This window comes from Mangifera indica, chromosome 1 (genome assembly GCF_011075055.1).
Source record: "Mangifera indica cultivar Alphonso chromosome 1, CATAS_Mindica_2.1, whole genome shotgun sequence".
In the NCBI taxonomy this organism is placed as follows: Eukaryota; Viridiplantae; Streptophyta; class Magnoliopsida; order Sapindales; family Anacardiaceae; genus Mangifera; species Mangifera indica.
The window spans coordinates 21,070,768-21,131,311 of record NC_058137.1 but is presented as its reverse complement, the minus strand read 5'-3'; the positions used below and the strand labels follow the sequence as shown (position 1 = coordinate 21,131,311).

Below are 60,544 nucleotides of genomic sequence, written 5' to 3'. Positions count from 1 at the left end.
AGAAAATTACATGTATTTGGAATTAGAAGATACTACTAAATTGGGACGAAATTGAGTTTCATTGTTAAAGAGCCATGATCATCAATGCAATGCAATATACTTCTCAATTTCCTCAAACATTTGAGAATTAATTTTGTCAATCGTGGCCAAACGTGAAGATCAAAAAAATTACATTAAATATTATCAATTGAAAACTTCAGTGAACTATTGTTAAATTCATTATATTTGCTTAAAATAAAACAGAGGGCGTAAATGTTAAAATGAACTTTATTTTAAATCACAAAAATGTCTAATTTACCCCTAATTTAAAAGTTACATTGACTAAAATGTTTCACTACAGCAAGACAAAATCAGAAAAAGAAAATGAGGAGACGAGTCCATGCACATTCTACCAGAAGTATTTGGATGCAGCTACTACAATTCTGAACAAGCTAATAAACTGATATGATATCCCCAGACCAGTGAAACAAGAAACCATATTCTTAAAGTTATGGTAATTCTCTAAACACAGTCCCTTGGAGCCCAACTTTCCAAGGGGATAGGAAGATTACCAAATAAACTCATCAATCGCAAAGCTTAGAAGTTAGAACAGAAATGGTAGGGCTGTCAGTTATTACCGATGTCAACGACGGAGCTGAAAGAGCTGTACACAATTGATCTTACAAGCATTTTAGTATTTGGTAACATCGCCACAGCCTAATAGTGCTTTACACTGCTTATGAGTGGTGTACTTTCAGCAATGCTTGATAAAACTGGTCTATAAATTGATCATCCTAACAGAAGGACAAATAGATCAGTCAAGGCCACAGCCAACAACTTCAACATAAAGGACAAAAGAGTACATTAGTCTGAACATCCAAAAGCAAAGGAGCATCTGTGTATTAAACATACTGATATTGTTTTGCCATTAACTCAAGCATGATAAACTGTATAAATTCACACTAGATTTATTTCCATTCAGTAGGCACAAAAATTATTTTATATATGAGAATGGATTAGGAAATCAAGAAAAACAAGAAGGATGGAATACCTGAACAAGCATTAGAAGTGCATCATGAACTTTCTCTCTGGTAATAAGATGTCTATCACTAGAAGTAGGGGCTCCTGCAGGAGTAAGAGATGGAGGTGGAGTAGGTGGTGGAAAGGGTTGAAGCATTGGAGTTCCATATGGGCGTTGCAGATTCAAGGGCAGTTGAAGAGCAGCAGCAGTTGGTATAGATGAAGTAGGTGGTATAATTAACGCTGATGAGGAAGGAGGTGCAAAAAATGAGGGTTTCACAAGATTAGTGACACGGTTACTACTACTGATTGGGTCAGGTGTGTCATGGAGAACAACTGTGGGCGATGAGGCTGAAGGAGCAAGGGACTGTACTTGTGGAGTTGGTGCAGAAGAGGGAACAGCAGTAGGTGCATTCGAGAACAAAGGAATGGTTGCAGAAGAATGATAGGGCTGCCTTAAATTAGGAGCATTATTTCCAACAGTACCAGCCGCCTGCAATACAAAAATTAAACATTTACTCAGGCCAGGAACACAATGGATACTTTAGTAGGCCAAAAGAATAATTTGGAACCATTAGCACCTACACTGAAGAAGTTTTCAAAAGATGGATCATCAGGAGGATCAGTGACAGTAGAGGCAGTTGATGTAGGCTCCAGAGGGCCTTCCATTATAGAGGGGCTTGGGACTGCTTCAAGTTCCTCAAACTCACTACAAGGTAATACGACTCACGATTGAGAAAGTAACAATAGAGTCATGCACCATGTTCTCAAGGACACATTTCTTGATCAACAAAATCATCAAGAATGTGAATATCTGATAGTATTACAATCTAGATTCATTTAATGTTGTCAAGTTTCTGAAAATTTAAAACAAAACAAGTTGGAATGTTACCAAGATCTTACAATTCTTTTTACACAATATTGAAACAGAGGAGAATAAATATTGAAAGAACTGATAGTTGAACAATTCATACTCCCCAATTCCACAACTTATTTCATGCCCAGCACACTTAATAAATTTTTTACATTATTAAAGTATTAATTTGGTACGTGACAATCTCATAAGAACTGGGGCAAAAGGAAATGCACCTCACCTATGATAAGATTTTACACATTGACAGAGAAATGATCCAAAAGAGATTAAGTTATAGAGATTCAAGAGCTAATTAAATGCTAATATTGGGTTCAGATTTACAAAAATTCATTACCTTTTGCTCACAGATACTTTTGGCTTTTGAGGAACTTTTGAGTATGCATTAAGAACTCTGTTGACAAAAAGAAAGGCATTAAAAAATTATCTTGACATCTTAAACACACTCGAAGGCTATATTGCAATTAATTTTTGAGCTACATATGCAAGCATACATTTAAGATTTCTTAATACAATCTACCCACACTACTTGCTACAAACTGCTAATAATTTTCATATCCTGAAAAGGTTAAGAAATTGAAGGCAAAAAAAGTTTACTTTGATATGCCACAATAGGTACCAAATGATGTATCACATCCATAGACATTGTTAATATTTTATTTCCTGTAATATTCAAATAAGAGCTTTCTGCCATATATTTTAAAAGTTCACTCAATTTTACAATCTCAAACATTCTGAATTCTTATTAACTTAGTAACACATAAAAACAATTGAGCAATACATTACCTACTAAAGAGATTTGCAACCTTGTCACATTCATGAGGATTATAAAACCAGATTCCATTAACTTCTTGGGATGCATTTCGGTATAACAAATATGGAACTTTAACTTCATACTCAAAATCTCCCAATATATTCTCCACTAGATTTTCTGTTTATAAGCAAGAAAAGGACAGAGAAACCAGATAGCATAAATGAGAAGAATGTAAATAATGCTAGCATCTACAAGAAGCACTTTGTCCAAATACTCAAACAACATGCAATTTTTCAGTTAAAAAAAAGGATTCACACTTATAATCCTTGATATAAGCCAGTGGTGGCACTGGTTTACTGTAATTTTGAAATAAGCTACTTTAAGTATTTACTGAAATTTAAATCAATAAAGGGATCAACCCTGAGTAACCCTAAGAAAGATGGAACTAAAATTTTGTAGTAATCACCACTTTTTCCAATTCCTAAATTAAAGGGTAAAAGACACTATGTTTTATCATGGTGCTACTGTTTTCAGATTGAGGCAATAATTAAGGCAAAAAGGGGGTTTTATTTTCCATACAACCTTCTTGAACCTAAACATAACTAATGCAACTTTTTAAACAAACATATTCTATTAATGGTCTAGAGCAAATAAAACTTTGTCAAAGAAAATACCTCTTGAGACTTGTAATTTGCTTATCAACCAGCCTAAATCATATCACTTACCAATGATAACCCGGCAATTAAAAACCAAAATGAGCAATAAAATCAGCGAGCAACCTCGAAAATGAAAAAAATTTCTAATCCATACAGAGAAGCAAATTTAACCAATAATATGGCATATATCCAATCACTAAATGCATTCAATGCTAAATCGTCTCTTTGTACGCTAAGACTCATATCCACCATCAGAACTTGAACTTCAACACAAATATTAATTACTCCATATAGTTCAAAATTCAAGAGGTAAACATAGCAACAAAAATGAACCTTATTCCTGATAAAAATCCAGACCTGTATTTCGTCGATTCATCACAATAAATTGAAACCGCGGCTGAGTATTCCTGAATAAAAAATATTAAAAAATTAAAAAAATTAAAACTTCAATTTAAATGCTTAAAATGGAAACAACATTACCGTTTAACCACAAAAAGAGATCCTTCAACATCCTTGCGACTCTGCAATCATCAGATACACAAAAGAAAAAATGAATAATTGATAATAGAAAATGAAAAAAAAAAAGGTTAAAACTTAAAAAAAAAAAGAACCCATTGATTGCTCTCGATGTTGAACTCATAGAAGGTGACGTGAGTGGCCGTGATCAAAATCTCTTCAATAAAAGGATCGATTCGCTGGAGTACAGTTAGATTTAGCATTTTCGTGCTTTGCTGGTCCAGATTCGGCATCAATTTTCCCGTCTGAGACATTTTCGCAAACCCAAAAAACCCAGGAGCTGAATTTTCTATCTTATTTTCCCGGGAAGTTTAATGAGGAGAGAGTGAAACAATTGTGTTAGAGTAAATGACAAAAATAACCTTGATTATCTCTTAAATTTATCTTGGGCCTGGGATCATTGATTAGCAATTGCTATAAACGAGACTTTAAAAATCGATTTGGTTTTAAATAATACCCTTTATACACTTTTTTTTTTTCAAAAATATTATATATTGAAAGATTTTAAAAATAATATTTATGATAATACATTATTATTATTATTATTAGAAATATTAAAATTTACTCTTAAATATAATTGTTTATATAAATCTATCATTTATTTTAGATATTAAATATTTATATTACAAAAATAATATTATATCTAAATTATTTTTATTTCAATTTGGGTAAAAGTAGAATTAACAAATCCCCAACCCATTAACCCTTCGGTAAGATTGCTAATTACTTTTCCGCCAACCTATTCTTTTGTAGATATATAATTCAAAATTTGGATTTTCAACTAAAAATCTTTTATTATCACTTACCAAATCCCAAATCTAACAAAAAAAATCCGACCATCAATAATCAAAGATTTGAGTTCTTTTTTAATATCTTTTTATAGATAAAAGAAAGATGAAATATGAAAAATGCATAAGTTTTTGTTTAATTGAATAGTAGCCAGGTTAAAGTTTATATGTAAATAGTAACTACCAATAATAGTTGGTTAAACGAGGGGTGTTTTTGAATTTTTTTAATTTGTGGTAAAAATATTTAAGTATTTATATGTGTGGTAATTTTGTATATGAGGTTGATTTTTTGAGCAAAAATTTCAATGTCCCTTATTATAATATGTTTTAATTTTATAAAAATAATATATAATTACATTTTGCATTATTATGTATGGAAAAATAAACATAAAAGAATGTAATGTTATGTATATATATATTTTATATACAATTTAAATATATAGATAATGTATATTTATGTTATTAAGTATTATTTTAGCTTTAATTTAGAATCATCCAATCATATAATGACTTATTATCTATATATCTAAATTATATAAATATAATGTAAACCACCATTTTATTACATAGAAAATTGATGAAGTTTTAGTGAACATTGGACTTTCAATGATAGAAGAATTTTTTAGTGACTTTCTTAAAATAATATATAAAATAATTGTTTTTCAAAATAGGTAAAATTTATATTAAAATCATGTTATTTTTAATTATAAATATTTTGCTTTTATAATTTTTTCACTTTAAGGAGGGAGCCGTTGACTCGGAGGCAGCATTACTTGTGTTGCAAGCAAACTCTTCTTTCTCCTTCATTGCACAAGGAGTTTGTTTCAGAAATAAATTTCTCTTTTTACGAATTTAACCCGCAATTTACGATTCCTTCATCTCTGTTTTCATGGCGTTTGGTGTCAAAACATTGGTAAGAAATAGTGGGTAAACAAGGATTCCTTGTTTCTTCTTTTGGGGCAGAAGCGGTTGTCCAGTGGTATCTCCCCTGCGGCTCCGGCGGGAGGAAGAACAAGCACAGAAAAAGCAGTGATGAAGCCTAGAACTATCTCTTGGTCATGAGATGGAGTCTGTGGTATGCAGATAAGACACTTCGTCACTGGGAATAGTTTATCACTCGCTTAAAACAGCCTGCAAAGCTTGCATGGATGAAGGAGTTCTTAAAAACGTCGTTTTTAGTGACCAAAATACAAAGCCTAAAGAGTCTTGTAATGAATCTTCACACGCGTTATGGTCAAGAAAGAAAAGGAAGAGGGAAAATTCAGAAAATTTAGAGGAACCCCAAAGAGGGAAATCATTGAAAGCATTGAATAAATTGACAAAGGTTGGAAAGTGTCAGAAGCCAGCCCGCATGCAAGTGATTTCTTGAACTTCAAGTTCAAGGTTTAATCTTTAGATTTGTAATGTCTAAGTCTAAATTGGCTGAAAATAAAGTGGTGACGCCTGGGGCATTCGTGTGTTATAGTGGGAATTTGGGTGAAGGAAGGATAAGTAGTACAGGGATTAAGCGTAAATGTTGCAATAAGGCGTTTACCATCAGTGATTTTGAAGCTCATGCGGGTAGCAAGAAGCATAGATGGGTTACTAATATTTTGCTTGAAGATGGGATTTCTCTATTTGACTGTCAATAGAAAATGTTGATCAATAAAGTGGTACAGAGAATTTATGTGATCAGATGGGAGATAATCATCATCAAGATGAGAGTCATGATGTGTGTTGTGTTTGCCACATTGTATGTGAATTAATAATATGTTATTCATGTCTCTCAAAATACCACGAGTTGTCTTGGCTTAAAGGATGATCCAACTGGAGATTGGGAGGGAAAATATGGGAAAACAATGCAGACATCTGTTAATAATGAAATTCTTCACACTTGGTTCAGTGGGAGAATATATTTCAAGTGGGTTGCCTGATGAGTAGAGGGAATGATAAGTTGAAAAATTATGCTCATGGTAAATGACTTTGCACTAACATATGTGAACATATTGTTGCTTACCTCCGTAAGATTTCAAGTATGCGCGTGTCACTAGGTGTGAATAAGTTAACCTGGAGATTATTGAAATCTAATGAGGTCTTAGAAGAGAACCAGCAGATGTTGAATGAGTTAATTGATGTTATGCAATTAGTGTTTGGAGCCAGCTGTGGATCCTCTGACCGGAAAAGATCTTGCTGAAGATGTTATCTTAATAAGCGAATCTGAAATGAAGCCTAAGAACTTTCAAGGATTTTACTGTTAGGAGTAAAGTGTACGTGATGAGGAAGGAGAAAAATGGAACAGATAGAAAGACAAGTGGCAACAAGCAGGAAGGACAGATGGTAGCTAACAAGGGTCTGGAAGTAATCTGGAAGGGACAGAGAACATACAGCAATCTTCAGAACAAACAGCGGTAGAATTAACAAAAGAAAAGGTGAGAAGAAGGCAACTCCCAGGAGGGACCATCAGAAGGGTTAGTCCGAAAATGGCATGCCTGGAGGGAAAGTCAACTGGGGAAAACAGAAAGGATATAGGCCTGGGAGAAAGGGAAGAAAAAGGGGAGGAGAAAAGAATGGAGAATTAGAGAAGGAGAGACCAGCCTCTCGAATGCTGGAGTGTGTTCATGTTCTGTGTTTATTCTTTTGTTAGCTAATGTAAAGATCCAACATTGGAATGGTACTGAATGTAATTGCAATCTGTTGATCAATATAATATTATTACTTTTGTTATATTCTCTGTTCATTACAACCGAAATTATATTACAAAATAGCAGCCTTGTGTTCATTGCGTTGGTAGAGGAAGCCACTGGAGTTGAGCCGAATCATTCTGGATTGTCCATCACCGGAACTGCAGGCACTGAATAACCCAGGTCTATATCATTTACACAGTGGCTTCGGAGAGGAAACGGGAAATTATTGTTGTGGTGGCAACTGTTAGACTATTTGGAGAGGTTGCTGAGATACCATTGGCTGCTACCAGGTTCAAGTATTGCGGTCAAGAAATATGTCGGAGTTTGATGGATGAACTTGAGAGGCAATGTTGAAATTGATATTGCCTGCAGCCCCTGTTGTGATAAAGACATGGATTACAAAGTTTGGGTTTTCAAAGTTGACAGAACGCAAGTGACTCAAGTACTCAAACTGTAACTTCCTGGATTCCCAGGACACAATCATGTGCCACAAGCTATTAATGAAAAAGCCCTCTGCAAACTTGTGCCAAGCAGGAGCAACTGGGTCAAAAACTGCAGATGCTGTTATAAAATTTGTCAGCTCCAGCCCTACCTCTATATTGCCTGGTTGCAAATTGAGGAGACAAGAGTTGTAAACCAAAAGTAATGAAATGTTTCAGAGTGTACATGTGAAGGAGGCTCTTTGTGGTCAATTAGCACAGCCTTCTTGTTTCAAACCTGATGAAATGTAATTTTTTTCAGACTTAGATATCTGCTTGCATGCTTTTTATTTGCTAATGCAATACAGATATATATTTTTTCAAAAAAATTGTAGCATCATCTAAACTTTCATCTGTCCCTTGGTTTTTACTTGTCAACTTACAAGAAGTGAAAGATAGGAATATTGAAATTTTCCATGTTGATACATTACAAAGTTTTAAGTTGGTACCACTGCATATGTGGTGCTTTTCTTCTTCAGATTGGTACTTTGATGAACGGAAAAGCACGGATGCTAGAGAAATTTTTTTATTGAGGTATAATGTTTGTTCTGAAAACCCTTCAAGTTTTTTAAAGCAGCATTCCTCATAAAATTTCCCTGAATGTGATAGCAGCATTGCTGCCTTGTATGAATTTGTTTGCATGTGTGGATTCTTCAGTAGAGAATGAATAGTCTGAAGAATTCTTTAGTTTGAATCAGAATACATTAAAGTGCAGATGATCAAAAGCAGTATTCAATGGGCTGATTCAACACACACACATTATATTCAACAGCAATTCCTCCAGTACGATGATATCACATTTACCAGTACCCTTATAAAATGAAACTCAAATTTCTGGACACAACAAAGGAATCATTTAAACATAAAAATCAATGTGCACTCTCAATGCCTTCGGAGAGCCAAAGCTGACAGCACCACCATTACCACAAAGAGCGCAACAGCAATGAAAGATGCCACCACAGCCCCGCTGACTTTCTGGCAGAAGTCTCCATATTGCTGACAAATAGCTAGCCAGTTGGTGTTTGTGTTTCCATTGTGTGCCAAATAAACTATGGCAGCAGCGGCTGCACCCGCAGCTGTGGTTAGAGTTAGTGCCACCTGCAATTTAAATTGAAACACCTTGTTATATATAGAAAATTTTCTTGTCACTCAATAAATATAATATTGAGAGCTTACAGTATCCAAAATGATCAGAAGGAGTCTTGGTCCAGTGGCATGTGGACGAACAATGGTTATGATGGAGAAGGGAAGTGAAAGTACGAGGTAGCCACCTACTATTGCCATTGCAATCACAAAAAACCTGCAAACATGAATTCCCTAAATGTTACAGCAGCATCTGTGACGGTTTTATGCATAATATGTTGAATTCTATGGTAAATTTGATGTTGCAATGTTGCATATGAGCAAAATATCATACGTAAAGGTGGGAAGATCATCATAACTAGCTTGAAACTGAAAGAACTGAGTGAAGAAAGGAAGAGTTTCATCACTAGTTCCCATAGCAGCAGCTGCAGCTAGAGTTGTCACTATGGCACCTATCCTCAAAAGGAAGTCCAAAATAGCCAAGCCCTTTTTGTATGGACTTTTTTCTGGCCTTGGAGCCGGCATAAGAGGCGCTTTTCCTTTAGCAGCAGCGCTTGATTCAGGGACATCAATGGTAGTTGAATCACTCCTCATTTTTTATTCGGGTGAGAGAACTTGAAGCTTGTGATGAGAAGTGGAGAAGGTTGGTGAATTAGACAAGTGAAATGTGTTGTGATGAAGATGGTTGAATGAAAGAGGGTTATATAGGCAAGCAAAGAAGAGTTTTGGTCAAGTTGTTTGGTTAATGGGAAGAAAGGGGAGTCGTTGATATGATACAAGAATGAAGAGAGGAGTAGGAATTCGAAGCCAAGTCAAGACAAAATCAGTCAACCAAACCATATTTTCTCCGTAATCCAATTCACTTTATTGATTTCTGTCACTCCGCTTGACCCTTCTTTATATGTCTCAAAACTTAGTAGTCCTTTTGTGTCAAATCTCAGAATAAATTGCCTCTATTTGAAAATACATTTAAAAAAAAAAAGGGTCTACCTAATTCATTCATCTGTTGTAGTAATTTTAGGTAAGTTTCCATTGGCAAGAGATAAATTCGAATGGTAGTTAATAAGCAATCTTATATTTAGCACTCATTTCCTGATATCAGATCTTCTAAGTAAACGTTTAACATCTCCAATTCGTCGAGCCCAATTTGTTAAAAATTCAGATAAAAAATTACACCACACTGCCTATCAGAAAATTACTGGAGTGGAGAAGCATGAGGAAGCAGTTTTTTGTCAACTAAAAGGTAGTAATTAAAGATCATGGAATGTAGTACAAAATTATTTGTCTTCCCATCATACTTGACTGGTTACTCCAGTCACTTTTCATTCATATCTCTCAAAACAATACAAAATCTCACCTGTGTTGAACAACAAATGAGTCATAATCGAAGGTGCAAGTAACTAGGAAAGCCTATTTGAAAGTTAACTGAATTCATCTTTCGGTAAAAGCTGGATGGAACACTGCCCAAATGTGAAATAAGCCCAAAGCACTATTATAAGTCGAAAGCCACCCAAAGGCTTTGTGCACGAACAAAGACAACGGTTTATGGGCAACTGTTTCAAGCAAATACCCATTCACCCCTTCTTTTGAATGAATAAAAGAAACACTTCTATTTTTCTTTCGCGATTTCCAGACCAATATAAGTAATTTTTAGACTCTACTAAGCTCACTAACCAATAAAAAGAATGCCAATCACGGATGTATTCTCCATCCCCGCTCAGCAAGTGCTGTATTAACCTGATTAGCAGCCTCTGCGAGGTCATTCAGTGGAGAATAGCTCCAGTTCTTAGATATCTGTAAAATCAAAACACATATCAGTTACAGTAAATTGTAGTGAATTCAGGTGAAAGCAACCAAAAGTCACCAGAAAAGTTGTACTGTTAAATCCAGTTGTAGTGATTTTAAAAGACACTAAATAAATTATAGAATTCACTAAGCATTCATTGTTTACTTGACACTTAATTTGTATTATGATTGAGCAAAACAGAAAAAGTAAAAATCATTACACGGGGTAATATATCATTGCTAACGAGCAATGACAGCTACAAAAGTGCAACTCCAAAAGGACAAGAAAGATGCATAATCTATCTGGCCAAGCTGTAGGTTTAAATTATACTTGATGTAAGCCAAACATAGAGTAGGAAAGCTGGCAACTTACATCCTCTTTACCAGTGAATGGTCGAACATATCCTCTCTCCAGAAGAGACTTCTGGAAGTCAGCAAACTTCCATGTACACTGCTCAGCTCCAACAACATAAACAGGCTTCCTATAGGATAAAGAGTACAAGTACATCATACATATTTCTAATCAGATATATAAAACTAACCTTAAATTATTAGAGGTTTCCCCTCAATATCATACATCAAACATACCCGGTACTACAAGCCTCACTCAACATACTTACAGAATCAGCTGTGATGACAAAAGCATCTGCCAAAGCTAGATGGCCCATATGAGGATTTGGATCTATACAGTTTACATAAAAAAATAAAAAAAATAAGTAATCTCCCTCATCATGTAAAGTTGAAAATATTTTCTCAAAACAATGTATAAGCTGATTACCTTCACTGTTCCAAACATTAACCTTTGGGTTATTATGAAATTCTTTGATTATAATCTTAGCAACCTGTCAATAAGAATGCTCAGATGTGGTGAGTCCTAATGAAGAAAATCAGCATAAGAAACTGCTAAAGAAATCGATACCTTCTCTGGTGTTCTTCTGGAGAAGGATATTCTGACACTTCCACAACTCCAGAGGACATCCTGCAGCATCGAAGTCAACTGCTTTGCAAGATCAGCACCATACAGACAGTTGCCTATGAAAAAGTAATATTACAAAGCTTTTTTGCATGAGGTAGTCATTGTTCAAAGTGAAACAACATATGTAAAATATGCATATGTTCCCTACACAATGTATGAATGGAGAAACAATTTTTTATCAAGGCAACTGCTTTACACAAAACATATGATTGGGAAGAAAAAAAAGCATAAATGACTTTCTTATATGGTCCAATTCAAATGATTTACCATATTCAGTATTAGGAACACTCCTGATCTCCCAAAATTCTTAAAGCCATAAAAAAAAAAATTACAAAAGATCAAAGAGAAAATGATTTTTTTGAAGACTAATGCAAAGAAATTTCATCCATTTTTCCTCAAACATTTTCAGATCAACTTACTGTACTTAACCTGATATTACTTTAGGACCAAAGTGAAATTTCCTGAATTCAAGTGTGGAACAATGACTTCTGGTGATAATATCTATTTAAAGGGTGCTAATTCATATATTCCTGAAAATAATCTGGTCAAGGCCAAGCAACAATGTAGACAGTGGAATTTCAATGAGATCATCCCCTCAAAAAAAGAGAAAACAAAACACATGATAAATTGTTATAACTACAGCACATTACTTGTAGGACCTCCAACATTGACCACCAGCAAGGGCTTTGGAAGCAATGCCAACTCATCATGCCAGACAGAAGCAGCACGCCTCAGAGCTGCAGAGTCAGCCTGATGAAGAGCCCCAACTGTGAGAACCTGAGATTGAAAACCAAAAAAAAAAAACTGAGGTACATAATCATAATTGTAATAGACTATAACCAGCACCTATTATTAAATGTAAATACAGGTTCCCTATTGTGGTGAATCCAAGTAAACAGGAATACTAAAACCAAGGTACATACCACATGTCTACCAGGGGGTTCACATGGAGTTATCCACCTCCTTAAAAACCAAGGAATTTGTTCCTGGGCATGAGGAGTCAATGGATAATAATCATGACGAGGAGTAATCACCAAATCAAACCTGCTCAGCTGTGACCTTGGATGTTGTATCTGTAAAATGATTTCCAAGAAACCAAATAGAACCATTTGTATGTGGTATTATCTTGCATGCCAAAGAGAGTAGCCAAGACATAATATCACATACTATCTATAGTAATATATAGCAAAACAGTCACATTAAATCAGTAAAAAAAGCAATAAAAGAACAAGATCGCACAGAATCTTGTTACTAGATGCAAGAAATAAAACAAAAATACAAATAACATATTGAGTCCTATTTTCTTAGCATTTGTGCTGCCAGGATAACTGCATCCAGCAAAATGAGTTAATACACAATTCTGAGGAGGAATGCTGCAGACAGGGAACAAAAAATTCTAGCACCTAGATTCATGAGAAGCATAAGAAAGCGTGAGCAAGCACTTCAAAAAACAAGAGTTTGCATCTTTGCCTCCATTTTCAGTATTGGTATTATGTAAATGCTAGTTCACAAAGCATTAAGTGAAAATAAAATAAAAACAAATTAACCTGAATAACAAAAACATTTTCTGGAGCCAACTGTTTTATAGAGCTTGCAACAGAAATGGTATCCCGGCCTGATGCAACCACCAACAATGGGCCATCTCTGAAACACGTAGTGACAGACAATCCATCAATAACTACAAGAACTGGAAATATTTCACTGCCTGTAGAAAGCATTAATTAATTGTTCCAGATTTTGCTTTAATCATAGAAGGCATTAACCATAGAGGCAGCAAAAGGCAAAAAGGGCACGAACTTTTCAAATGTTTGATGGGCCATTCCAGCAATCTGCTTTGCATCAGCTTCCAAAACTACTGACAAGTCTGCATTAATCCACCCAAAGTGTTTTTTTCCCAGTTAACCCGATACAAAATCTCCAGGCTCAATTAATCAATGGAGTAACATTTCCTCCCCATTCAACCACTCATTTATGGCATAACAAAATGATTGAGTAGTCCAGATGGAGAGGAAACGTTACCCCTCTAAGACCATGATTTAATGGTCCTAATAAGAGTAGAATTACCTCACAAAGACCATGATTTAATGGTCCCAATTAGAGGTAACATTACCGTATTGACCACAATCTCCGAATGGATTTTGTACTATACAGGAGAATAACATTGTTGGTAAATATCACACTTGCAACATAAAACTTTAATAGTTAACGTTGACATAGGATTTGTACAGCAACAAATCATATTTCGTTGCATGTCACAAGCGAGGCTTTTGTGATTAAAAAAACCAGTATTCGAAATATATTAACTGAGAGAAAATTTTTTACCACTTTTGGGAGCTATAAATCGAAATCTTGAATCACCACAAATTCGTTTTATAAAATAGCCAACTTTCTTGTGGAGAGAAACCGGAAGCCAATGAAGCCACTCATTGATTCCACCTCTTGGCCTCGTAACACGCTTAAGAATAAACAAAATCAAAACAATTCATTAACATTAACAATACCAATTATAAATAGCACTATTTTGAATAATCAATATCTAAATAACAGTTCAGTACTGACCAACTGTTACATTACAGAAAAATGAAATGACTCACAAATAAGATATGCCGACGTGAGAGTCCAAGCGCGCGAACCAAGCCGATACACTGATTCTCGGCGCCTGAGAATCCGTTACCGATTACAACCGCTCGTCTGATTCTGCCATAACTGCCGCCGTCGAAGGTCTCCTCCATTGCTGTAAATGAAAATCCGCCAGGCGGCTTGGCGAGCCCACCTGCTTTGTTCACTCTAGACGACAAGGCGGGTTTGTCTCGGACTCGGAGGATCCAAATTCTTCACTTGGATTACTCGTTATGCCCAAATAATGTAAAAGCATCACTTTTCAGCAAAAACAGAAGACTCGACAGTAGTAACTAAGTCTATTTACTGTTTAGAAATATGATTAACCCGAAACACTCAAAATTTATCGTATCCATAATTTGGTATATGTAGAATATTAAATTTAAATTTTATCTATAAATTATTAAAATTAATTAATTATTAAAAATAAAATTATTATTTAATTAATAATATATTACAAATAATAAAATGTTATTTATTTTTTTAATTTAAAAAATTAATAATTTTTTTATAATTAAATTTTGATAGTTTACTTTTTTTTTCTAAAATTTCCTTCATTTTTTTCTCCTTTCTAACATTTTCTCCGGTCAAAGTAATTGCCTTTGTGTTTGGACAAAGATGAATCATTGCATAAAATCTCAAAAAACCTCCAAAACTTGTGCTAACAAATTAGCTTAGCCCTTCCAGCATGTAATTGGGGGGGTTTTCGTAATCTTCTTATCTGATGAAGTTTTTTTTTTTTTAAATATTCTTACACAACACGTGTATTTTTTTACGTAGGCCTGCGTATAATCACGACAATAAACTGAGGTTACATAATGTTCTCACTAGGTTTGCCTAAAGTCTCAACAAATACAATTTTTTTTCGATATTTTACATTTACTTCAAAAATCATTAATACTATGCAATTAAGGCTAGATTTGAAATGAATTTATTCGGACCGAAAATAAACTTTGCTTGAATGAGCTGGAGCCCGAGTCGAGCTTACCTTAAGTGTGTCTGAGTATGAACGCGAACCTAAATTTTAAGCAAAAAATGAATACGAATCTGAACCTAAACATTAGTTGAGTGAGTCAAGCTTGGCTCGTGAGCCGTTCACTCAAATGAAAAAATTTTAACTTATAATAAATGACATCGTTTGTTCCCTAAAATATGAGTCTAAATCCGAGCTATCAAGCTTGAAATGCCAGCCTAAAGCCAATCAAAGCGAACCTGAGCCAGAATACACGAACCTGAGCTAAATGCAAACAAATCCCAAACACTAAAATTATGAAATGAACCAAACACAAACATGTGTTTAGCGAGCTCAGTGAACCCGAATCTTAGCCTAAGCTTGGGCCACTGAAAATGAGTGAAAAACAAGTTGGGCCCTATTTAGGCTCGGCTCGACTTGGATCCAACCCTATTTGCAATATAAGTTTCAATTTCGTTAACATTTGAGGATCATTAATGATTTGTTTGGATCTTTGTTTTAGAGCACAACATTAAGGATACATTAAAAGTTAAGGGTTCGACAAGACAATCCAATGAATTTGTTGATACATTCTCAACCTCTCACCATTTTATAACCCAAGTGTGTACAAGAGGTCACAAAGATAGGATGGACAAGATACACAAAAAGTTGATCGACCATTAGATGAGGCTATTTGTAGAGACTTGTTTTGGGAGCTTCTTAGTGTTAGATGCATTCAAATTTAGTGGTGTTTTGGTTCATTCAATAATATTGTGCCAAAAAGAAGTAAGAGACTGATGAGTTTTCGTTTCATTTTAGTGGGGTTCAACATATATGAGTTCGGTTTAATTAAAGATGTCAATTGTGGGCTATAGCAAATTAATGGGCATAGGCAAACAGTAACGAGCCGGGCTGGGCCTGAGGCCCAAACAGTAACGAGTCGGGCCGGCCTATTAAAATATGAAGGCCCAAGGCCCGGCCCATATAATAACAGGCTTTAATTGGGCTGGGTCGGACCTTAATTGGGCCTCTATTTAATCATAAATAATAAAATTATGATATATAATAAGATTCTCAGGAAGGGAAGCAACTGTCGTCATTGAATTTATTTGATATTAAATCTATTTGTAATATTTTGTAATGATAAAATTAAAATAAAATAAGATTTAAAATATAATAAAATAATTAAGATTGAGAGTTTGAGATATTGAGAGATTGAGAGTTTGAGAGATTGAAAGTTTGAGAAATTTATAATTGTAATTGAAAGTAAAAATTAAAAATTTAATAGGTTTTTATAGGGGAAAAATTAAATTAATCAAATTTTTTTTTTTTAAAAATTAAGCAGACGCTGGTCTGCTTCTCTTCTGCCTTCTGCCTCAAGGAAAAAAATTAAGCAAAAGCAGCTCCTGCTGCCTTGCGGCAGAAGCAAGGAAATTTTTTTTTTAAATTTTTATGAACAGTATCATGCTGGGCTGGGCCAGCCCATGGGTTTAATATTAAAGTCCAAAGCCCGGCCCGATAAGTCCATGGGCCTGGCCCGACGTGCTACAGTATGGGTCGGGCTTTGTCGTATCCGGGCTTTTTTTCATGCTTCGGGCTGGGCCTCCATTCGACCTGACCTAATTAACGTGTCTAGGTTTAATGATCAATTTGATATATAATTATTATATCAACCTTTTCGAATACATTTTAACATCAACGGCCAATAAAATACGAGATACATAATTTTTAAATAAGAGGTTGGTACTCTATGATGATTTGATAAATATTTTTTAGAATGCCATAAGAGGGACAGTATTAAAGATATTGCAATGTTAGCACTATTATGTTGTCTCTACGTGATATTATTGGGTGTAGATTTGTACAAGGTGATAGAAACCTTCAACTAGTGGATTACCTGCCTCACTTTTACAAATTCCCATGGGGTATAAGGATGTGGAACCTGATAGCCCCATCACTAACAAAAACGAATCTTCAATGCAACAACAAAGCTATTATTAACAAAAATAAGATTTTTATTTTACTATGTTTTTTTTAAACAAAGTTAATGTAATTTCTATAAATAATGAAAATCTAAAGGGAAGTGTTACAGTTATTAATTTGGAAAATGGCCATTTGGAAACTGAAAAAGTAATGGAAATGTGATCATTTGGAAAATGGTAGATATACTTCGTATTACAATTATTAATTTAAGTCATAAGTATAGGTTATTGGACTTTTGATAGAAGGACTCCATTAACTTATTTGATGTTAAATAAAAGAAAGGCAAACTCATTAACCTAATTGATTTTAAATAGAAGAAAGGCGAAGGTCCCCCTTTTTTAGTGAATTTAAAAAAAAGCGTAAAATAGTTGACACCTCTTCTGCTATACATTCTGTAAATTGGAAAAGGAAGACATTGCTAAGAATTGATAATAAATGACCTCATCTTCAATTCTTTGTGACAAAACAACAAAAATGGGTTTGTATTTTTTTTTGGTTAACTGAGAATCGTGTCCGTATTTGTTTGTAACAAAACAACAAAAATGTATTTTTTTTTTAATCTGGGATTTTTTTCATATTTATTGAATCAATAAATTTAGAATATAGTGGTCAAACTCATAATCACTATCTCAGATAAGTCAAAGTTTTATAAACATAACAAATGTTTAAATTCAGACTTTTATTTTGAAAATTTTAATACTTATTAGTTTTATTGATTTTTAAGGTCAAAATAAATTTGTTTTAATCTTTTGTTTATAAATTATATAATTTTATAGCTTATTGTGATTGAATTAAGCAAAATTGAGCACTATAATGAAAATTTGTAATTATGTAATTTTTGTGATATTACGGTGATTTTGGTAACATTTGAATTGCGCGGCATGGCACATACCTTAACGTGGTCATTATTGGATGCAGCAAGTGATGTGATTCATTCTAAAATCTCTGCTTCACACCGGCGGTGTAGCTCCTCTTTGAGCTAACCAACCATCTGCACGCTTAAGAGAAATCTGTTACCGTGTATATGAGCTTTATCACTTGCCGATATACACTCAATCATCATCCCACAAAAATGACAAATCAAATCTGTGGTTCCACGTATCATTGTAAAACTTCATCATCTGAAATGAACCATGCTGTTAGAATGGAAACTAAAGCATAATAATATAGCAAACCTCTTTATAACGACCTCCCTGTTTGTCACCATTCACCAGAGAGCTAATTCACTCGTTCCATTTTTCTAATCACTGTTCTTCTTCGGTTTTCACTGTCACACACATTATCTCTGGTGAAATGAAAAGTCAAGCTACTGGATCACGTGGCGGCTCGCAGCAGCCAGCTCAGCGAAGTAAAGCCCGCCGAGGACGAAGCAGCGACGGAGCTCGTCCGGTGATGCCTGCTTCACCGCATGTGGCGGGCTCTAGCTCCTCTTCCTCGTCTACGACGAGCCAACTCGGTTCCGAGATTGATCAACGGCTCACTCTCCAAGCTCAAAAGCCGAAAGTAACTCCAGCTCCGGCTCCTAAACCCCAGACACCGGCCTCTTCCAAAGCATTGGAGGTGAAATTTGCTCCGAGGCCTGGTTACGGTAAATCTGGCGCTCGCTGTGTCATTAGAGCTAACCATTTCCTGGTTGAGCTCAAAGATAGAGATCTGCATCATTATGATGTAAGTATTTCAATACGTTTTATGTATTTGGCTAGCGCTGGCTCTTTTTTTTTTTTGGTTATTAACAAATTTTGCGTTTCCTGATAGCGTTATAGTACTTTTCTGATTTAATTTCCTTGCTGGTTAGTCGCGTACCATTGTGATCCAAATAATCTTGTAAGCCTTATTATTTGCATTTCTGTGGCTCTTTGTGTTTGGTGATTAATATTTGCTCTCAGTTTGATGTAATGGCTCCATTAAGTTGCAAAATTCTTAGAAAATGGTAGAAAAAGCATGGAAAATATGGGAAGATATTTCATCATTATTTGTTATCAACTTCAAATGCTAAAATGTTTTTCATTAATTTTGGTACATGTAGGTGGGATATTCTTACGTCTGTCGGGGAATTTTTCGTACGAATAGGCCGATTTCCTTTTGGTGTTAATATGACTTAGATCTCTTGTTTCTTTCTTTCAAGACTATATTATGCTTTTCTATTTGATTGTCTCATTTTTATAGCGTTGTCAGTAGCCGAGATGCATATATACTTGATTCTATTGAGGAGGTTATGTTGGCATCTCTCATTCACTGTTCTGAACATCTTAAGTTGTTTCCTTATTCTTTCAATTGTTACGAAGAATGTTTACCTTTCTTTGCTCAGCTTCATTCGCAGCCATTCTTTTGTAGTATGGCTTGTATTATAAACTTTTGTTAATTCTTCATATGTACTGATTAAATTTTTTTTTGGTAAGTATGTACTGATTAAATTATTGTTAATATATTAGTTCAAAAGCAATACAAGTGTATAAGCGTCAGTTATGGAACTTGTACCGTACAGGTTTCAATAACACCTGAGGTCACATCTAGAGGAGTTAACCGGGCTGTGATGAAAGAACTGCTTAATGTGAATGGGAGGATGCACTTCAACGATCGCAAGCCTGCATATGATGGCAGGAAGGGTTTTTACACTGCTGGAGCTTTACCCTTTACCTCAAAAGATTTCGTGGTTAAGTTGATTGACAAAGATGAAACAGGAGCTATAAGGTACTTTTTTCTACTTAATTGGCATACGTTTTACTTGGATTACGTTAGACTATGATCTAAAAAGTAAAACATATATCTCAGTGTCTTTAGATCTGATCTGATGTACTAAAACGTATTAAGAACTGGATTATTTTTCCTTTTTATGTTGTCCTGTTACTACACTATCATTATTTCTGTGGCTTGGAACTGATATTTTTCCTTTGCACAACAGAAAGGAGAGGGAATTTAAAGTAAGCGTGAAGCTGGCTTCTAGACCTGATATTACTCACTTGAGGCAGTTTCTACAGTGTAAGCTGAAAGAGGCACCGCATGAAACTATACAAGTTCTCGATGTGGTTCTTCGGGAAACTCCTTCGGAAACGTAATTTTCTTTGATCTGTTGTTTTCTTATTGAAATTCTAAATTTTGTATTAATCTAATTTTTAATGTTTTTCCTGATACAGTTGTACAGTTGTTGGGAGGTCATTTTTTTCTTCTAAGTTGGGCCAGAAAAATGAGATTGGTTTTGGTGTTGAATGCTGGAAGGGATTTTATCAGAGCCTTCGCCCCACACAGATGGGAATGTCGCTGAATATGGGTATTTTTTTTCTCTTAAAATCTATAATACGGGCTTCAATATACTTGAATTATTTTAATTAGAAATTTAAAACTTAATCGGGAAATTCCTTTTCCGCAATTGAAGTTTCTTGTTAAAATTAAATTTCTCTAAACTTTTGAGTTTCTTCTTGTAGATGTGTCAGCCACATCTTTTTATGAATCTACTCCAGTCATCAACTTTGTGGTTAAATATCTCAATCTTGGAGACCCAATCAGAGCAGCCACAAGGACTTTCTCGGACAGCGATCGCATCAAGGTACTGTTTTAATTTATGTTTTTCCCAGGCCAAAAGACTTTTTCCCACCCAAGGTAAATAAAAACCCTGAATGAGTCGCTCAAATTTTGAACACTTAAATAATTGTCTATCTATTAATTTTAATTGTTATAATCAAATTAAATAATTATTTAAAAATTTTTCTTTAAATAAAAAAATTTATTTTTTTCTTTAATTTTAAAAATTAATCATTTTTTTCTAGTTTATTTAAACAAACAAAAATTAATTTTTTATCCCTTTATCTTAATTTTAAAAAATTAATCTTTCACATTTTTTAGGGTTATTTATTTTTGAGTGAACGTCACACCCCTCAAACTTTGAAATATTACTCTTACACTCCAAAAACTTCATTCCATCTTTTCAACAACCATTCTTCTTGACATTCTTCTCTGATGACATCTTCCTTCCCTTTTTGGTTGTTTTCTAATACGAAAAATATTGAAAATCTGATCAAAATGGTTGAATTTTTGCACATTAATCTGTGAGAAAATCACACAGATCTGTATAATGATATGTGCCTCGATGGATGCACAAATTGGTCAGACGGTGTTGCATAGACGTGGGCGTGGTCCATGCAACGCCCTTTGGCTGATCTATGTGTTCACCAATGCATAGATCATCTCACAAATTTGTGCGATTTTCACACACTATGCGTACAAAATCCGATCATTTCAATCAGATTTTTAGTGATTTTCGCATAAAAAAACCACCAGTGAGGGAGGGGAGATGCCATCGGAGAGAAACGTGAGGAAGAACAATTGCTAGAAATATTGAATAAAGTTTTTAGGATGTAAGTGTAATATTTCAAAATTTGAAGGAGGCGATTGTTCATTTTAAAATATAAAATTCTAAAAACATATATAATGAATAATTTTTTAAAATTAAGTTTGAAGAAAAATGATTAATTTTTAAATTTAAGAGAAAAAATTAATTTTTATTTATTTAAATAAAAATCTTTAAATAATGATTTTACCCTTAATTATAATAAATAAAATTAACAAATAAATTGATATTTAAATTTTAAAAAATTAAAAAAATGACTTTGGATTTTCACTAAACCCTGTGGGAATAAGTCTATTAGCCTTTTTGCCCTTTATAATGGTTAGTATTATTCAAATCCTTCAGAGTCGTGTTAACAGAATCTCTATTTTGACCTCCTTCAGTTGAAAAAGGTTTTGAGAGGAGTTAAAGTAGAAGTTCTTCACGGAAAAGCAAAGCGTTATAAAATTTCAGGCATTACATCCTTACCAACGAACAAGTTGACGTAGGCTTCACCATTTCTATGACTTCCATGTTGATCCCTTCTCATTTTTCTTAGGTTTAATGTCAGGTTTTATAACTCAGTTTGGGTATCCCTCTGTCTTTCTAGATTTGCTTCTGCGGATAAGAAACAGGAGTTCGTTGTACACTATTTCCAAGAGAAATACAATATCTCACTTCGCTATGTTTCCTGGCCATCACTTCAGTCTGGCAATGATTCTAAGCCGATTTTTCTGCCTATGGAGGTTAATTATAATACCTTTATTTCGTAATCATTCTGAAATTAAATTTCTGTTCATATTTTTTCATAACTTAGTTACCATTTCATTTACATGCAGCTGTGCAAGATTGTTGAAGGGCAGAGATATTCGAAAAAGTTGAATGAGAGACAGATAACAGCCCTCTTAAGAGAGGCCTGTAAGCGGCCTAGGGAGAGGGAGGAGTGTATTCGGAAGGTTGTTGCCTTGAGAACTTGTTTAATTTACTTTTTCTCACGAATGCTCTGAATTTCAGTTTAAAGGTTGCTGATTTATTTATTTATATATGTTTTGCAACTCTTCCATCTTTTGTAATGATATCTTATGCTTGATGCAGATTGCTAGTTTTAATGACGGTGAAAGCCATAAGTTAGCTAATCAATTTGAAGTTGATTTGAAGAAAGAATTTGGAGTCTATGTGAAGAAAGAACTGGTGTGCATAGATGCCCGAACGCTTCCACCACCTGTGGTAATGACCTGCTGCGTTACTCTGCTCAATATTTAATATTTTCTCCGCTTTGCAAGTGATATTAACTTTCCACACTGTGATTGTTCATGTCAGCTTAAGTACAGTGATTCTGGAAAAGATAGGACAATCAGGCCACAGGTTGGACAGTGGAACATGATCAATGCGGTAAATACTAGTTGTTTTGCTTATTTTGATACATTTTCAAACTATTTCGACAACTGTTTTCGAGTGCACCCCTCTTATAAGCTATTAATTTCTGTGTAGAAAATGTATGACGGCGCTGCTCTGAAGTTCTGGACATGTTTGAATTTCTCCAGCTTGAATATACAAGTAGCTTCAAGCTTTTGTAAGGATTTAATCACCATGTGCCGCAGCAAGGGGATGGTAAAGCTGTCGATGTCTTTACACATTGTTTTATTTTCCTTGCCTGGATGCTTATTACAATTTAACCAATTGATATTTTCCTAGGATGTGAATCCTTGTCCTGTACTTCCTATCTGGACCCGTTCTTCCAATCAGATAGAGAGTACACTATTGGATGTTCACCGCGCTTGCTGTGATGAACAGAAACCACTTCAGCTTTTGATTATCATCCTCCCTGATATCACTGGAACTTATGGTAATTATGTCTAACTGAACTAATGATTTTTTACCAGTAAAGTTTACCCCATTTAATCTACTAATGGATGCAATGCAATTACATCTGTGCTTGACAGGTAGAATCAAAAGAGTTTGTGAAACAGAGCTTGGTATAGTTTCTCAGTGTTGTCAACCCAGGCATGCTAGGAAGTGCAACCCACAGTACCTAGAAAATTTGGCCTTGAAGATTAACGTGAAGGTTTGTTATGTTCCTGTCTTGGTTTAAGTTCTTAATCTCGTTGGACATTTCAAGTTTTAAACATTGATCAGTGGTGTAAATAGCGTGGAGGACGAAACACCGTATTAGAGGATGCCATCCAAATGCGAATTCCTCTTCTGTCTGACATTCCCACAATAATCTTTGGTGCTGATGTAACGCATCCACAACCAGGAGAGGATTCAAGTCCTTCAATCGCAGCTGTATGCGGCACTTTTCTCCTTCAATCTCTCGTATTAAGTAGTGAACCAAATTTATGAAGAATGTTTGAATTAAGTAGTTTCATTAATTTTAGGTTGTGGCATCTATGGACTGGCCAGCATTCACCACCTATAGAGGCCTTGTTTCTGCCCAGAACCATAGAGAGGAAATCATTCAAGATCTCTATAAAATTGAACGGGATCCTAAAAAGGGATCAGTCCATGCTGGGATGATTAGGTAAGATTTAAATATGCTTTATCGGTTAAAGTTTTTATCAACATTATCTCCCTAAATATTGGCACTTTCACCTCCATACTTCTAGGGAACTGCTGTTTGCATTCAAACGTTCAACAAATCGCAAGCCAGGAAGGATAATCTTCTACAGGTTTGTAAATCATAATCGATTTCTATACTGCAAGATACTAAGTTCTGATATTTGTTTTGGAAGATTAATTACTTTGTCTTTTATTCTTCACAATAGAGATGGTGTCAGTGAGGGTCAATTCAGTCAAGTTCTGCTCTATGAGATCAATGCTGTAAGAAAGGTAAACTGCTGTTGTCTAATCAATGTATATATGCTAGAAACCTGTCATCTTATCACGATTTCATTCTTATCTGTTGAATAACAAGCTGAACCAAGTAACTCAGAGGATAAAAGCAGCAAGTCACCGGACTTGTTCTTCGAAGATTCCACAAATTTGTTGAACAAACCCTTCAATAATATAGACCTGAAAGTAAAATGTTTCTGGTGAATCAATTCTATGTATGGACAACGTTACAGATCAATTTTAACATTTTCTTTTGACTTTTTTGTATGCTGAATTGTATACAATCTCTCTTCAGGCTTGCCAATCTATAGAAGAATCATACCTACCTCCAATTACCTTCATCATAGTGCAGAAGAGACATCACACTCGTTTCTTCCCAACAAATTCTGCCCAAACAGACAAGAGTGGCAACGTCCTACCTGGTTTTTATCATTGCTTTCTTATTGTAAAAGTGATCTCTAGTTCTATTTCCACAACTTGCTTAATATAACCCCTTGCCGTGACCAGGAACTGTGGTCGATAGAATGATATGTCACCCATCCGAACATGACTTCTACCTCTGCAGTCATGCTGGAATTCAGGTAGTCATTATTTATCTATATACACACACTTTATAATATTTATTCTATTTCCATTTTATTTACTGGAAGGGTGCACTTATGATGTACTTGTGTGCAGGGAACAAGTCGGCCTGTCCATTACCACGTTCTTTATGATGAAAACGGATTTAATGCTGACTCCTTGCAGATGCTCACCAACAGCCTTTGTTATACGTAACTTTTCTGTATCCGGAATCTCCAGTTTTGTACATTATATAAGTGCAATTTTAGTAGCTCTTCTTTTTTTTTTCTTTCAACAGCTATGCAAGGTGTACAAGGTCTGTCTCAGTTGGTAAGTTCCTTAATTATCTTCCAAACTTTCCTGCATTGATCTCCCTTATAAATTTTTGTTCCACATCATATGTTTAGCTCCTCCTGCATACTACGCGCACTTGGCTGCATTCAGAGCTAGATACTACATTGAGGGAGAAAGCGGTGGAGGATCCGACAATGGATCCGGCAAAGGACCAGCCGTCTGGAAGGAAGCTGCTCCTGTTCGGCCTCTTCCTCCTATTAGCCCCAATGTCAAGAATGTTATGTTCTATTGTTGAACATACGTCCAAGAAGATCATACATATCTGTAGCACATCTTAAGTTTGTTCCGCCCTTGCTTAGTATTCAGAACCTCAAACTTATTAAGTTTTCACGTAAACTTGTCTAACGTCGTAGGAGCATGCATATTTTGAGAAATCGAGTTCCTTGAACCTAAATAGTTTTGAAACCTTGCATTATGTTCATCAGCTATGCCGTACATGCCAAATGAATTTTAGTGACTGATGTTCCTAAACCCTTGCCACAGTGCTTCTGCACAATACGAATTCCAAATCGTAAATGCAATTTAAAAACTTGGTAACCCTTAGTTTCTTTAATTTGAGAAGCAGCCAAATCCAAATGCAAACCGGCTGGAAAGATTCACCAGACGCCCAAAGAAAAAAAAAATTGTAATTTGTATTAAATATTTAATACTTAAATTGAAAAAATTATTTTAAATATTTATTGAAAGGCCAAAGCAATTATTTCTACCCATTAACTTCAAAAAACCTAAAACCCTATATATGATAGGTTAACTTTAATATTTTCTATTAGCGAAAAACATATTTAAGTAAATTTGCTTTCCTGGCAAAAGATAGCTAGCATGCAAGCCATTGAGGAAATTCATCAACCAGGTGCTTAGTCTAGATCACTTCAATCGAATAACCTTCAATCATCAATCTTAGACAAAAAAACAACACTTCCAAAATAATTTCCCACAACATAGGCAAACTTCACAACTTCAAATCAAACAATCAATCACCACACAACAAAGAACTAAGCTTCACAAAAAAAAAACAGGCAATGGAGAACAAATCGACGATGAAGGATATGAACAAGAGGAGAATGGCAGACAACGATTGTAGATGAAGCACAGAGAAGTGTCGACAGAATTAGTGGTGGAGGATGGTAGTGACGAACAACGAAGACATGTAACTCGCTACCACTAATTCTGCCAATACTTCTTTGTACAGAATGAAAACACGCTAGCAAGAAAGAAAGTCAATAGCAAAAGTGGGTTTTGGTCGGCAAAGTTTGGATGGAGAGGAATCGGCGGCGAACAACACCAAAATTCTGGCAAGAAGGCTGACAAAATGGCTCCCAGGCAACCTAAGAGTTATTATCAAATGAATTTTGGATTAATACAAATATGTCCTTTTATAATTTTAAATTTAACTAATAAATTTTTATTATTTTTAAAATAATATATTATTAATTAAATTACAATTTTATCTTTAAAACTGTCTGATTATATTAATTTTAACTGTCAATTGATGAGAATTTAGATTTTCAATATTTAATAGGATCAGTTTGAGAGTTCAACAAACCTTGGGTAGGAATAAATCTCTTTGGCCTTTTTGAAAACTTGAAATACTGGTAGTTTAACCATAAATTGACCCAACCAATCTCTCGGATAGGGTATGAAAACATTGATATGTAATATAAAAAAGTCATTCAAAATTTTTTATTAGTGTTCAGATTCTCATGTCCACAATATCTTCAAAAAGCCAATAATATCTCCTGCAACTTTGTTAACAAATAACTTGTTATCTGCAACTTATTTGCAACTTGCTGGGTAATGTGTAAAGCAGGGAGAGGAGGCTGTTAAAAGAGCATGGTTATGTTTGGATTTAAGATGAGTTATGTTGAAGGAACAACTCAAGAGTTGCAGAGATTGGGACCATGCAAGAAATGACAATACTATCTACCGATTTGAAAGTGAGAGAAGGCAAGAAAAAAGAAATAAATAATTATATAAAGAGTTAAACGGGTTTTCTTGTTTTGTTGAGCAGTTTTTTACAATTTTTAAATTATTGATATCATCTTTAAAAAAAATTCAAACTTTTGAAAGAATAGGTTCCAGATAGGAATCGGAATTTACCCAGAATCTATAAGATCAGTTCCTACTTGAAATCAATTTTGTAGATTTTAGGTTCCAGTTTCAATTTGTAGGAATCAATGGGTTTCGGTACTGGTTCCTAAAAATTTTTCAGGATACCTAAATCTCATTCAAGTTTTAACTCAATCTTAAAAGTATATCCGCGACAATTGAAAAACCCAAACTCTTATTTATAGGTAATTTCTATTAGAATTTTTTGTTAGAGGCAAAGGTAAAATCATCATTTTACCAATGATATTAAAATAATATAAAATTCATTATACTTTCCTTTCTAGGTTTTAAAAACTAACAACTTCACATTTATTTAAAGTTTTTTAATTTCGAAAAATAACATTCCCCCCCTCTCCCAAACCTAGGATTTATTTTTTTCCCCTTTTTGGCCATCGGTGACAACGCTTTCAACCTATGAAACTCCAACCACTAAATTTTTATCTCTAACGCAATTTCTCATTGACGAAGATGAACATCTTTGTCGATTCCAAAAGAATCGACAAAGACGCTCATCTTTGTCGATTTAGATGAATCGGTGAAAACTCTCATCTTCGTTGATTCAAATGAATCGGCAAGTTTCTATTGATTCATTTGGAAGTGACCAAAATGCATTTTTGTTGATGAGAAATAACGTCGGAGAGATGATGATCTTGTGCCCAAAGTTTTATGGGTTAAAAGCGTCGTCGCCAATGATCGAAGAAAGAAAGAAAATAAACCTAGATTTGGGAGAGGGGGAGAAGATGTTACTTTTCAAAGTTAAAAAATTTTAGATTTCGATGATGTTATTAATTTTTAAAATCTGAAAAAAGATATAATAAATTTTATATTTTTAAATATTATTAATAAAATAATAATTTTACTGTTATTCTTAATCCAAAAAAAAATTTAGTATTGTTTAGTGGGTGCGCATGTTTTTAATATTAAGCTAAAAATTTGGTGAGATAGAGTGGTTGGCCAAAATAAAATCACGCTTACTCACTGGCTCGCTCACTAACGCGTCTCAACTCAATTTTATACTCAAGAAGATGTGGGAAAATGCCGGCGGCGACCCACCGGAGGTGACCCTGGAGACCTCCACCGGTTCTTTCACTGTTGAGGTACCGTTTCTCTTTTTCATATTAATCTTTAATTTAATATTTTACACTTTTTTAATGGAATTAATAATTTCTGATGATACGAAAATAAAATTTGAAAATAAATCTCAGCTGTACTACAAGCATGCACCAAGAACTTGTAGGAACTTCATTGAACTATCTCGTAGGGGCTATTACGATAACACCAAATTTCACAGAATTATTAAGGTATTTCTTCTGCTTACTTGGTTTTAAGTTCTTAATTAATAATTTTTAAAAAGAAATTTCCTTTTTTGTATGGTTTAGGATTTTATCGTGCAAGGTGGAGATCCAACTGGGACTGGAAGAGGAGGAGAATCCATATATGGGTATAAATATTATAGTTTTAATACAAATTACTTGTAATATACAGTTTGACACAATTTTATTTGAAGATTTAAATTTTTTGGTTTTTTTCATAACAAAAAATGTGTTACTTTCTAAAGCATAAGTAAATTATTTATTGACCTTTATTTTAGTTTGGCTGGTTAATTTTTGGAATATTGTGAATGTTTTATTTATTTATTTGCTTCTGATATTTAATGCTCCTTGTGTTGTATGCATCTGTTCTGCATTTCAGTGGTAAGTTTGAAGATGAAATAAAACCAGAGTTAAAGCATACAGGAGCTGGTATTTTATCCATGGCAAATGCTGGTCCTAATACCAACGGAAGCCAGTTCTTTATAACGTTGGCACCAGCTGCACATCTAGATGGTAAGATAGATGTTATTGTATATTTTTTAGCTACTATAAGAATTTATTTTCTGCATGTGTTGAGGAATTTTTGAAATATGTGGATTTAATCATGTCTTGTGTAGTTGAAAGTTAACATTATATCTTTTTAATTTGAGGCTGGGGAGCTATTTATTGTGACCTTATCTGCAGATTTTGTTTCAAGTAAATTAAAGTAGAAGTTGCAATTGTACACACCCTCAGTGTCCTAGGCTGAACTGAGCTATCAGAGTGGGTTTATATTTTTTGTGTCAAATTTCATATTACTTATCATCTCCCCATCAGGTTTCGGGGCATTTGGAGATAGATTACTCTCCCAAGCCATTAGACCGAGTAGCATTTTCTTTTTATGTTGTATATTCCATTACATTAAAGTTATGATGTCTGAGATTCTGCTGTCTACAATTGTTAACTTAATGTTCAGTGAGTTGATAATCTTGCAAATACTAAAGTCATTTCTGTAAGTGACTACATTCTTAAGAGTTTTTTTTTTTTAAAAACTTTGACCTGGATTGTGTGATGATAATGAATATTTTCAAACTATTCTTTCTTCTTTCATAAATTGTTGGTTATGTAAACAAGTTGTGTTGGCTTATCATTCTTCTTTTCTTAATACTAATTAAGGATTTTTGTGGTATTGTGGGTTCCCTGAATGATGAATTTTGCTAATAATAGAGGGTTGCTTGTGTAAAAACTAAGTGTTGGTGATGGTAAAGATGATGGAGAAAATGGTAATATTTGGTTTGGTTAGTTAGGTTCTGAGAACATAGTGAAAGGAAGGGTAAGGTCAAAATGCATTTCAGGATCAAAGTCGGGTGGGGATTTAGGATTCAGAGCTGCACTGAGAGCACAAGGTGGTTGCAGGGGTGGATTGTTCCTTATGTTGATAGGCAGAGTAGGGGCAGCATTACCTAGTGTAACACCACCCACTTTCTGATCCTTCCTCCATTATGAATGTGAGACAGAAAATACAAGTTTTCACAGCCTAATTCAGCAAGAGCAGGACTGCAGAGTCCTTTAATTGTCTTTTTTATTGGTTTTCCTATTTTAGAAATTTATTTTGAAGTAGTAGGTCTTCAAGTACTACCTTTGCCTTTAACGCTAGAGCTGCTTCCCATCTTTTACTTAATAATTAAAAAACCTTGTCCACACGAATTTGGCTGCATTTTATTACTGCACTTGTTTTATATTTCTTTTTAGAATTTTCATCTCTATTGTCAATTTGAATAATAAGTTTTCTAAATGTGCTAATTTAATATCATGCCACTTTTCTTTATGATTTTGTCAGGAAAACACACTATATTTGGAAGAGTATGTGGGGGAATGGAAGTGATCAAAAGACTTGGCAGTGTCCAGACTGATAAAGATGATAGGTGTGCCTTTTCTTACATTTGTTTCTTTTTTAATTATTGGACCCTTTATTTAGTATAACTGAGCTGGCTATTCGTTTTTCATCTAAGGGTGGAGATGATTTCACTTGGGTACTTAATAGAATTACATTTCAATGTTGGGAGTGATTTCATATACTTGATAGAATACTGAAGTTAAAACTTCATACCATCTGAAATAATCCAAAATCCTGAAAGCCATTGGTTTATGTCCATTGCACAGGAAACCTAAATTTGTAAAGTAAGTTGGCAATTGGTATCAGCCTGATATATGTGCCCTCTTTAGAAGTTTGATTGAAGTTAAAATATTGTAGGACTGAATGGAATATTGTCGCATAGTTGGCTATATGTTATCTTATGGGAAAAAATTGTTTATGATGTTTATTAAGGCTCTGCTGAACATTGCAAGAAAATAATCTCAGCAAACGCAGGCTAGACTGTTAGAAACCTGCTGATAGTGTTAAAAAGTGATCAAAGATACTCTTTAGTTTCACAGGTTGATTGTGAGAGATTCATGGTTCGCCGGAATAACTGTATCCTCAACTTTGTTCAAATTTCTATAATATAACATTTACCGGGATGTATGTTTCGTCGTCAGTATGATTAATCAATTTGCTTGTGTTACTTTTCTCAGTTCAGTTTTTCTATGAAGAAAAATTGGCTTACTTTTCATGAAATTGTATGCTGATTGTTCATATATATGTGTATGTGTTTTTTCCCAAACCATGCTCATGGATTATTATTTTTTTTAAACTTTTACAGGCCCATCCATGATGTGAAGATACTGAGAACCTCTGTTAAAGATTAACGCCTTGTAGCTGTCTTGTTATACTTAATTCTAATGATTCCAAAATGGTGTAACGTCTGATTTTGAACGTACCAAATATTATTTAAAGACAAATAAATTCTGTACTCATTCATCTCATTGAAGTGGAAAGATTAAAGGACGATTGAACAATATGGATTCCTTGTTTTAATTTGTAATTATTCTATCTCACTTGTCTTAGTTTTAGAACAAATGCATATATTATTAAAATTTGCTAGAGAATTATGGCTTTTGAAATCAATCTATATGATAACAAAATTTGAATGGATATTAGGATAGAGTACCCTTCAAATCTTTCACAACCATACTAGAGATACTTGAAACCTTAAACACAATTGAGAAACGAGCAAGTTTCTGATTATATTTGGGTTGGTTACACAACACAAGGCTGCAATTTATTCAATCAACTATAACTGTTGGCCGAGGGAGCTTCTTTGCCTTCTGTTTTTCATATTTTTATGGCAAACCAACAGACCTAAAATAGCTCCCCCATCAGGTGTTGGAGTTCTGGCTAACCCTTCATTACACAAATCTAGGTACCGAACCATACTAGAGAAAACAAAAACTTCTCTTAAGAATTTACAAGCCAACTATTTTCTATACCCAAGTGGTGGAAAATGCTATTTGTAAACCTAATTTTCAGCTCTTCCAATCCACAATATTACTTGCACAAATAATCATCAAATTCTGGAGTACACTTGCAGCATTCTTATCCCAAAAAATCTGATCCAATGCAAAATAAAAACTTGGTCGCCACACCGTTTCCGTTGTTCTCTATTTCACTGGAACCCACAATAACTATGCATCAGTAAGCTGCATTTGTATGAAAAAAAATCCCATGTCCACTAATGTTTTAGATAGTTGCTAGTCAAGAGTAAATCCATAATTCAACTCAGCTTGCTTGTGTTAGTAGTCTGATTCATCTCCAACTCCATTTTCTTCAGAATTAGAGGTCATTAAAATAGTCGATGCAGTCTGGTTAAAACCATTGGCCTTGACAGATCCAGAAGTTGTGTCACTCGAGAATGTCTTCCCACCTGGCTCTTCTGATACCACTTGCTGTTGTAGCATTTTCAAGCGACTTAAAGATGGCACGTCACCCTTACAGTACCTGTGCCACATGTTCCGGAATGTTGACTCCAGACCAAGTATGAAGTTTTGCCCATCACATACAGGGGACTTAGACATCAGTTCTCGAAGGCTCATCCTCAAGTTTGAGAGAGCTGTAATGTCAGAGGCCAATTGCAGTGCCAACTGGACATACTCATCTTCATTTTTGGCAATCAGATGCGGTAAGCCTGTTTCCCAGTTAAACACATGTTAGTTTACACAACATAAAAGTACATTGCCTATAAAAATAAAGAAAATATGATTACCACAAATTAACAGGAACTACGATAAGGAATATACACAGAAATCCACATACACAACACCACCAGCAAGTTGACTTTTAAAAATCAGAACTCTCAACTTACATGCATGAATGAGTCAACTTCAGTATGAAAAATAAACTCCATATCATCTATTTGATTTCACCAGAATAATCAGGATTCTATAAAGAAAAAAATAAGCAATCTTCTGGGACAATAGTATTACACTCAAAGCCATTGTATAACAAAATCACTGAACCTATTTTAAAGGAACATCTTCCTGCATTCAACGTGTCATGACATACAAAAAATAATAAAAATGGCCCCTGGGAGTGTTTCAAAATTTCAAGGAGGCTTTCAAATAAATTTCAAATTTCATGAGCAGAGGCAACCCTTAAATAAACACCTAAAAGTATTGGTTGCTATGATTTAGATAACAGCTAAAAAATTAAAATGCACAAATGAGCTCTCAAACACATCAAATCTCAAGAGAAATACTTTTGACAGTAACACAGGAGGTCAAGATATGTTTTTAACTCTATCCTTAGATGCTGAAGCATCATCATCCCTTGTTTAAGGCACTCATATAGCTAATTTCTATATATTCAATTCAGACATTCAAATTGAAATAATTAAAGATTTTAATATTTACATCACCCAATTAAAACAGCAGGACAGAGCTTCCTCAGGTTCTCAGGTAAGGAGCATATTAGGGCTTATAGTAGTTTAGTTAATTGAAACTCCAGATTAACAATTTAACTTGCTAACAATCAAATTCAGTCACATAGTAAGGGTGAGTTATCTGGATTAAGTGTTCAACTCCGGAATGACATTTTCAAACAATTTTTCAAACAATATTAGAATTCTGAGTCTATATAAAGATTTCCTGGTCCGGCTAAAGAAAAAGAAAATTTGGCATGAGCTTGCATACCAAGAAGACTATACAAATACAAGGCAGCAAACAACTCAAACAGACGTCTTCAATCAACAAAGGACAACGTTACATCACATAGACAGAGAGAAAAAAGGTAGAAATATAAGTTTCTTACCTACTTTACTGAGAAGACTCACACCAACATTGTGAGCATGTACAGAACCAGCCATAGTTATACATGGAACTCCCATGAACAAAGATTCACAGGTCGTTGTTGTTCCAGCATATGGGAATGTATCCAAGCTACATAAATGAGATAATAAAGGTCAGAATCTCCAAACAAACTGTAAGAGAGACATTGTAGAACCTATTAGTACACATAAATATCAATGCAACGGATTAGATACTACTCTGATTTCAAGGCCAAAACTACATGGCTTCAATTCCAATGTTCAAGTAAGTTGATGTGAGATTTATGTCTTTCTTGAATGCAAAATGTACAATTAAGGAAAAATGAGATAGATTGTTCAACTTACACTAGAAATAGAATGTTAAAAATCCATTGAAGATCTTAATATAGTTCACTAACTTCATCCATTGAATCTAAGAATCTACAAAATGCCCCAAAATTTTTTTCCATATCTGATAATTTGGAGAGTCGCCATAGTTAATTCAAGTTTGTAATGAAGTTTAAAATCAAGAAAGAGGAGATGTCTTCATGCCAAAGCCAGTCCAAAAAAATTAGAGAAGAGATTAAAAAAATTAAATAAATTAAAGGAATAACAACACATACACATACACAAAGGGAAACCTTCCTGTGAACTTATAAAAATTAATACTACAAATTTGAAGGCATTACATGATTCCACAACATATAGGGCAATTTTGGTTTCTCTGAACATAGCATTGATGAAAGAAAAGTAAAAAAAAAGAAAGACACTTCTGTATAACTGACTAACAAATGTAAATAAATTAACTCAGAATTACCTGATGTCCATAAGAGAATATGCTTGCATATGATCATGGTTCAGAAGAATTAGAGGCAAAAGATCAACCCGTCGTGATTCCAATCCCAGCTGCTCCAATGTTGAAAGAAATCTCAGCCTTACACTATCACAACAAAAAGGCTTACATTTTACTACAAGGCGAGAGTTGGGCACAGCACAAAGTATCATTGCCCAAACTTGCAAAACCTTAGGCGTTATCTGGCAAAGGTATGTCAAAAACATAAGTAAATTTAAACCAGTTAAAAGTTGGAAATTTTGTGTAGATAGGACCTAACATGTACCTTTGCTAGATTATTAAAGCTACCAAACGTAACAAAGCCATTGGAAAGAGCTGGAGTCGGGGAAACAGGCCCAGCCTCTGGTGAAGGTGTATAACAAAGGAAGCATTCAGGTAATCTAACTAGCTCCTCAACATGCCTGCCAAGTTAAAAAGACTATCATAAAGATACGGTTGTATCATGGCAATCAACTCAGAAAAGATCACATTTAAAATGATTAACAACAAGGGTAACATTATACAGCTTGTGTTCTTTTGAGAGTCTGTTGTGGACATCTGGTCCATTGCTATAACTTTTTTTCATCAATACAGATAACTTGTTTCTTATTTAAAAAAAAACAAGGGTAACATTAGACCTACTTCTGTTTTGTACCAGGAGGGTCTGCCAGTGAATCAGTTATTCTATAATCAATTGCAGGCAGACCAGTTGTGTTTGGGTAGCCAATCCAAGTCACCTAATAGATAAAGGCAAAGTAAAACGAGACCAGGGACAAAGAAATAGCAGTTAAAATACATTAAATTCATAACTTTGGCATAATTAACAGATGCACAAACAAGATGCTAGATTAATGGCAAAGATAAAGACTAAGATATCTAATATCAAAGTGTAGTTCCATATGTCCCTATAACAAACCAGACCATATTTAAGATTGAATCTGCCTTTAATACAGCTAACTTTCAGCAACCTTTTCTTTCCAGGCTTAAGTTGCTAAGAAATTTAAGACTTCTTTTCCTTTATTCGTCTCAACTTAGAAGGGTTTCAGGTTTAATTCTTTGAATTTTTTCCGGTTCCATTTCAAGGGAGGGATGATTTCTGAAATAACTTGAATGAAAACAGAAAAATGCATAAGAACATGAAACACATAAAAGCTACATGCAACATTTAGAAACTGAATGTGACTACTCTGGGTCCACTTATGAAGAGAAGAAAATGTTGTGATTAATTGTATGATATTAACCTATTTTACTTCATTTTTGTTAGGACCTACGGTGCACAAGAAGAAACATAAGGGCAAGACCGCGGGTTTCAGGGGGGGGGTTAGTGCTGTGTGGTGAGGTGGGGCAATCTAAGGAAGGGAGAGACCCACGGACAACAGTGGGAAATGCAAGGGAATGGGGCACAAAACAGGGGAAAAATAAAAAAAAGTAGTTTATAAAGGAAGAGGAAGAAAATAAAGGGAGAGGATTGGCACCTCCAGTTGCCAAACTTCTTTTATTTTCATTGTAGCTAATTTCCATTTCTCTTTGGTTTGGTTACCAGACTGACTTGTTGCTCCTGGATATTACAAATATCAATATATTGTTATGTTCATATTTTTTTCTCTTGTCCGATTGTGTTGTTTGTTATGTGGAATTGGATAGATTGAACAGTTACCTAACAACTTCTTACTGTACTTTAAATTTTGTCGTAGCCATCTTTGCTGTTTTCCACTTTTCTAATTGCATGTACTATATTCAGAACAAATTCCATTAGGCTATTGGTCGTAATTTGCAAAACTTGACCAATGGATGGACTAGACAACATAATCACCAAAAGTCCAACACCACTAAGAACTCAAATATTTTGCTCAGTTGTGTTTCCCATTGAGTGTTTCTCAACAACCAAAACAACAACAAAAGAAAAAAGTATACTCTTGAGCAGACCTACCTAAACAAAATTCTTCAACAATGAGAAGAATAGAGAGTAGAAAACAATTTAAGGTTGGATAGAAGGAAAAGTAGAACATATAGAGAAAAATTCACTGTTTATTAATTGATCCTCCACTAACCTCTTCATGATTTCCAGATTCTTAGAATGTGCGGTGATCAAGCACAAGGAGGCAAAGTTTCACCAAAGAAAGTGAAAAGAAGTTTTCAACAGAAAATAGCAAAAGCAATGGATTGTTGGTAATCCAGTGTACCTGAACAGGCGCTGGTCTGCATGCCATCATTCCCAACTTATTATTAGCTGTGTGACCAGTAAGTTCTACCAAAATGTCAACTTTATCTTCTCTAACCATGCTAGCAACCTTCTTTTCGTCAATCCCATATATATCTCTCCATATTCCACCCTTTTTCAGGACTTTCTCCCTAAACCTAACAGTTTTTACATCAGCCTGCAATATAATACCATAATCAATCCAGTAAGACCGTGAAATAGCACATTAGGCCCCAAAGTGAACTAATTTCAGACTACAAGTATCTTTTTTCTCTTTTTTTCCTTAAAAGATAACTTCAAGTATTCTACTAAATCAAGTCATTCATTCCCAAAGAATTTTCATTTGTCATTCAATGTTTCTTGTAAACAAAAAATAAATAAATAATAAGAAAACTGTGAAAGACAAAAGAAAAAAAACCAACAAAACAATAAACAAAATAGGAACACATTTCTACTGCACGGTTTCCTTCAGCTTTGAGAGGGGGAAGCAGAGATATTATAAAAGAAAAAAAAACCCCTTAAAAACATACTTATCATAGACTGGGTTTCTAGCAAAGTCCATAATAAATTTGTTTACATAACAAGAGCAATTGGTTGATAAAACAAAAGGAAATGCAATTTTTACTATAGATAAGCGGCATTAAAACTCTGCTAAATGTGGTGAAAAAATGCAATCGAATTATGTTTAAATTAATGGATAAGCAATGGACCAGTAACCAAAACAAAGTATAGAGTAACACAGAGCACTGCTAGGAGCATCAAGAATACCTTCACAACTGCTGAATATACAACCACCTTGCAATTTTCATAGTCATGATAGACAAGGGGGGCTTCAATGAAATACGATACAGAGTGAGTAAAATAATCTGGAGATATGTATCCAATCACAAGCGGCCTCTCCGGATCTTTTGGATTGTCCCATGAAGTATATTGAGGAAATAACCTCATAAAGCGCTTTCCCCAATCCCTAAAGCGTTAACTTTAGTTTAGATAAAACCTCATTTAAGCCAAAACTTCACCACTCACAAAAGTGACAACAATATTCTAGCATATGATCTCTAAAGTGTACAATAAAGTAAAATTTGTAAAACACAATGATCCATATCAATTTGTATAGAAGCAAGAACAAGTAACATTAAGGTTAAGAAATATACTAGAAAAGGCCTTCAAGAAACTCAGCTAAGATATATATGTTAACATAAAAATTAAAGGAAAAAGGAAAAAAATAAATTGCTACAGCAATGTGAAGATTACATGAAATAAAAGGAAGCTCTTTACAGTATTAAAGCAACAAAAAATTTCCTATTTTTGAATTAATTTTTCCTTTTTCCTTTGATTTTTATGCAACGGAATCATGTAATTACAAGTAAAGATTACATGAAATATAAGGAAGCTCCTTATAGTATTAAAGCAACAAGACGAGGGACCATCACTAGCACAGATATTTAAAACTTCAGAATGAGGATGACACTCAGGTACTATAAATGAGATTTATGCAATCCTTATTGCATTTAATAAATGAAGGCTGTAATTACTTCATAATTTTTTTTATAGAAATCCAATAATAATATTATCCAAGCAAGCAGATTAAAATAAAATTTTAGACAATTATAGGTAGACATACACTTAAATATTTGCTTGAAAGGAAAAAGAATAGAAGTAGAAATATGATGCTCTACAGAACAGTGTAATATGCACTTGGTTGTGCTCTCAAAGAGAATTTACAAGGGAAATTTAGTGCCACGGGTCACTATTCACAACAAATTGCAAGTTAACCAATATATGGAACTCCCTCAAAATTGACCACGCTAAAATTTCCATTGACAAAAGCCCTAATGTCTCATTTCTCTCTACTTTCCTCTCTTGTTCCCCCACCAGGAGATCAGTGGAATTGGTTCATGATGTTACTAGGTTTTAAGCCAGAGTTGTATCCAGAAAGTGAGAAAAGAGTAAAAAGAAGAAGATTAAGGTCTCATATATGCATGGTTTTAATAAGAATTATTGAAGTGAGAAATTGATTTGGAGAGAGTTACAAATGTCGGTTAATTTGCATTTCATTGTGTGAATAATGGTTGTATGGAGTAATTCCCAATTTACAATAAGGGATAATAATACCCCATATGACCAATTTGTCTGCTTGGATGTATGAACTAGATTAGATTGTATGTGGAATACAAAATTAAGTTTGCATGACCATCATGTAAGAATTACTACCAACCCAAAGTAATTCAAGTTTACATGGTTTTCAAGGTCCAACCGAAAGATGTTGCCAGTAAAGACAGCTAATTCCAACTTCCTAGGTAGAATTTCTTTTCAATTAGGCATACTTTCTCCAGTTGAAGAACATCTTATTCCATTATTTTGCTCAACCAACTTTTATTCTACAACATTTTCACATTGTTCCAATTGGTAAACTTGATTTTCAAGATCCAACCAAAACATGTTGCCGGTAAAGGCAAGCAATTCCAACTTCCTAGGTAGAATTTCTCTTTAATTAGGCATACTTTCTCTAGTTGAAGAACGTCTTTTTCCATTATCTTGCTCAGCCAACTTCTATTCTACTGCATTCTCGCATTGTTCCAATTGGTGGTGGATCAAGTCGAGCTAGCTCGGACTCAAATTTATGATAAATTCGAACTAGCCAAACTGACAAGGAACAATCCAGCTTAGCTGAAGTTTGAGGGTTCACCATTGTTGTTGCATTGGAGCTCTTCTTATCCAACAATTTTTCTTGTTCGACGTTTCTTTTTCTTTTTTCCTTCTTTGACATCACTGTTCATCGATCAAGCCGAGCTTGAACTTAAGTTGACCATTCTAGATTCAAACTAAGCTCTAACTAACTCTTATTCAAGCTCAGTTCAAATCCAATCCTAGTTCAAATCCATGTATCAAGTCCCGTAATTCATACAAATAATCTTTCATTGATCCCATGTTAACATCAATGTCAATAATTTTGTCTTTGACAACTATCAAGCTACCTTCTAGTGTCTCCATGTTCTTTTCCATGTCGAAATGTCCCAGTTTTGTGTGCTCAAATACCAATCAATAGGGATCTAGAACACAATTAAGTGAATGACTACAGGAAAGTTCTTTTTATCACAATAGAAAAGGGAACCTGTAGCATTCCTATTACACAGGAATTTATAAGACAAAACACGCTCTTTTGGTAGTTCAAGGAACCAGACCACCTCTAAATAACACTCAAATCCAATACCTCCAGATGATACTCATCCTCCCTTTTATTGACGCTAAGATAGTTGACTCTGAATTAAGAAAGTAAGAAACCATGGACTTCCCTTTTTATTGCAGACTGAAACTAGAAATCTTGGATTCTCTTGTCTTTTCTATTATTGAGACTTTAAATAAGGAAATTTCTCTCCTATTCTTAGTTCTATTGTAAACTTGCTTTATCGGGAGTCTAACACAATATCCTATAAAAGCATGTTTTAAAAGAAAAACACATAGTTGTATTTTGGTAAGACCTTGCTAAAGGTTGAAGTAATCTTTTTTAAATCAATCAAAAAGATATTTGTAATAATCATTCCTGAATTTAGCAATAATCCAAACCACTTAGGAATTTCATCATATATTCTAACAATATTGGTAATGTCACTGTTTATAAATAAATAAACAAAAGAAAAATGTAATAGCATGCCAAGCAGAAAGGATCAAATTGAAACCTGTGTGCCTCAAAAAGTTTATCATCATGCCCCTCATTTATGTAGTTCATGGCAAGCAATCGATTCTGTAAAGAAATAACAAACATCTAAAGATATAAAACAACACTATAAGAAAACAATCAACAAAAATAGAAAAATATTTTAGCAAAGAATTAATGTGCACAGGCATCTGTTCAATCAAGTTGTCTTCAGTGGCAGATATTCAGAATGAATAACTAAATGCATCCAAACAACAAAAGCTATTGATGAGCAAGAAATCTCATGCTCAAATTTTCATAGCAGTAGCACCACTAAATGCGGAATGAACAACTAAAAGCATCCAAATTTGATCACAACAAATATCTTGATAAATGTAAAATAGCAAAGCAGAAGGCAACAAGGTCAGCTATAAAAGATAAGGAGTTGAATTAATAATTAAGTACTTGTTTGGTCAAAATATTTCCAGTTTAACTTCTACTCAACTGATCATTCCAGGATACAGTTTGATGGAAGAAACTTTACTTGGCATGATGTTTTTGTGTCTTTATAGATTTTCTAGTTCCAGTTTGATATTTACTGAAAGTAGAATGGTTGATTCACAATCTTATCCACTGGAGATGGGTTGCAAAATTTTAATTTTGCAAGAATTTGAAATATTCGGAAATAAGTGAATGGTCTTAAATTTTTTTTCGATTCTTGATAAAGTGTCCATATAGATTGGAAGAGGACATTAGAGAGTTGATGCTTGAGTCTTCAGGTGGATTTTCTTGTAAATCTTTCTTCAATTGACCTAATAATGATCTTCTTATCCTCAATTTCTCCCAACCTCAATGATTTGTTAAGATAAAATTGATTCTAAGAATCAATTTTTTGTTTGGCCATTAGCTTAGAATTTAAACCTATGATATCATGCAAAAGAGATGAATTAACATTTGTTTAAATACTAACTAGCATATATTGTGTAAAAAAGATTTTGAAAGTACTCGTCATCTTTATCTTTCATTGTTCTAAAGCAACAAAGATATGATGCAAACTCTATAGAAACAGGTGATAATTAGGTTCTTCATAAGTAGAGTTTAGCATGCTTTCGATGGGAGAAAAGGCTAAGCTTCTGTGGAGGTGTTGTGCTGGCTGTATTTTGGGTTTTATGGCCACAGAGGACTAAAATAAGTTAAATGAGGTGACAAAAAAAGCCCTTAAATACATGGTTTAAAAACCCGGACCAGTTAATTCAACCTGCCGGACTAGGACCTGGTATCCAGTTCGATTGGACTGAATCGACCCATGGTCAAACCAGATGAACTACGCCGGGTCAATCCAGGTGGTGTTGTGAGGTGATGTGAGTGTGAACGACAATGAAGACTCATTGAGTCTGGTTGAGACAGTTGCGCAGGGTAGCAAGGGTGAGTTTGGCAGTGACGAGTTTGTGAACTAGATAGCCATGAAACATTGCAAATCTAGTGGCAGGTTAGTGGCACAGTTGTCAGGGCGTCAGGCTGGTGGAGAAGCATGACAGATCTAGCAGAGATTGGGCGGAATGGTGTAGATCTAATGGTGGGTTCAACCATCGGGTCAATCCGCCCAGCTTGGTTTCTCTTCCCTCATCATTGATCAAGTCAACATCTCTAACAGTGATTTGACTGCTGATTGCCTAACAATGTTTCTCCACATAACTAAGAAAAAATATTTTTTGGGCTTTAATAAAGAAGTATGTGTTTACTGTTATGACACAGAACCAAGGTATGAAATTTGTGGGCAAATGATATAGTAGTTTTGGTATGGGACATAAATTGCCAAGTAAAAACTGTTTATGGAAAATGAATAATGAAAATAAGTTGAAAAGAAATGATTTCGAGACAAAATGAAATGGTTTAGTATATGAAATAAATTCACAGAGAAGAAGTAACGTCACCTGTCCAGACAAACCAGTGAAGACCCAGATCGGGTCAACGCCTGGTCAAAGTCTAAAAACATTGCTTAAATATCACATTTTTTTATATTGAAAAAGCTTTTCTTATCTCTGTTCATTTGATACACAGACCTACTTTATTAACTTCAATGAATCTGCATTAATCTTTTTAACTTAACTAAATCAATTCAACTTCAACCTCTTACAATCTCAACTCTCTCCTCTCTTTCTTTTTAACCATTATTCGTTCTCTTCCGAATTTCCTCTGTTATCAATTTTTTTACCTTAGAGTCCAATTAATCCATTCTTGTGAGATTGGAAATTTTTTATTTGGAGGAAATTAGAGGAGAGCGAATAATGGTTATAATGCAAGAAAGAGGAAAGAGTTGAGATTATAAAACATTGAAGTTGAATTGATTTAGTTAAGTTAAAAAGATTAAAACAAATTCATTAAAGAAAATAGAGTGGCTGTCTGTATTAAATAAAGAGAGATAAGAAAAGCTTACTAAATATAAAAAATATGATATTTAAGGGCTCTTTCTGTTACCTCATTTCATGCACCTGACAAATGTTTTTTGTTTTCAAATTAATCTTGTGCATTGCCTAAATCTCATGGCCAGACTTCAACATCGAAATTTAAGCTAAAATAAAAAACACAAGGATATATATATATATATATTTTTATATATAGGGTATAGTATGGTGGTTCTCAAATCAGCAAGATTTGAGATTAAGTTAACACACAGGATTAATACACACACACACACACACATATGTGTGTGTGTGTGTGTGAAACCTCCATTCCAGTTTAACGAAAATCAGCAAAGCCCACAAGTACTAGAAATCAGTCCACCTCCCCTCACATTTCATATAATCATAACTTAACTACCATGACCATGTTAATTTGAACCTTTGAATTTCATGGTTAAAGGGAGGTAAGTGATGATTTAACAAAATCTCAAGGGAGTTATTGCAGATTGCTCATACTTTAAGGGTCCTGCTGATGTTTTTGATACCTCACAAGAGGTCAGATAATAACTAAGCTTTGTAAAAAACCTAATAACCGATCCAAATTCCACAACACCCCAGTTTGCATGTCAAATGAAAAAGTGTGCCACAAGGTAAACATGCTAAACCTTGAAGATATCGCTTGCACAAAGATAGAAAATGTTGTTGAAGGCATGCTACCATCAGAAGGAATAAAACCATACAAGCATCAGAACTTCACTTGAAAGACCAGGGAATTATGGTACCTGGCCTGCATTACGAGAATCAGGGTCTATCTTGAGACACTGCTCATATGCTCCAATAGCCAGTGCGATGTTGCCAGCATCTCTATAGAGAACCCCTACAAATAAAGATATAAAGAATAAATTTACATCAGAAACTTCAGAATAAGATATAATTAAAACCTTTATATCCTGTAAGACAACTTGAAAATGTAAGGTTATGAGAAACATAAAAAGGTACAAGTGTTAGGATCCCAAGTGCAAGGTATGAGACTTGGATCCCACATTGGAAAATATGGGCAACCAGTGTGGGGTTTATATGGTCTCAAGCTCTCCCATCTCAATAGCTAGCTTTTAAGGTGTGGTTTTCTCCTAAGGTTCGTATCAACAAGGAACCTAAACCATAATAATTACTCTATCTTTTTTTTGGATTTTAATTTTTTGGATAGGAAACAACTGAAAGCTGTATTAATGAAGAAGAAGAACATAAGTAGACCACATGTCCATAAATACCAAAAAGCCCATGAAAAGTTAAACCTGTACATCCCAATTTTTGTGAATCTGCATCTAAATAACCCTCATGAAAATAATAATTTAACAACCCTTTCCCAATTAAGCTGAATAAAGAAGAAAGAAGAATGTTGAAATTCTAAAGACACTGCCCAAAAAGATGATAGAAAACAAGTGCTGTTCAACAACATGTTAAGTCTTCATTTTTCCATTCAAAATTGTGGTCACTTCTTTGTTATCAAATCACCCACAGAAAAATTAACACCAAACTTTTCATACAGTCTCAGCTTTCTTTCCTCCCCCAAAAAAGCAAAAATCTCCTTATGAATGTCACCATTTCTTTAACTTTTGGCATTCTTGAAACATCTCCTCTTGCTCTAAGTAATTTTTTGTTTACAAAATATAAAATTTATATTCAAGAGAAGTTAGACATGTGGACCAGGTATCCACTCAATTAGTACAATAAAAATCCTGATTAGGATATCAAAAACTATATCTGTACAACTAATTATAGCAAAAAAAAAGACCATTCAGCCAGAACAGCCCACAAAAATTAGCTCAACCTTCCCAACTATGATAGAAAAAACAAACAAGGTGTCTTGAATTTTCCATTTGAAACTGCAAACCACAGAAAAGCAAAAAGCCTAGCTATTGAGACTGATTCTTCAACTGTTCTTAAAACTTTTGTTAATCAAGTTCAAAGTTGTTCTGACTGCATCTTCAGGTCTGAGTTGCAATATTATTTCAACAATGTAGCCATAGAAAAAGTGATTGAGCACAAAAGAAAGCTAGAGAGAGAGAAAGACCTAAGTTGTTATATGCTTCAGCATATGTTGGATTAGCAACAATGGCTTTTTCAATCATGCTTGCAGCAGCATCCATTTTACCCTGCCAATGGTCAAGATAATCAGCAAATCCCTCCAGATATGCCTTCTTCATGTATCTAAAACCAGAGATTATTCAAAAGCAAACCTGGACAGTGTAGACAACGCCAAGGTTGTTCAATGACTGGGAAAAGTTTGGTTTAATTGATAAAGCCATCTGCCAAATCAAAATGATGATAATGATAATGAGACCCAAAAGAATAAACCCCAAGGTCATTAAAATTAACATGCAACACAAGCACTGAAAATTGCCTGATAACACTCCACAGCTTTATCAAGATTATCTCGATCTTTGTATATCACTCCCAAATTGTTGCATGCTTCAGCACAATGGGGATTGAAATGAAAAGCAAGCTCATAGAACACAACTGCCTGTATGATAAAATTTTAGTTATTAGATTTTAACTGAAAAACCATTAAGAAAGAAAAGAGTATATAACCCATATTACATATATGACAAAATGGAAAAAAAATATGTTCATCATTATCCCAAATATAACATAAACAGATGCACATGTGTGCATGAACATGTCCTTACCATGTCAAATTTAAGCATTTCGCCATAAGCAACCCCAAGATTATACATAGCATCAGCATAGTGCCAATTATAATACAAAGCCTTCTTGTAATATGCCACACCTTGATTGATGTCACCCTCTAATTTAACCTGAATAAAGCAAAACAATGAAACCAAATTCAAGAAGGAGATATTAGAAAGCTAATAGTGATAAGACATAAGAAAGATGTCATTGAGTTGACAGGCAAGAAAGCAGTTGATGTACCGCAACATAGGAGAAACATGTAAAATAAGAAATTAGAAGAATTTCTGGACAAAATAAAATGCATTAAAATTAACACAACACCACCATTAACTGGAATATCTGATTTGCCCTTATCAGCCAAAACTGATAACAAAAGAGTATAATAATGTATATCCAGAAAAATATGAGTATAACAATGATTGAAAGGATCATATACAAAGTAAAGGTAGGAAATCTTATCAAAAGTTCATTTCTTGCTCCCAGCATATCTGGAAAAAATCACTTATATGATACAGTTTTGATTAAATAAGTTTTGGGTAGATAATTCCCTGGTTAACACAACTGAGCAAAGATTGTCAAGAAGTTCTTCACCTTAACTCCATCTTAAACATCTAGTATTAGTTTCATCTTTACTTTCCATCTTTTTGAAAAAAAATTACAAGCTCAGCCTCATGTCAATTAAATGGAAACCTTAGATGCTTGGTCAAAAGGGATGTTTTGGGGGGAGGGGGTCAGTTAAAACTTAAAAATGGAGATTACAAAATTCTGACATAAAGATAGAAAATGTAAGTCCAATCATAATTGCAAGAAGATCTCTGGCCACAAGAAACCACCTTTGTTCCTAAATCTGTCAAGGCTATTGCCATATTGTTCTTTGCAATCTCAAAATTTGGTGACACTGCAAGACACCTGAGACAGCAGCATTTAGAAGACATTGCCTCAGCAAGGGTTAGATAATACAATCAAGGCACAGAGACAAAATTGAAAAAAAAAATTGATATGAATACCTCTCATAACAAGCAATGGCTGACTCCAAGTCACCACGATTTTTATAGATGACACCCATATTGCAGTATGCTTCAGCATACAGAGGCCTCTCCAAAGCAGCCTTCTCATAGCAACTAAGCGCTGTATCAAATTGCATCATTTCAGAGTAGACAACACCAAGGTTGTAATATGCTGGCTGGACATTAAAAATAAAGTTTAAAAAAAGAAGGAAAAAAGAAAAAGAAAAACTTAATAAGTATACCCACAAAAGAAAAAACAACAAAAGAAGGCACTAGAATAAGAAAGAACATTAAATTACAGCATAATGAGGATCTATTCTTAAGGCTTCATAATACTTCAGAATTCCCTCTTGAGTGTTGCCAGCAAGCTTTAAGCTGGTTCCAAGATCTGTTAGAACAATTGCTAGGCACTCTGCCGCTGGTTTGTATGAGGGGTCTGCACTCAACGCCTTTTGGTATGCCTGGGCAAGTAAATTGATCAAGCCTCATACATACATACGTACATACATACATACATACGTATATATATATATATATATATATATATATATATATATATATATATATATATAAAATTCATTCTTTGCTTAACTTCACTTTTTAAGCACAGTGGGCGGAAGGGAATATATAATTTGAAAGAGCATGATATTTAATCCTCTATACAGAAGCAAGCACCATAAATAAAGCAAATGTGCAATTAAATATATCAGATGAAAGTCAACTAGAATTTCTCCAGGTGACTAGAAGGATATGGATCTTTAAATCTAAAATAATTCTGAAGACTACATTTATAAGATATTAACTTTTATTGAGAAAAAATTAACTATGCAACAATGAAAAAAAATATCTTTATTCTACAAGGGAATGAAAAAGCATTCATTGGTCACATGACCAGCAAAGCAACAAAGATAGCTACCTTAGCATAACTAATGACCCCACATCTGTTAGAAATAACTTCACTAATACAGAAGCTTCCAATAGAAGAGAAACCAGTTGTCATTCTAAGCATGTTGCCTCACTTAACAGTTTTGGGAGTTGTTAAAACTATATCCTTGAGTAGTGAGCATGAAAAATGAAATTGATAAGGTCCTAACAATCAAACATTCTAGAGATAGCGACACAGGCAAGCTAGGGAAGCAGTAATGTTTTCACGAAAACATTAGCAATACTAATGATATTTTTAGGAACGCCAAGGACAGTTGGACAATAGACAACAAAGACGAAACAACTGAGGCTGAAAAAATGCCTGGTGAGGAATTTTACCACTTTGAGATAGAGCAAGCTGTCAGTTATAGGTACAGAGAAAAGTTTAACTAAAAACAGATTCCACAAAACAGTAGCAAGAAAGCTCAGACTACTTCAGAAAGATAGATTTATCAAATTCAAAGAATTGCTTAGCATCAACGGGAGTGAACCACCAATAGGAGCAACACTCAAGCAGTTTGGCAGCAATGGACAAGCACCACTTCAGTCACTACAGATGACTATCAGTTATAACTTAGAAAACACAGTTTAAGGGCAGTGGGGGAAAAGCAATCATAAGAAGTTTATGATTTCTCTACTAATGGCAAAAATAAGAGCAAGACATTCAATAAGTCACCACAACCTGGAGCAATGGCACAAAAAACATAGAGATGATGTCGAGGGCAAAGAAAGTGCAGGCTGCTTTTGTAGAAATGTGTTGGAGAATTTTCTGGAAAATAACCAGATTCAGAGGGCACTTAAACTTCAGGCAACTTTCCATAAGCCATTCCAAATGCTTTTTCTCTATTAGAAAAGAACTTTGACTACTCTAGCCATACACCACATTACTGATTTCAAAAGCACATTTAAGAGTGCTAAAAATGTTCCCAAGCACACCTTCCATATACATTGATAAAAAAAGCAAAAATGTTGCATTCCTTAGGTGGTCACATTGGCTTCTTGTGTAAATTCACAAAGACAACAAAGCAAGAAAGCAATACTGACTGTAAGATATGATAGATAACCACTGTGCAGGTAGAAATCCAAAAGTCACGGTACATCATATTTAGTAACTCACCCATTTGTAACAATATCATAAGCAATTTTGATTAACTATATTCATCACATCAATCATAAAAGCATAGATCAAAATAGTACCACCAACTACATGTTAAACATAAAGTAGGAGCAAAAATTGAATTTCACCAAGGTCTAGAGACTATAATTCCACAAGCACAACACACACTAATCATCTATCATGAAATAGGATAACAATCTCATCAATGTAAAATTGACTTAACTGCCATGAGCATACCTCGGCAGCGTCTACCAGCCGTCCCTCATCCTTGTACAGTATACCACAATGCGTGTGGGCACATGCATTTTGCGGGTCCAACTTGATGGCTTCAGCAAAACTGTCAAAAGCAAGCCTTCCCATGTTCTGCATCTGCAGGCATATTCCCTTCCCTATGTGAGCCTCAACATTGGCACTATCTTTCTCCAAAACAAGGTCATAGAGTGCAAGAGCATCAACAAACTTGTTCCTTGATCGGAGAATATTTGCATAAGAGAGACTATCCTTCCCTTCAAACCCCTTCTGTGCTGAAGCAATAGCCACAGGAGAACCACTGGTACCAGGAGAAGATTGTGATCCTTTCAAAAAACCATTTTCTTGAACCGTGTCTCTCTCTCTGCCATTACTGACATCTTTTTCCATCCATGCCATCTGGGTATATCTAAAAGCTCACTCTTATAACCAAAAAAAAAAAAAAATTTTCGTTCAGAAAAATTAAATTAGTCTCATACAATCCGACATTTCAGAGTTAGCAAAATGAACTGAAATAAACTAAACTTTGAAACTTTGCAGAAAAAAACAATATATAGTTCTAGTAATTAGCAATTAAGAACTGTACAATCGACTCATTCACCACTTATATTGTATACACGGAAATTGGCAAAACCCTGTTGCAATAGAAACTTGAACGGTACAAAAACCCCAACCATGCAAAAGAATAGTAGCTTCACCATTGCTAAAACGACACAGTTTAATCAAAACTGATCCTACTTTATGAAGAGATACCCTGAAGAACAAACAGCTAAAACAAAACCGTCCGTAAAACCCAGAAAATCCCACATAAAATAAAACAAAATTTGGGATCTAACGCAATTCTAACCACAATCAAATCTCATAATCAAGGATAATCCCATTTCAACCCACACATAAAAAGCACATAAAAAGCAAAAGTTAGTAAAAATTAGGGCTTGAACACTCACATTCAAAGTAAACAAGAAGCTCTGCCGAAACTAACAACGCATAGCAAATATTCACCAAAAAGGTAAAGTGAAAAAAAATAGCCCTTGCTTGCTTTTACCAGTTCAAACTCTTCTCATTCGTTGGTTCATCCGTTTGAAATGGGGTTGAAAGAATCCCCTCTCCCCCTCTCTCTGTGCTGAAACTCAACACAAACACAGCAGGAACATAACACGAACACAGACAGACACAGCGGGGTAGGGGTCGATGTCTCCCAAAAACGAGAGAGAGAGAGACAGAGAGACAGTGATGTCCGTTCGTTAATCACAACAATAAATTGTCAGTTAAACCCCCTCGGTTTGACTGTATTTGCTATTGTACCACCAGAATATGATACAAGTTGCGGAGTTCTGCTGGTAAAAAACAGTGCATACATTGGTGAGTTTGGTGCCAAGATTTAAAGGGCCATTGTCGTTTCACAGTCACATCATTGGTTTGTAGCCCATCATCATCCTTATACTTCCTCGATTGTCTAATTGTATTTCATTATTTAGTTCTTCTTAGTAAATGCAAATTTTCTCGATAGTAATAAAACGGCCAAATGACTATTTCCCATCCAAGGTATATTATAATGATAAGTTTCTACCCTTTAACTATGGAAACTGGTTATAGATGGGTATTTGGTGTTTTCATAATTAAAAGGTGAAAACTTGTCATTACAGCATACCTTGGGTGGGAAATAGTCGTTTGGTCGTAATAGAATATATAAATTGTTGCCGCTTAGGTAAACCAAGATAAAATTGTCTTCATGCGAGGGAGAACCATTATTTTCCATGCGAATTTTGCAAAAATAATAAATTCCCGTCATTAAAGTCGAAATATAACATTTTCCTATTTTCCATTAGATACAATCGGTAAAATTATTTAATTTGTAGAAGGCCAAAGGACTATTTTCCACCCAAGGTATGCGCATTTCCTAAGTTTCCTCCCATTAACTTTGAAAATCTCATTTATCCATCCGTGCATAATTAAAACTAACTGTTTCAAAGGTAAAATCATTATTATGTCTGTATTATAAAAAATAAACTTAAATTAGATTTAATTTCTCTCCTAAACCCTAAAAACTAATAATTTTACCTCAACCCAAGTTTTAAAAAATAGCATTTTCCCCCCTAAGGTTTCCAATTTTCAGAGTGCATTTTTTCAATATCGTTTCTTCCTCTCCGGCGACCTCTAGACAACGGCTCTTCCTCTCCGGCATGATCTTCTTCCAACAGCCCTCCTAGGAGCGGTCATCGACGAAAATGGGGTCTTTTTCGACGGCGAATACTCTTCGTCAACAAAGAGTCTTCGTCAATGATGACTCCCAGGAGAGCCGCTAGAAGAAGATCTTGTCAGAGAGGAAGGGCCATTGCCTGGAGGTTGTTGGAGAGGAAGAAACGACATCAAAAAAACTCACTCTGAAAACTGGAAACCCTAAAGGGAAAAATGTTGTTTTTTAAAACTTGGGTTGGGGTGAAATTATTAGTTTTTAGGGTTTAGGGGGGGGGAAATAATATAGCTAACGGACTCAATTAATTTTAATGGCCTATAGGTGAGTAAATGATATTTTCAAAGTTAACGGAGGGAAACTTGAGAAATGTGCATACTTTGGGTGGGAAATAGTCATTTGGCCTTTGTAAAATAATTATACTAAAAAAATTATCTTTTTACTTTCAGAGCATATTTGATTCAGATAATATTTTATTATTAAAAAAATAAATAGATTATATTGCTAGCTATAAATTATAATTATTTTATGTACAATTGATATATATATATATATATATATATATATATATATATATATATATATATATATAAATAAAAGTGTTTCGATAATAAATGACATATCTCATACGACATGCACAAAAAAAAAAAATTTGTAGGGGCACAACCTATAATTTTTGTGGGTCATGTCAAGCATGCGATCTATACAGGTCATGTTGTGGCCTTTACAATAAAGCTCACAAACTACCTATTGAAGGCTCATGAAGGCATGCCCATGGGGTATGTCTCGAACCTAATCATTTTGCTAGTTGACATGACCCACAAAACTTGTCTTTTAGTCGACCTTCGTATGACATAACCTGTGAGTATAACATATCACATTGAAGTCGATTCGATACTACATAACTCACAAATATGTTTAATTAATAGAAACAAAGAATACTAAAATATTATTTAATTTAATTTTTTTTAAATTATTGATTAAAATATAATATTATGTTTAGTTAAAAAAAAAAGTCTCACGTGTATATATATATATATATATATATATATATATATATATATAAAGAGAGAGAGAGAGAGGAAAGTAATTTGTTAAAATATTTTCCTATTATTAATATATTTAAATTTTTTTATATTGTTAAATATATGAAATTCATTAATTAAATTATATCTTCAAGTTATCATCTTATTACTAATAGTTTTTTTTTTTTCAAATATTTTTCATATTAGTTAAAGATAATAATTGGATTATTTCATATATTATTTATTACAACACATTTGATGAGAGAGTATTAATATAATTTTTTATTACCTAACAAATAAAATATTGTAATGTCATTAATTACAAGTAGGTTATTGGGTAATTCAAAGATTACCTCAAATCAAACAGTTTTTAATGTCACCAAAATTGCATAATTTTTGCCCCCTAAACTTGATTACATAACTTTTCAACCCAGATTTATAAAAAAATTCAAAATGGTTATCAACAGGCATGCATTGTCGATAACCTTTAATAGCACTGGACTAGTTTGATTATAACCGAGATCGCTTTAGTCTAGTGTGATTTAGTTAAAATTGCACTATTTCGGTGCAATTATGGCTAGAAGTTGAAATTTGCCAAATGGTGTTATTCAAATGCCATTTCAACCAAAAATAGTACAAATATTATATAGTATCATACGATTTCAACTAGAGTCATACTATTCCACTGTGATTTCTGTTATAATCGAATTAGTCTGGTGCAAATAAAGGTTGTTAGTAGTAAATGTCCTTCGAAAACTATTTTGAGATTTTAAATTTTATTTGTTTATAAATAGGGTTTTAGATGATATATTTTTAAGTTAGTAAAAAAAAAATTTGTTTATACTACAGAGGTATAAGTGATATAAACCCTATAATGTTTATATTATTATAAATTAGCAAAAATACTGTTCAATTTTTGATGGAATATGAGATGATGTTAATTCTTCAGTGTCAATTAATGTATTAGCATTGTTCTGGTGGGAAATAGTTATTTTTCCTTATATAAATTATCATATCTTAGTTTTCGATAAAATTATATATATCCATTTTAAATATATAAATATATATATATATTTATTTATTTATATTATCACGTGATTAGACGATTTTAAATTTAAAATAAAATAATACTCAATCACATAATAACATATATAAGTATCACCCTTTAGTTTTATAGATTTGTTTTTGGATTTGCATGAGTGTCATCCACTTAAAACTGGTATTCCTAATTAGAAAATCCTATATTCAATGCAACTCATAATCATACGCTTATGATTTGAGATATGACACAACAATAAAATGAGTATTTATTTGAGTATCAATGATAATTTATCATTATATAATAGAATAATTTTGATTTAAAGATAAAATAATACTTAACCATATTCTGATATATTATCATTAAAATATTTATAATCATAAGTGATGTCTCTTTATTTGAAAAAAAAAAAAATCCCTAAATCGTAAATCAAACCAAACCAATTTGATCAAAATGTGCAATTTTTGTTTTGGGTTAGCTGGGCATGTGAATTAATAATTAAAAAAAATCGAGTGAACAAAAAAATTTATTATTCTGGAAAGACACTATAAACTTTTTTAATGGCCAAACGACTATTTCCCACCCAAGGTTTAGCGTTTTCTCAAATGTCCCCTCTTTAACTATGGAAACACCAAACACCCACCCATGGCCGGTTAGATTTAACCAAACCCTAACGTCTAAAATTTTTATCTCTTTTTACCCCCCTAAACTTTAAAAACTAATATTTTTTCCCAGCCTAAGTTTTAAAAAACCGCAGTTTCACCCTAGGGTTTGGTTTTGAAATCTCCGGCGACCTCTCCGGCTCCGTTGCCGACGGTCTCTCCCTCCCGAAGCAATCTCCCACGACATCTCCAGGCGCCGATCGGACCTCCAAATGGGAGGAAAGATATCGCCGGAAGGAGAGGTTGCTTCGGGAGGGAGAGGCCGTCGGCAACGAAGCCGGACAGGTCGTCGGAGATTTCAAAACCAAACCCTAGGGTGAAACTGCGGTTTTTTAAAACTTAGGTTGGGGAAAAATGTTAGTTTTTAAAGTTTAGGGGGGCAAAATTATTTCTATTTTAGTTTATTTTTAATATTACAGCGAAAATGACGAATTTACCCTTACCACCGTTAGGGTTTGGTTAAATTTAACCGGCCATGGGTGGGTGTTTGGTGTTTCCATAGTTAAAAGGGGGACATTTGAGAAAACGCTAAACCTTGGGTGGGAATAGCCGTTTGGCCTTTTTTAATTTACAAACTAATATACATATTGTAATTAAAATTATTTTTTCTAATTATTTATTAGTAATATAGCATTTTTTTTCCTTTTGTGGCTGTGCCTTTTTTAAATCAATAAAACTATATGTACCCACTTTGGGTACATAAATGTATACATATTTATATATGTCATCATATGATTGGATGATTTTGAATTAAGAATAAAATAATAACCAATCATATAATGACACATATGAGTGTGTATATATTTGTGTACCCAAAGTGGGTACACATAGTATTACTCTTTTTAAATTGGGGTATTGGTTGAAGGAATAAATTTGAGACATAATAATCAGATCCACAATTACTATATCAGATAAATCTAAATTTTACAAGTATAATAAAAACTTGAACTCAAATTTTCTCTCTAAAAATATAATGTTTCACCCATTTTTTTAACTCCTAACATCTGTGTAATGGTTATTAAAACTAAATACCACTTTGCCTCTAAAACTTTGTTAAATGTATTTATCCCTGAATAAATTTATTCTAACTTTATTAAATTGTTTTTCATTTCTAATTTATATTTTATTTTAAAGTTAATACTACAATTTTTTTGTTTTTTGCAAGGAGATTTGAGAAGTGAAACAGAAACCGTGGCTTAACTTTAAATTATAATAGGTTAATGATTTATCTACCATACCAAATTACTTTTCAATTTCAACACAGCACAAATCAAATTATCAACTGCTTCTCAGGTATACATATACCGATAACATATACAGATTGAATGTTTCCCATTTTCATTTCTATATTCCAGCCTATCAGAATAAATAGGTCCTCGATAGATCATGTATGTGCCTTGTTGGTCACCATTCATCTTCGAGATTAGCTCGGTGAAAACATAAGACAGTGCATACAAATATGAAGAATGATGTGAATTCGATGAACATAGCACCTGTCTCGATCATCTGTGCATGTCTTAGGATGATAGGAATTGCTAAGCTCCCCACAGCTGATGCTCCTGTCAAGAACTTAGCAGCATCTATCCAACTGCAATGCCAAGCATCCAAGCAGAATTAAAATAAAATAAAATAAAATAAAATAAAATAAAAAAACAGTGCATGGAATAGACCAACAAAACTACAAAAAGAATCTGTTTATTAATGGGATGGTATATGAAGCAAATAGCTAATGCAGCTGCAAAAAAGTGAAGGTTAATTAACTAGACTGCTATTCAGTTTTTCATAAGAGTAAATTTAATCTTAGGCTTATAAGGCCATTTCAAGGAAAACAGGAATGAAGAGAAAGTTCTCATTTCAAACAGCGGCCCCATTTTTCTTAGTAGACAAATATAGATTTTCAGTATCCATTAATTATTTGAGATACCTAAAAACCATAAAATATTTTATAATGTCGAACAAGTTCTTAACTAGGGGCTTCTTCCATACACCATAACCTCAGTAGTTAAGAAAAATACAGATTCCATAATCTAGTTTAGTAAATCCATCTACTCTGTAATACAAAAGTCCCATCCTGGGCATTCCCTCTAGCCCAAAGAAAATTTCATCAATCTACATTCTGTTAATTATAGATTGAATGTAACAAATGTTACTACAGAAAAAATACTCAGTTTATTGACCAGACAATATCTGTCAGGATAAAAACTTTACTATCAAATACTTACTCCTCAAATAAAAACATTTAGACAAATAAGTGGCTTAGATTTGGACTCACCCTCCACCATCTCTGCTGGTTAGAAATTGAGTAGATCCACCTCCAAAGAATAAGCAAGGCATTGGCACTACCACATACATGAGAGCTGCAATAACAGAAAAATGATCATATCATTTGTCATATTCAATCCATGCATAAATAGAAAATAGATCAAGCTGTAATACTTTCACTCACCTGACAACATTGGCCACCAGTTGCTGTATATTGCACAAGCCTAACATCACCCAAATAAAGAGTTGGAAAATAACATGAAAGGATCAATAAAAAAAAAGATTATAGGAATATTAAGTAAATTGCAACATTATTTTCTACACTCCACCAATTTGAAGTTTCCATCATTCACATGACTGTGAGGGTCAGAATAAATAAAATCAACATCCTTCTAATGCAGAGAAGAACTTCAAGTATGTATACCATAAGTGGGGATTCTTAACTTATTATTCCCTAACTATTTTGATTGGATGCAACTTTACAATAAATATATTCCTGGACAAGTAAATAATTCATTTAAAAGGTGTCAAGGAGATGCAATCCAAGTACATAAGGAGTCTATATTAGTATAATCTTATGCACACAATTATTAAAGTGTGCCAGATAATAACAGAACTATTGCAAGTCTTTGGATTCCAAAAGCTCATCTCGCATTCAAACTATTAAAACCAATCAATGCGAGCGATGTAAATGGGAGACACATCAGAATGTTTAACATAACCACATAGTACAAAATTTCGGGAAAGTCAGAATTTTGTTTCTTGATGCTTGAGCTGAACGAGTTTACACATAAAAAGTAGCTATCATAAGATTAAGGACTTTATTAATTTCTTAAAACCTTTGGCTCTCTTCATTGTAGAGGATGAAAAATAATCTTCTTAATGCCAAATTTGTTACCAAAAAGAACCAAACCAAGAATATATAAGATAGGGGCAACAAAAGGAAGTGGTACTTTCATGTTAGAAAATAACCTAAAGAGTGGTTAAAATTTCCAAAACCAGGCCACATCCTGGATAGCTAAGGGAAACCAGAACATACACAGAAGTATACAATCTCTCTGTCCCAAGCTTGCCCAACAATCAGTGAGAACACAGATGCCTATCATGTAATAGCAAAACCAATCCTCTTCCAGCCAGAAATTTCCCAGTTCCTGACCCAACAACTGCCCTGAGAATTTACCCATACCAATGGCAAAAGTATCCAACCTGTACAATGCTTCATAAAATAATAATGCCATAACCATAGAGAACATATCAATTTAGATGGTTCTATTTCTTTGAAACAACACAAGCAGTTCTATTCAAAATGATGATCATCCAAAACAACCTTTCAATCCCTATGGTAGTCAATCCCAAAAATGATGCCTCCTTACCCTTTTTTATTCCAGGAAAATAATCATTTCTTCGATGCATAACTTGGACTTACATCTTACAAGATAACACTCATTATTAAAACAACTACACCCAATCCCAAGTTTCTCCCTATCAACACGAGAACCATAGTTATCAATATCCTATAATACACAATATGATATAGGTGAAAATCGATATGCATCATAAGATATATCGAATTAATACGATACAGTTGATGTATCATACGATATGATATGTATCCTAAGATACGATACATATTACCGATACGGATCAATATACTTTTTAAAGAAAATGATGATATAATAAAGGTGTATATAAAAAATCTTAAATTTCCAAAGGTGTTTGAAATATTTTATAAAATGATGACGTGTCAATTATAATTTTTATTATTATTTATTATTTTATTTTTAAAAGTTGTATCATATGATACAATACGATACGATACTCGATACATAATACAAAAAATTATGTTTACGATACACGATACGATATAAAATTCAACTACCATGTTGAAAATATACATCTAGTTTCACTGCTCTTTGACAAAATTGAGTTCCATTCAACAAAAATGAACCAAAAACAATATTCCACTTTTGCAATTCTGCATGATCAGAAGTCCAAATTGACAGCACACATTAAACTTGCTAACAACCAATATCCCTATGATTCACAAAACACAACCTCATCTAGAAGTAAGATAACACAGTTATATCTATCTTCACATTCCACACTTATTTTGAGCCCAATGGTCTGTCATCACTGAAGATACAAACACAAGCACCTCACTCCTTACTGACCATTCATTGTTCAGGTGAATTATAAGAATCATTCAGGCTTGAGGAAAACAAAGCCCTCTCACGAGCCCAATCAACTTTATCTTTAGTCTTAACTAGTCTCATTTGCATGTCAAATCAAACAATTATTCCTATCGATAAACTCAACAATTTTCAACTTCAGAACAGTATGAGTGATTAGCATTTATGTTAGCAGCTAACAGTTCTTTTCGTGTTAACCTTTTGTTGTCACTCTAATGATGAAGGGTCAAAAATTCAAGAGCCTGATGAAACTTAAGATTGACAGAAAACTTGTTTTTGCAGGCTACTCTTCCCAAACTGATGGCATCACATCAGTCACTCACAAGCCTAATTAACTCATCTTAAGTCCTATCAAATATCAAATCAATCAATTATTGCTGTTCATGAAAGTCAGCAATTCCATCTTACCCTAAACTGTTACCACAAGATAGAGTCATGCCTTTTTAGCATTGTGTCAGTAGCTAACTTACTTTTTCTTTTTACTTTTTCTTTTAGTGCTGACTTTCCTAAGTATAAATGGTCATAATAAGCAAAGCCACAAAGTCAAATTCAACAGCCTAACGAAGATCGAGATGGACAATAGAAAATGCAGGTCACTTTTAACCAGCTCAGGGAAGCCGCAATTTGGATCTAATCAAACCTTTTTATCATTTCGGCACAAAAGACTCTAATCTCCTTTAACATGCTAATCACTCCTAGACTTATAGCATCATGTAGGCAATGGTCACATGATCAAGCTCACAGTTAGGCCACCAATTAAAAAAAAGCATATCTTATACATAAAAAAAAAAAAAAAGATTTCTTTTCTTGTTCTCAAGTTTTAACAATATTCCCTACTGCCCTTGTTTTCTTTCCATCTCATTGTATTTCAATTTCAATATGATTCCCCAAATTTAGATCATCAAAAATCATGCTAAAACCATACCAATTCACTGATGGACAGGTTGAACATGTTTGAAGTTATTTTACATGGATGACAGTATATTTTGCTCTTAGCATGTTAACATTATATATCACCACTTTTTAGGGCATAATAAAAGGATCACAAGCATGAATTCAGCTAACCAAATTTGAAAGGCTTGAACTACTTATAACTTCAGCTGCAAGCTCAAGCAGCTTAGAATGATTAGCAAAAAGAAACTATGCATAGCCCCAAAAGGTTGAAGTAAATCTAAATCTGAATTCTCCAAAGAAAATAGGAGAGAAGAAAAAGAAAAAAGAATTCTGAATCACTTAACAGGTATTAAAAAGGAATTCCATCACACCATAGATTAATGCATTGCATAAAAAAAAAAAAGCTAACATCATTAAACCAATAGTCAAATAGTTTACAGTAATGCAAAAGTACCGGAAGCTCAGAACCAATCTAAATACCGAAACATACCAGAATCTGTAGCAAGATACTAGCTGAAAACATAAATGCAAGCCCAGCAAGCCTGCACTAAAATATAATAACAATTAAAAAAACTCATTTCATCTCACATTATCAGTCCAACAGAGAGGAAAAGTAACTGGCTTTAAGTCTAATTGCCTAAACTTACACTGCAAAGGAAAATAATCAGTCGAAAATTGAAGGCCCAGATCAACAATGCACCAGAAAAAGAAATTAATTAGTAGTAATTGCTAAACATCATCAATAAAGTCAAAATTAGACAAAAAAATATATATATACTGTAGTTTCCGCTTAAATAACCTAAACTGAACCTTATTCAACCAAAAGCCATAAATATATTTTCATCAACGGACTGAAAGGGGATCAAGCTACTGATGATAGCTTTAACTATATAATACGATGCATATTTATAATAAAAAGATAGAAACCATAATTCAAAGGACCTAAAAAGCGGAATGAAGGTACCTTCGATCGTCATCGCCATTTCCGAAAGGAGGAGGGAGAAATCGACAAATTTTAGAATCGGAAACAGAGTAAAGCAAAAGTTTTTATTTATGATTGAACAATGCTATATCCATACGGAGTAAAGCAATAGTTATGATATAATCGATGATACATATTTATTTATTTGTATAAATTAATTATTGAAAAAATTATTATGCATAAATTTTTGTATAATAAAAATAAGTAATTATAAATAATTATTGTATTTAATAAAATATAATAAAAATAAAAAATATTATTTTATTATTAAATATAATTATTTTAAAATATTTTTATATTATTTGTTATATTAATTAAAAATATAATATTTTTTTATAAAAGTATAATAAAATTAATTTTATATTGATAAATTGAGTTGGTAATTAGAAAGATAAATTATTAGGATAATACATACTAAATGTAACTATAGCCAGTTTTATATAATTATTTGGTTTGGTTGTTCAA

General features: G+C 33.8%; 7 protein-coding genes across 12 annotated transcripts; 2 read left to right on the top strand and 5 right to left on the bottom strand.

Moving 5' to 3' along the window:
- Positions 1-249: 249 nt before the first annotated feature.
- LOC123225979 (mRNA-decapping enzyme-like protein) lies at positions 250-4,134 on the bottom strand. Its single transcript, XM_044650383.1, has 8 exons — positions 3,892-4,134; positions 3,761-3,801; positions 3,638-3,687; positions 2,657-2,801; positions 2,208-2,264; positions 1,585-1,708; positions 1,031-1,492; positions 250-773 (listed from the first exon to the last, which is right to left on the bottom strand). Exons 1-8 carry the CDS (start codon positions 4,048-4,050, stop codon positions 717-719), a joined length of 1,095 nt encoding a protein of 364 aa, XP_044506318.1. The 5' UTR covers positions 4,051-4,134; the 3' UTR covers positions 250-716.
- A 4,339-nt stretch (positions 4,135-8,473) lies between these two features.
- On the bottom strand, positions 8,474-9,885 carry LOC123212059 (casparian strip membrane protein 1-like). Its single transcript, XM_044631096.1, has 3 exons — positions 9,144-9,885; positions 8,903-9,026; positions 8,474-8,824 (listed from the first exon to the last, which is right to left on the bottom strand). The coding sequence occupies exons 1-3, from the start codon at positions 9,401-9,403 to the stop codon at positions 8,609-8,611; spliced, it is 600 nt and encodes a 199-aa protein (XP_044487031.1). The 5' UTR covers positions 9,404-9,885; the 3' UTR covers positions 8,474-8,608.
- Positions 9,886-10,075: 190 nt separating this feature from the next.
- On the bottom strand, positions 10,076-14,450 carry LOC123212044 (mitochondrial fission protein ELM1-like). Of its 3 annotated transcripts, none has more exons than XM_044631072.1 (11): positions 14,165-14,450; positions 13,893-14,025; positions 13,368-13,434; positions 13,118-13,214; positions 12,494-12,643; positions 12,221-12,347; positions 11,514-11,626; positions 11,373-11,436; positions 11,183-11,276; positions 10,968-11,076; positions 10,076-10,603 (listed from the first exon to the last, which is right to left on the bottom strand). In XM_044631072.1, the coding sequence occupies exons 1-11, from the start codon at positions 14,300-14,302 to the stop codon at positions 10,502-10,504; spliced, it is 1,194 nt and encodes a 397-aa protein (XP_044487007.1). In that variant the 5' UTR covers positions 14,303-14,450; the 3' UTR covers positions 10,076-10,501. The 3 variants fall into 3 exon arrangements, 2 of the variants coding, with proteins under 2 accessions (XP_044487007.1, XP_044487016.1); XM_044631081.1 differs by having other exon boundaries at positions 10,968-11,072; positions 11,215-11,276; XR_006501496.1 differs by having other exon boundaries at positions 11,215-11,276.
- A 3,967-nt stretch (positions 14,451-18,417) lies between these two features.
- LOC123222363 (protein argonaute MEL1-like) lies at positions 18,418-25,663 on the top strand. Its single transcript, XM_044645122.1, has 22 exons — positions 18,418-18,792; positions 19,610-19,815; positions 20,027-20,176; positions 20,259-20,392; positions 20,547-20,668; positions 21,850-21,950; positions 22,056-22,191; positions 22,285-22,401; positions 22,541-22,672; positions 22,766-22,837; positions 22,937-23,056; positions 23,141-23,291; positions 23,389-23,510; positions 23,594-23,731; positions 23,824-23,966; positions 24,052-24,114; positions 24,211-24,274; positions 24,573-24,699; positions 24,785-24,858; positions 24,956-25,050; positions 25,137-25,168; positions 25,246-25,663. The coding sequence occupies exons 1-22, from the start codon at positions 18,418-18,420 to the stop codon at positions 25,425-25,427; spliced, it is 2,856 nt and encodes a 951-aa protein (XP_044501057.1). The 3' UTR covers positions 25,428-25,663.
- A 2,561-nt stretch (positions 25,664-28,224) lies between these two features.
- LOC123214574 (peptidyl-prolyl cis-trans isomerase CYP18-2-like) lies at positions 28,225-31,490 on the top strand. The gene is made up of 6 exons (XM_044634434.1): positions 28,225-28,395; positions 28,504-28,599; positions 28,678-28,739; positions 28,991-29,124; positions 30,431-30,515; positions 31,293-31,490. Exons 1-6 carry the CDS (start codon positions 28,324-28,326, stop codon positions 31,336-31,338), a joined length of 495 nt encoding a protein of 164 aa, XP_044490369.1. The 5' UTR covers positions 28,225-28,323; the 3' UTR covers positions 31,339-31,490.
- Positions 31,491-31,691: 201 nt separating this feature from the next.
- Positions 31,692-50,191, bottom strand: LOC123214564 (probable UDP-N-acetylglucosamine--peptide N-acetylglucosaminyltransferase SPINDLY). 2 transcript variants are annotated; one of them, XM_044634422.1, is made up of 18 exons: positions 49,780-50,191; positions 48,821-49,252; positions 46,842-47,003; positions 46,543-46,718; positions 46,369-46,444; positions 45,532-45,660; positions 45,246-45,365; positions 45,082-45,150; positions 44,916-44,997; positions 43,624-43,718; positions 40,483-40,547; positions 37,571-37,769; positions 36,786-36,980; positions 35,245-35,339; positions 34,889-35,024; positions 34,588-34,805; positions 33,776-33,903; positions 31,692-32,654 (listed from the first exon to the last, which is right to left on the bottom strand). In XM_044634422.1, exons 2-18 carry the CDS (start codon positions 49,229-49,231, stop codon positions 32,263-32,265), a joined length of 2,748 nt encoding a protein of 915 aa, XP_044490357.1. In that variant the 5' UTR covers positions 49,232-49,252; positions 49,780-50,191; the 3' UTR covers positions 31,692-32,262. The 2 variants fall into 2 exon arrangements, with proteins under 2 accessions (XP_044490357.1, XP_044490348.1); XM_044634413.1 differs by having other exon boundaries at positions 48,821-49,254; positions 49,878-50,191.
- A 4,803-nt stretch (positions 50,192-54,994) lies between these two features.
- LOC123208855 (vacuolar protein sorting-associated protein 55 homolog) lies at positions 54,995-60,190 on the bottom strand. 3 transcript variants are annotated; one of them, XM_044626458.1, is made up of 5 exons: positions 60,061-60,190; positions 59,588-59,639; positions 56,199-56,238; positions 56,025-56,109; positions 54,995-55,340 (listed from the first exon to the last, which is right to left on the bottom strand). In XM_044626458.1, the coding sequence occupies exons 1-5, from the start codon at positions 60,078-60,080 to the stop codon at positions 55,157-55,159; spliced, it is 381 nt and encodes a 126-aa protein (XP_044482393.1). In that variant the 5' UTR covers positions 60,081-60,190; the 3' UTR covers positions 54,995-55,156. The 3 variants fall into 3 exon arrangements, with proteins under 3 accessions (XP_044482393.1, XP_044482400.1, XP_044482409.1); XM_044626465.1 differs by having other exon boundaries at positions 59,588-59,644; positions 60,062-60,183; XM_044626474.1 differs by lacking the exons at positions 59,588-59,639; positions 60,061-60,190 and adding an exon at positions 57,054-57,566.
- Positions 60,191-60,544: the final 354 nt, after the last annotated feature.

Bases quoted from the DNA above. Each gene is read 5' to 3' on its own strand.
- LOC123225979 (XM_044650383.1), bottom strand. From the start codon at position 4,050: ATGTCTCAGACGGGAAAATTGATGCCGAATCTGGACCAGCAAAGCACG. The intron at 3,688-3,760 runs GTAATGTTGTTT...TTTTTTATTCAG, and splicing joins TCTCTTTTTGTGGTTAAACG to GAATACTCAGCCGCGGTTTC. The intron at 774-1,030 runs GTATTCCATCCT...TCCTTCTGTTAG, and splicing joins CACTTCTAATGCTTGTTCAG to GATGATCAATTTATAGACCA.
- LOC123212044 (XM_044631072.1), bottom strand. From the start codon at position 14,302: ATGGAGGAGACCTTCGACGGCGGCAGTTATGGCAGAATCAGACGAGCG. The intron at 11,077-11,182 runs GTATGTTTGATG...TTTATCCTATAG, and splicing joins AGTGAGGCTTGTAGTACCGG to GAAGCCTGTTTATGTTGTTG. The intron at 10,604-10,967 runs GTAAGTTGCCAG...TTGATTTTACAG, and splicing joins CATTCACTGGTAAAGAGGAT to ATATCTAAGAACTGGAGCTA.
- LOC123214574 (XM_044634434.1), top strand. From the start codon at position 28,324: ATGTGGGAAAATGCCGGCGGCGACCCACCGGAGGTGACCCTGGAGACC. The intron at 28,396-28,503 runs GTACCGTTTCTC...AATAAATCTCAG, and splicing joins CCGGTTCTTTCACTGTTGAG to CTGTACTACAAGCATGCACC. The intron at 30,516-31,292 runs GTGTGCCTTTTC...AAACTTTTACAG, and splicing joins CAGACTGATAAAGATGATAG to GCCCATCCATGATGTGAAGA.
- LOC123208855 (XM_044626458.1), bottom strand. From the start codon at position 60,080: ATGGCGATGACGATCGAAGG. The intron at 59,640-60,060 runs TACCTTCATTCC...ATTTTAGTGCAG, and splicing joins ATGGCGATGACGATCGAAGG to GCTTGCTGGGCTTGCATTTA. The intron at 56,239-59,587 runs GTATGTTTCGGT...GGGTGATGTTAG, and splicing joins GTATCTTGCTACAGATTCTG to GCTTGTGCAATATACAGCAA.
- LOC123212059 (XM_044631096.1), bottom strand. From the start codon at position 9,403: ATGAGGAGTGATTCAACTACCATTGATGTCCCTGAATCAAGCGCTGCT. The intron at 9,027-9,143 runs GTATGATATTTT...TCATGTTTGCAG, and splicing joins GATGATCTTCCCACCTTTAC to GTTTTTTGTGATTGCAATGG. The intron at 8,825-8,902 runs GTAAGCTCTCAA...TTTAAATTGCAG, and splicing joins TTCTGATCATTTTGGATACT to GTGGCACTAACTCTAACCAC.
- LOC123222363 (XM_044645122.1), top strand. From the start codon at position 18,418: ATGAAAAGTCAAGCTACTGGATCACGTGGCGGCTCGCAGCAGCCAGCT. The intron at 24,115-24,210 runs GTTTGTAAATCA...TCTTCACAATAG, and splicing joins GGAAGGATAATCTTCTACAG to AGATGGTGTCAGTGAGGGTC. The intron at 25,051-25,136 runs GTAACTTTTCTG...TTCTTTCAACAG, and splicing joins ACCAACAGCCTTTGTTATAC to CTATGCAAGGTGTACAAGGT.
- LOC123214564 (XM_044634422.1), bottom strand. From the start codon at position 49,231: ATGGCATGGATGGAAAAAGATGTCAGTAATGGCAGAGAGAGAGACACG. The intron at 46,719-46,841 runs GTAATTTAATGT...TTTAATGTCCAG, and splicing joins GAATAGATCCTCATTATGCT to CCAGCATATTACAACCTTGG. The intron at 36,981-37,570 runs GTATTCTTGATG...ATTATATTGCAG, and splicing joins TATATTCAGCAGTTGTGAAG to GCTGATGTAAAAACTGTTAG.